Raw genomic sequence first — 61,732 nt, forward strand, 5'->3', positions numbered from 1 at the left:
TTTCCCGTTTTCTGAGATAAAATAGACGGTTATGTTATGTCCGAGTCAAAGTCAGGGTCAGTGAACACAGCATGTGATGTACGTAGAGGGCTGGACTGATTGACAAGGACAGATGAGTTTGGATAAAATTAACGCTCTTCGTCGGCGTTTGGAGGCTCAACAAGCAGCTTTCACACGACCATGTACCGACAGAGAGAATATTACGCGTGCAAGTTTTGTGGTGAGTGAATTAATAGCCACGAAGCTGAAACCTCATGCCAAAGGAGAGTTCGTGAACGTGCCTCGTAGCCGCCGCTGAGGCGCTCGCGCCGGACAAAGTAAAATTGTTTCAAAGCGTGAATTTTTTTCGTGAATAACTATTGAACTAAGACATATATTGTTATGATTCCAGTGGCTATCGGTATGTTTTTTATGGTCAAGGAATCTAAATATGTAGTCAAAGTATATGTGGGACTAATATGGTGGAAATCACAATATGCCAGGAATTGTTGCGCTTGGCGGAGGTCTGCGCTCTCCGAGTGCTTTCTAGTTGTTATTATTATTGGGCCAGATTCACCAATATGTTCTTAAGAATCTTCTTAGATTCTTTCTTAAGTTGTGTTTAAGAAGTTTCTTAAGAAAACCCTACGTCGGATTCACCAACGCGTTCGTAAACCCCAGAATTGTTCGCAGCTGTGTTCTTAGATTGATGAATGCCATCTGTTCGTAAGTTGAAAGCGCGTGCCAGGTGAGTCTAATTAACATACGATTAGCATAAGTCACCGCCCACTAATGCCCATAAAAGGAACTGCAGCAGGACCCTGAAGACAGAGCAAAAAGCAGCGAAATGCCCAAAGCGAAATGCCCAAAGCGAAATGCCCAAAGCGAAATGCCCAAAGCGAAATGCCCAAGGCTTGCCCCTCCACGCCTGATTTCTGACGCCGTGTTGAACAATCAAGAAAGGATGGCTAACACGCTTGATAAAATTGCCTCAACCCTGATGACTATAGCCAACACGCTTAAAGAAATCAACGAGAATGTAAAAAAAAGAAGAATGTAAAAAAAAATAAACGTGTAAAAGCTGTGCTCGGATTGTGACAACAATGCATTTTATTCACAAACGGGCAATTAATCGCGCTCGAACGTGAACCGCGTGCCTGCAGTCTGGCCCCATCATTGCGTCAGGACGCACATCCTCACGGGGTTGTGGCTCTGTGTCCAAACACATCCAGCGCCCCTTTAACATGCCGATGGTGCGTTCAATGGTGGAGCGACTGCGCGCATGCATCTGATTGAATAAAACTCCTGTGGAGTCTGAGGGTTGGTCAGTGGTGTCAACAACCAGGGAGCTAGGGCATATCCTCGATCCCCTAATAAAATAAATCAAGATAAAATCAAATAAAAAGACAGTTTTGGCATGGTTTCCAATTTGGTTGATTAATGTTAAGTCATTGGCACATTTACGTAATTTTAAAATTCTCCGTAAATCACCAAAAATAGGAAATAAACAAATAAATAAATAAATATGACAGAATTATCATTGTAATATTGAATTTTATTGAACTGCACAAGAGAAGAAAACACAACCATGCCAACATGTCGGCACTGAAATGTGCGCAAGAGTACTCCTGAGTGTTCGTAGGATTTGTTCTTACCTACGAATAAATCCAGGATAAGAAGAAATTGGTGAATGCCACAATCTTCGTCAACTGTTCGTAAGTGGGACTTAAGAACAAATTTGTTCGTAAGAACGCTTCGTGAATCTGGCCCATTGTCTTTATCTTTCTTTCTTTTCATTTATTTTCTTGATTATCTTGTTGTATTGCAGTTTTTGTGAGTAGAGGCCTCGAACAGGCCCTTACGGGTCTCTTGCCTCAACTCTGCACCTCTTTTTTTTATTATGTATGATCATGAAAACATATTTTACTTGTTTGTCATTTTATTCTATTTTTTTGGTGATTTTATATGCATGTGTGCTAAATAAATAATTCAAACTCAAATGCAGTAATCATGAGACTTAGTAACACAGTGGTTATAGAATTTTTTTTGTCTTTTTTTTGCATCCCTAGGTATGTGTTCATAATAGTATGGCCCTCGGAGGACTTTATAAAAATTGAAATGGCCCTCGATATGAAAAAGGTTCCCCACCCCTGGCTTAAAACCAATAGGTCGGATTCACGAAACGTTCTTACGAACAAATTTGTTCTTAAGTTCCATTTACGAACATTTTACGAAGATTGTGGCATTCACCAATTTTTTCTTATCCTGGATTTATGCGTAGGTAAGAACAAATCCTACGAACACTCAGGAGTCCTCTTACGCACATTTCAGTGCCGACATGTTGGCATGGTTGTGTTTTCTTCTCTTGTGCAGTTCAATAAAATTCAATATTACAATGATAATTCTGTCATATTTATTTATTTCCTATTTTTGGTGATTTACGGAGAATTTTAAAATTACGTAAACGTGCCAATGACTTAACATGGTATGGTAGTACAGAGACCACCCAAAATGGCCCTTAAAAGAGTGCCTCACACCCCGTATTCATGGAGCACCCCCCACAAAATATTCCAGTGGACACAGTTAAATGCCTTTTCCAGTTCAATAGAACACATGTGTCTGGTTGGGCAAACTCCCACGAACCCTCAAGCACCCTGCGGATGGTATAGAGCAGGGCCAGCGTTCCACGGCCAGGACAAAAACCATAGAGCAAGAAGCAGCAAAATGCCCAAAGCTTGCCTCTCCACGCCTGATTTCTGACGCCGTGTTGAACAATCAAGAAAGGATGGCTAACACGCTTGATAAAATTGCCTCAACCCTGATGACTATAGCCAACACGCTGAAAGAAATCAACGAGAATGTAAAAAAAAGAAGAATGTAAAAAAAATAAACGTGTAAAAGCTGTGCTCTGAAACCGGTCTCTTTTTTTTCTTTTTGAAGTGAATCAAGACTGTTAGACTGAAATTGTGACAATAATGCATTTTATTCACAAACGGGCAATTAATCGCGCTCGAAGGTGAACCGCGTGCCTGCAGTCTGGCCCCATCATTGCGTCAGGACGCACATCCTCACGGGGTTGTGGCTCTGTGTCCAAACACATCCAGGGGCCCTTTAATACTGGGACATCCATTCATTCCGTTCATTCATTCATTCAGTTCATTTATTTACATTTCTATAGTTTTATATTTTATATTTATATTCTATTTTTAATTTATTCTATTTTATTTCTTATTTTATTCTATTTTTATTTTTTATTATTTTTAATATTTTTTAAACAGTGCTGTACGTTTCTTTGGGGAGATGCTAATTTCCCTAAAGAGAGAGTAATAGATTGACTGTGAATAGATGTAAATGTATAAATAAAAAAATTGTATTGTATCCTGAAATGGCGATGAAGTGAAAAGCAGCATTTTGGAGCAGTTGGCGTTAACTGAGAAAGGCCATTGAGTTTTGAGAGGCCAAAAATAAGCATTGATATTTGACCTTTTGAAGATTAAAGGTCAAAGGAGCTTTGATTCAAACCAACATACTATAGTTCAACTATATCACATTGTACCACAGCTGTCATCTTTACTACTGTTATCAATTAACTTCAACCACATTAAGCAACTATATATATACAATAAAGTACACCGAGTTAAGAGGTAAGCATCATTGTAGTATCTTAAAAGTGTCCTCTGCTACAATACAGGAATCAGGGACACACTGAGCAATAAATGCTGGTAATGGGCCATCAATGGATATATATATTTTTTTTTTTTATATATATATATATATATATATATATATATATATATATATATATATATATATATATATATATATATATATATAACCTTGTCCTCCATTTTATTTTTTATTAACCATTATATATATTTTGGAAACAAAAGTGCAAAATAAAATCTAGCAGGAAATATATATATATATATATTTTTTTTTTTAAATAAAATTTCATAATGTTTTTATGTAATGCATTTAAGAAAGGAAGGTGACCCATTTCAATACAAAATTAAAATATAAATACATAACGCAGCAAAAAATCAATATTTTATTTGCACTTGAGAACTTTAATGTCTTTTCATCCTCTATTATCTTTTTTATAATCCAATAGTGACTTTTCTTGGGGTTGGCAACACTGAGCATGGGAGGAAGGAAGGAAGTTTATTGATCTATATGCGAAGCTTCGAACAAAAATTGAAAAGCATTTAAATGTGTTATTTTATCTCTCCTTGTCTACTATTTTCCCCTGATTGGTCGCAGAGAAGGTGCATAGCATCATTTTTTGAGCTCCAGGTAAATGCTAAAAATGTCCTCTTCATGAACCAAGGCAATGGCCCTGCCGACCCTCACAACTCGGGCGCCCTCACAGTTCCGAAACCCTGGCGCATACATGGACTGGCAGCGGGAGCGGAGAGCTGAGAAGCAGCATGTTTTGGAGACACATGCGCGGTACCTGGAACGGCAAAGCTTTTGCAATGAGAGACATGATGTCTGGACCTCCAGATTCTACTTCTACAGGAGGTAATCGACTCGGAACCTCGGTGAATTTCATAAACACAGAAATAAATCGTTTGTGAGACTCCATGTTTTAATATATCCTTAAAGTCAATGTGCCATGTTAAACAACATATGAATTAGTTTACTGCTCTATTGAGGACAAGTAAAAATATCTCGTTAATTCTTCCCACTTGTCTCTTTTTTTATTGTGTGTTTTAGCATCTCAGAATACCATAAGCAACGTCTAAAAGAAGAGCGCAAATCTACTTTGGAGTGCCGCAGGAATCAGATCCAGACTTTGCTTAAGGAGGAGATGAACCAACTAGAGGCAGAGCTCAGAGAGTTGGACCATGACAGGAAGACACAGAGAGGTCGGCACCGACAGAAAAAAGGGGAGCATAGTACAGAGAGACAGGAAAGTAGGGAAAAGGTGGGATATTTCTTCTTAATTCCTGCAAAATAATGAACTCTGGGAGAAGGGTGAACAGGAAATGTACAACCTTCACTTTTATTTTGCCACAGGTTGAAACAGAGTTGCACAAAGATCATGTTGTCGGTCAGTGGCTGAAGCAGTTGTCTGAGAAGAAAAAGGTAAAACAGTAATGTCATATCAATCCAGCCACCAGATGTGTACATCAATGACATGTCCAACACACACTACCTGCTGCCTCCAGACATGTTTGCATGATCTCTTCTGTCTCTGACATCCTCTGTCTTTCCAAACGTGCAGTGGCAAGTGTCACAGCAGGAGGAGGAAAGACGGTTTGAAAATGATTATGAGAGAACCCGAAATCTGGTTCTCGAGAGGATGAAGCAAGCAGGGCAGCAAAATAGGCCAGATGAGAAGAAGAGGATGGAAGACCTTTGTAAACACATGGAGGAACTGAAACTAAAGGAGGTAGGAGATGTGTACTTGGAAGGAACTTTTTCTGCAACATGTGAAGTTACAAATTCATCAAATTCTCTCTTAGACAACTGAACTGAAGGTGGAGCAGAAAGCTCTGATGTTCAAGCAAAGGCAGCTCCAGAAGATAGAGAAGGAAATGAAACAAATGGAAGAGAGAGAGAAGAAGCCAGAAATGCAGTAAGAGAATGTTGTCCTAATAATGTGGGATGATTTCCTAGTCTAGTCAGGCAGCCCTTTGATTGCATTTGTCCCATCAGACGATTCCTGGTGCGCCATTATCACACTCAGATGATGCAAAGAGCTGAGCAAGTGCAGGCAGAACTGGTTAGTCTGCTGAATTTCTTAACTTGTATCGTGGACCTTTGACTTTCACAAACATTAAACTCTTTTGTGCTGAACAGGAGGCTGAGCGTAAAATACTGGCAGCCTTGATGGAAGGTGAGGAAGAGGAGATGATGAAGAGGTCACACGGGGAGAGGGCAGTCGCTGACGTGGCCTGGATGGAGTGTGCGATCGAGGAGCAGCTTCAGATGGAGAGAGAGAGGGAGGCTAAGATCGAGGACCTGAACAGGTGAGTGCTTAGGTGCTGTCAAATCTGACTACCATCGCCAGTTAAACCAGGAATCTCATGTGATTCAGGCAAGAAGCTCAGCGGTTGTGGGAACAAGAGCCACAGAGGGAGAAAGAGAGAAAAGCAAGAGAGCTGCTCATGCAAAAGGTCGACTTGTTTCAAACTCAAATAAAATGTTTCTCATCGTATTCAGCATTTAATCGCTGTGCTCTGTCTTCCTCGTATGAAGGTGCTGTCAGATAAGCAGCAGCAGCTGATGATGAAGATACAGGAAAACCGCAAGGCTCAGCAGGAGTCGCGAAAGAGACGAGAAGAGCTAATCCACGAGCTAAACAGAGAGAGATCTTAGACACCAGAGAAAGAGGAGCAAAAAGCTGTCTATGATTGTGGTCTCAAGAGTTGAATCCTCAGGTTGGATCATCCTGCAAAGTTCTCTGCACAATATTGTTAGAACCTATTAAAATACAATTCCTTTTTATTGTCTCTATTATTATTGTTGGTGCAGCAGAAGCACCAGGAGCAATGGAGGAGTAATGTAGCACAAAGCAGGAGGAGGAGGAGAAGGAGGAGGAGGAATTTCAGTTCAAATATGACTGAAATGGTTTTAGATTCACAGCAATTCTCAATCAGCCTGGATATAAGTACAAAAAATCTGAGGGATGTGTCATTTTTACCAGCGTTTACATTGGTTTTGAGCTTGTTGATACCATGATTCCTGTCGGGAGATGGAGTCCATGGGAGTCTTTTCCCAGGCATCACATGAGAATCTTTCATTTTCCTGCTAGATTTTATTTTGCACTTTTGTTTCCAAAATGTATATAATGGTTAATAAAAAATAAAATCCAATAAGAACCCTAACCCTAACTCATTCAGTCAATTGTGATTTATTATATATAAAAAAGGCAAACGAGATTTTAGGCAGCACACACCCAAGATGGCTAACCCACATAAGTACAGAGGCCCAGACCCTTCTGTGTTGATGGCTGGACCTGCTCCGGCTTCTCTTGATAACCCCTGATAATCCCAAGAAACCTGAAACCCAGACAGTTCACCCTCATGATTCCAAACGGACATTGTCAGTGGTGGTAATTGGGGAGACAATGGAGGAAATGTATGTCAATCAGAGACGAGAAGACTGGGTCAAGAGTACATGTGTTGGACTTCATTTTCCTCACGATGTTTGAGATTTCCTGTAAAAAACAGGAAGGATGAAACAGAGGGAGTCGACGGTGGGTGGATGCAGTGTACAAAGTAGAACAGATTCAGCTAATTTTAGTGTGGAAATAGTTAGTTCTCTCCATCCTTAAGATGGTTAGACAGAGGCCCAATGCGCAGCTCTGTGCTTATTCTCTGTCTGTTAAATAAACTGAATTGGTCTTACTTAAACTCAGTCCTGGTCATCCTTTCACCAAGAGATCCACAAACTTATTCTCGAAATTTCAATGTGGCCCTAAAATTTTCTTTCGTCATAGAAATTTGATATAGTTCGAACTCAAATCTTCACAATCCATTCATCATTCATCCATCCGAAAAGCGTTGAAAGGTAATACTAAATTGGTGCACTAGAGGGCGCTGCAGTCCCTTTGGTTCATGTCACATTTCGCCAAGTGAAGAAGAAATGGATGACGTTACCGTTGAGTTCCGCTGCTGCATGTAAACAAAGCAGTGGAAGATTGTAAGATCCGCTCCTTTTAAACCGTTTAAATAGTCCTTCATCTGGACCCCGATCGACAGCCTGTATAATGGAGTTCTGCTACGACTGAATCACCACCAGCAGGATGTCCATGGAAGATCCGTTTTTCGTCGTTAAGGGGTCAGAACTGTTCAGATTATATTAATGATCTCATGCTAACGAGCTAACGGTTAGTGTGCTGGTAACCGACCGAGAGCTTGTGACTAATGTGCAATGGATGTAATCACAATGCATATTTTCACAAAGAAATTAAGGAGAGTTTAATAAATTCAAAATGTGAGATTAGCGCTTCCATTACCCCTTTTGAGGTATGGTATAAAATCGATGCCTCATTTGCTCTGGCATCGGAGACAATAGTAAGTAAAGCCTCGCACTACAGAGGGATTTTTAAAATCATTTTTTTTCGCTTTGATGTGTGAATTAGTGAAATAAACCAAGGAGCAAATGTTCACTGATAATGCCCTTTTCAAGAGTCAGGACTTCTATCTATACAGATATCTAATACTGAATTATTCAGTTAGAGTCTTGACTTGTTAGCTAACCTCAGCTGTACAATCGTATCAAATATTTATTATTTATATAGTGTCCATAACAAAACATGGTCTCGAGGCGCTTTGGTCTGACCCCCAACAGGCTCATGCGGTTCCCCTCCTGCTTCTGGCTGGCTGGGAAAAGGAGAAGAAAAGGAAGGAGGACAGATAGAGGAGAGAATAGTCATTCATCGCAGTGACATTTGAGACTGAAGAAGCTAACAGTAGTGTTTCTGTATATGTTGTCATAGTCTCATAGGTTAGACATCTACTGTAGTGATATTTCTGCTTTTTTCTAAACATGATGGAATTTTCTCAAAGTCCATATTTATCAGAATTTGTTGAGTAAATTCTGTCTGAAGTTTAATTGGTATGACAGAACCCTGTAACTGGAAGAAACCTTGAGCGGAACAAGGCTCATATGGGGTGGGGGGGCGTCCTGCTGATGGCTGCCTGTTCAGATAAGGAGGAGAAGGGAGAGGACAGATGGAGAGAATAGACTTACATCGTGTAAATATAGGGTTAATTCAGGGTTAACCCCTAACCTTCATTACAATAGGCTATGAGGGGAGAGAGGAGCGATACCTGTAGTTGGATACATAGAGAGGGGGAGGAGAGGGGAGAGAAGGGCAAGTAAATGTGTTTAAAGACATCATTACTGTCCTGGGGGAGGAGAAGACAGGATAGGAAGGGGGCGGAGAGGAGAAAGAGCCATGAACCAGCATAGTGACAGAGACCGGTCAGGTGATCATGTTTCTGGACCTCGACAGCCTCGGCCTTTAGCAGCATAGCTAAGATGCTAACCTAATAATGAGATGACCCTGTTCTAAATATGATGATTAGTGGGATTCTTTTTTTAAGTCTAAGGTTTTAAGTCTAATCTTATAGTAGACATGGAGTCAGCCTCCCGTTCCTGGACAGAGAGCTGGTTCTACAGGAGGGGGCCTGGTAGCTGAATGCTCGGCCCCCCATTCCACTTTTAAACATTCTGGAGACCACAAATAAAATGGCGTTATTCAATTTTTCTGTCAACCATAAAGAATCTCTTTCATTAAAATAAAATATTTGTTTTTTGGAACCTCTCCTGCTGGTGTGGAAAAACTACTGTATTGTTGTGCTGCTCCCTATAGGCAGAGTACACAGAGCACGTAGGGTTCCAATTATGGGGGGGGGGGGGGGGCTAGGGTTAGGGCTCCCAAAATCAAGGTTGTTAAAAAAGTCATGATAATTACTACGTTACCAAAATTATAAAAATAAGTTAATGGGCAAACTGTTGTATTTTTGTGTACCCAAGTTGGGAAAATTACATATTTTTACCTGATGTATAATGGGGGGGGGCAGCCCCTCCCTGCAATTGTTTTACATTTTCTTGACCGCTTTATTCCTTCCAGGCTCATGAGGAAGGTGCTGGAGCCTGTCCCAGCTGCATACCTTGGTACCTTGCTCATGGGTACCTCGGCATTGCTCTGAAGGTGTTCTGGCACCTCCCCCACCACCAGAGTTCTCCTATTAACCCTGACCCTAACCCTAACCCTATTCCTAACCCCAACCTTCTCCCACCCCTCACCCTAACCCTAACCTTCTCCCACCCCTCACCCTAACCCCAACCTTCTCCACCCCTCACACTAACCCTAACCCCAACCTTCTCCCACCCCTCACACTAACCCTAACCCCAACCTTCTCCCACCCCTAACCCTAACCCTAACCTTCTCCCACCCCTCACCTAACCCTAACCCTAACCTTCTCCCACCCCTCACCCTAACCCTAACCCTAACCTTCTCCCCCCCTCACCCTAACCCTAACCCTAACCCCAACCTCTCCCACCCCTCACCCTAACCCTAACCCTAACCTCTCCCACCCCTCACCCTAACCCTAACCTTCTCCCACCCCTCACCCTAACCCCAACCTTCTCCCACCCCTCACACTAACCCTAACCCCAACCTTCTCCCACCCCTCACCCTAACCCTAACCTTCTCCCACCCCTAACCCTAACCTTCTCCACCCCTCACACTAACCCTAACCCCAACCTTCTCCCACCCCTCACCCTAACCCCAACCTCTCCCACCCCTCACCTAACCCTAACCCTAACTTCTCCCACCCCTCACCCTAACCTAACCCTAACCTTCTCCCACCCCTCACCCGAACCCTAACCCTAACCTTCTCCCACCCCTCACCCTAACCCCAACCTTCTCCCACCCCTCACCCTAACCCCAACCTCTCCCACCCCTCACCTAACCCTAACCCTAACCTCTCCCACCCCTCACCTAACCCTAACCTTCTCCCCCCCTCACCCTAACCCTAACCCTAACCTTCTCCCACCCCTCACACTAACCCTAACCCTAACCCTAACCTTCCCTGACCCTAACCCCCACCACCAGAGTTCTCTGGACTGGTCTAACCCTGACCCTGACCCTAACCCTAGCCCTAACCCTCTAACCCTAACCCTGACCCTAACCCCCACCACCAGAGTTCTCTGGACTGGACTAACCCTGACCCTGACCCTAACCCTGACCCTGCACTGACAAGACAGCCATTTGCTCCCATTAAGTCTCATGTTAAATTCAGCATGGAAAATCAAGTGAAAAATGCTTTGTTTTTTAACTTGTTTCCCTACAACATTTAACCTAATGTCAGGAAAAATACAGATTCAGCGATTTTGAGTTCTAACAAGGTTCTAATCCTACACACACACCAATATCTGTCATTGCTAATTACCCTAACCCTAACTAACTAACTATTATTACTAATATCGTATTATTAATACTATTAGCAGTATTATTACTGTTAACACTGATGACTGCAGCTCGTACATGACTGATCTGGTCTGTCTGTGCTTTTGGTCTCCGTAGCTCGACAGAAGTAGGATATTTTTTTAAACCTCAGAGTTACAACATCAATTTCATGTCATTTGTGTAACAGTGAAGTACAGAAGGCAGTGAATGCAGCACAGAGTCTCCATCAAAGATGGAGTGAACTCCTGTTACAGGCGGGCGGGGCCTCCAAGGAGGAATTGGACTGGACAACAAATGAGCTTCGAAACAGTCTTCGCTCCATTGAATGGGACCTGGAAGACCTTGATGAGACCATCAATATCCTTTTCAAGAGGAACCATTCATTTCACAAGTATCTCTTAAATGGCAACATAAAAAGTTTCTTAACTTTCTTAAGCATTGTTGAATCCAACCCGAGAAAGTTCCACCTAGACATAGCTGAGATGTCAAAGAGGAAGCACTTCATCAGCAACACGAGGCAAATTGTCAAGGTGCAATTCCAAATAACACACTTCTGTAAGCTTGTTTTTATGTAGTATTATGATGTCGTATTAGCCCCTTCCTGATTACTGGTTTTTTGCTAAATTATCACAGTAAATGTTTCAGATCATCACTAAAAATTCCATGCTATGGTATCCTAATTAAATACAAAATGCAGTTTTTTTAAATGATGATGATTATTTCTTTTAACAGACTCAAAAGTCTTTTAATAAAATCAAGTATTTCTGTATTCTGTGCAAAAACTTTAGAAAAAAGTAGGGTTACTAATAAGTACAAGATCAATAGAAAATTATTGATACAGCAAAATAAAATAAAATGTACAGTTAGGAACAGGTATATTTTACAATGTGGGATATTGCACAAAGAGCGCTGGCAGCTCCTTCGCTGGGGTGTCGTTTTCCAGGACCAGGATTCAGAAAGTTTAGTCACTGCAGTCTTTTTGATCAATTAGTAGAATTTTGAAAATCAAAATGGTGGAGCATGCCAGCTGTCTGCCAAGTCACTAACTTCTACCACAGATGAGCGATGATGTTGAACCCAGGATCATATTCGGAGGCGCACATGCTCAATGCTTTTCAGGGGGAATCATTTTAGGACAAATAAATGATTTATTCACCAAGAAGCCACTCATCCTGCATCATGCCGGCTTGCAGGCTGTTCCCAACAACATTGGCCAGAATGTTCTGGTAGTTGAATCTTAGCAACTGGACCTTTCAGTTTCTTGAAGATGTTTTACCTGTCATCCAAGAGGCTTCATCAATCCCGATGAAGCCTCTTGGATGGGAGGGGACCCCAGGGAGGACCCAGGACATGCTGGAGTGACCATGTTGGTTGGCCTCAGAATGCCTTGGAATCCTCATTCTGACGAGCTGGAGGAAGTATCCAGGCAGAGGCAAGTCTGGGTGTCCCTGCTCAGACTGCTGCCCCATGACCTGGGACTAGATAAGCGGGAGAAGATAGATGCATAGGTTTGGATTTTTTTCCTTATTAAATGAAATCATTAAAAACTACATTGTTTATTTTTATAGGTTATATTTGTCTTGGTTATCAGAAAGGGGCCAAATACTTTTTCACATCACTGTACCTGTTACTGACTGGATCATCTGTTTGTTTGGCAAAAAGTAAATGTGAAGACTTGTTTTGACTGTTTTGAAGGAAATTAAGGAGCAGATGTCGAGTCCAGCTGATGTCTCAATGGACAAAAAGTACAAAAATGTAAGTGATAGATTCCTGCATTTTAATAAATTATTTCACTTAATGCAAATAAAGCTAATGAATTATGTAGTTAACATCTGCATTAAAGTCTTTAAAATAATTCTTAACCATGCTAATCATCCAAAATATTCAAAATATTTTAACCAGCATTTTAAAGTTGCAACATGTATCTAATCAATATTCCTTAAAATTAGTTTTTGATCATCATTTCATCGTAAAAGGTGACTATCATCTATGCAAAATGCTAACAAAGAACAACAATCATTTGTATCACGATGAAACAGAATCAATTAATAGAAACCACCTGGACATGAGAGTCCATCGTCTACAGTGAGTGTGGAGGTTTAACGATAGCAGCAATCTTGAGCTGTGCACATTGAATTACAGTCGGGCCAGAATCAATCGACAAGACTACCCTAACCCTAAACCAACCCTAACCCAACCCTAACCCCTAACCTAACCCCAACCCTAACTCTAACCCTAACCCTAACCCTCTAACCCTAACCCCAACCCTAACCCTCTAACCCCAACCCTAACTCTAACTCTAACCCTAACCCTAACCCTAACCCCAACCCTAACCCCAACCCTAACCCTAACCCCAACCCTAACCCTAACCCTAACCCTAACCCCTAACCTAACCCTCTAACCCTAACCCTAAACCTAACCCTCTAACCCTAACCCTAACCCTCTAACCCTAACCCCTAACTCTACCCTGACCCTAACACAATTATTAAATATTACATTTGATATATATTATGGAATTGGAAATGTATTAAAGCTAAATTAATTTGGCATTTAGGGAGTTAAAATGGCAGGGTTGAAAAAAGGAAACCATTGCGCATATATATATTTTTTTTAAAAAGCGATGCCACAGCAGGCACTATATAAGGGACGCAAGTTTGGAAAAAAGAATTGCTTTTCAACCAGCGTAGGAAACACATCGTCCACAGCCATTACAGCGAGCCAGCTTCTGGTTATTTAGTGTGCCCTACCTGAGGAAGACCCATAGGGGGTCGAAACGTCGTTTTTTGGCACACTCTTCTTTAGTTATTTAGTAAAAAAGACTTATTGAATTTTGGATTTATTTTACTTACCTTTTACAAAATATTTACCTTTTTCCTTTTCAAAAAATTGGAAAGTGTTTTCAGTTTAAAACATTCATACTCACCTTTATTTATGGAGCCGGGTTGGACGGAGGTGCGCTATGGCAGGGGTCGCCAGCGTGCCTGTCTTCACCAACAAGGGTATCAGGGTTATGGGAGGTCGGTTGGGAGGAAGGACCGTGCTTTACCTGTCTCATATGGGAGGCAGGGTACATTCCCCTATCCTAACCCTCTACCCCTAACCCAAACCTTAACCCTGACCCTAACCCCCTAACCCTGACCCTCTAACCTAACCTTAACCCTGACCCCCTAACCCTGACCCTCTAACCCTAACCTTATCCCTGACCCCCTAACCCTGACCCTCTAACCCTAACCTTAACCCTGACCCCCTAACCCTGACCCTCTAACCCTAACCTTAACCCTGACCCCCTAACCATGACCCTCTAACCCTAACCTTAACCCTGACCCTAACCTTAACCCTAACCTTAACCCTGACCCTAACCCCTAACCTTAACCCTGACCCTAACCCCTAACCTTAACCCTGACCCTAACCCCTAACCTTGACCCTGACCCTAACCCAACCTTCCACCTAAATACAATTGTTGCAGCAGAAAAAAAGTGTTTATGAGTTGTAGCTACACTTAAAGGTGATCCATGTTTCTTTCCCAACAGCAGGAAAAAGGTGAACACATCGGTCAGGGTCCAGTCTGGCAACATGGTACAGATAAATATAGCAGATTAGACCAACATCTGCAAAATGCAAATTCCCACTTTCTAGAGGAGCAGCAAGCGCAGCAGCAGGTACTGTCTAGACCAGTCTAATATGCATTAAGAGACGTGAGAGTTATTTGATGTGGTACTTTTGTTTGCTTATGCATCAGTTGATAGCAGGACAGCAAGATGAACAGCTGGAGCTTGTATCAGGAACAATTGGTGTCTTGAAGAACATGTCAGAGAGAATTGGTGTGGAACTGGATGAACAGGCTGTGTAAGACCCTTACTGGGATGCATCGGATTTCTGACCTACTAATTTATGACTAACCTGATATTTTCTTAGAGTTTAGTATATATCTTATCAATTAGATCAGTATCACTAAAGTTGTTCCAAAATTCAGGATTAATTTTCTGAAGTGGTGTTTCTTCTTGCAGGATGTTGGATGATTTCAGTCATGAGGTGGACAAGACACACTCCAAACTGGACAATGTCATGAAGAAACTGGCCAAAGTTTCTCACATGACCAGTGGTAAACTGCCCAGCAACAGTGTCTTAGTACATCCCTAATTTCACAACACTATCATTTTTATTTCTTGTATTTCTCCAGCAAATGATCAGCCAATAATAACGAGTTACATCGTCTATTAGTTTTCTTTTCACCAGACAGTTAGATTCAGAATGTCCATTTACTTTTTAACTTAGCATTAGCTCTTTGTATAGATACAGGCCTCAGCGCAGCACAGCTTACAGCTGCAAAAAAATAGCAATACACAAAACTGAGCAAGCACACCATGCAGACTCAGCATGTGTGGCTTTGGGGTATCTCCACAGCCATATCATATCTTTCCAAATGGCAGAGGATGATCAGCATAGCATCTGTTTTCAGCAATACTCAACTTTCAGAAGCCATGCAGCAATCTGACAGCATTAGTCAATTTACAGTCTTCATTGAGCGGATTGGGTTGGAAAACACCCAGGATATCTGTGTTCTAGCTGTGTTCCAGACTTTTGTCACTGATTATTAAGAATATTGCTAGTGACAACAATTTGTTGCCACAGTGATCTGAAAGTAATTAAGCCTCTTTTTGCAGATGGACGACAGTGGTGTGCAATCGGTATACTGCTTGCCCTTCTCTTCGCCGTGATCCTCCTGTTCTTCATCCTATGATCAAAATGGACTCCTTTTAGTACATTCATGCTCTTAAAGCCGTGTCTGCTGAGCTCTAAAAGAGCCTACAGAACTTTCCTTCCTGTTTTCTTTATATAACTGTCTTGCAGCCGCACTTGTTTTACTACTGTGCCTCAATGGCAAAAGGTAACAGCATTTATTATAAAATGTATTACTGTATCAGCATCAAAGTATGTTTCAATTCCATCCTGAAAGTAGAGAATACACTGTAAAGAAAGGTTTTGCACATATTCTTTAGCTAACCAAAAGATTTATCAGGAACAAATTGCTAACCCTAAGCATGGTTTTAAATAAAATGTTAAATAATAACAAAAAATACTCTAATTATAAAGGCTATTAAGTATTTGTAGAAGTATAACATTGAAGGAAAAAAAGAATTCAAGTCACGAGATCATCAAGCAAACACTGATAATGCTCCCTGAGAAGCTATCTTGAGCACGCTGTCAATGGGAACTGTATGTGAATGCACAGGAGTCCAAAGCTGCTGCACATTTTTTAAAACTGGGTTGAAAGTTTTGGTTTCCATCCTCTCCAAGCAGCCATCAGAGCAAGAGGTGGGATCAGTTCTGCACAAGTCGCCAGGATACAACAGAGAGACATATAAATTGTTCAAATTTAGACATTCAATTTCTGCTAATACTAACCACATTTTTGGTTCCAATTACTTTAGAAATTCCAGAGATTCCATCTTTGTCAGCTGGATCAACAAATCTTCAAATCCCATGAATATGAACATTTTAATGTTTATGAGGACAGATTTTTGTGAAGGTTCTTTTCAGCGTCAAAAAACAGCCACATAATCAGGTGTACATTGATCACATGGCCTTGGCCCTGCGATTAAACATGATATACAGTTAATTATGATGAAATAACTTGAGGTTTGAGACACAGATTAGAATACAACAAATATTGTCAATTGGTCATGTAAATACTACTATTATTCAAAATGTTCAGTGTTATGTCAATGTAGTTGGTTAACTTGATTGCAATGAAAACAATAAAGACAAACTACTTTACCAGTCCATATTTACTTTCTATCTAAACTATGAACAGAAATTTAGGGTTAGGTTAGGGTTTAGGGTTGGGTTAGGTTAGGGTTAGAGGGTTAGGTTAGGGTTAGGGTAGGGTTAGAGGGTTAGAGTTAGGGTTAGGTTAGGGGTTAGGGTTAGGTTAGGGTTAGTGGGTTATGGTTTTAGGGTTAGGTTAGGGGGTTAGGGTTAGGTTAGGGGGTTTGGGTTAGGGTTAGGTTAGGGTTAGGGTTGGGGTTAGGGTTAGGTTAGGGGTTAGGGTTAGGTTAGAGGGTTAGGTTAGGGGTTAGGGTTAGGTTAGAGGGTTAGGTTTGGGGTTAGGGTTAGAGGGTTAGGTTAGGGTTAGGTTAGAGGGTTAGGTTAGGGTTAGGGTTGGAGCTAGGGTTAGGGTTGGGGTTAGGGTTAGCATTAGGGTTAGCATTAGGGTTAGGGTTAGCATTAGGGTTAGGTTAGGGTTGGAGTTAGGGTTAGGGTTAGGGTTGGAGTTGGGTTAGGGTTGGGGTTCAGGGTTTGGGTTACAACTTTCTGTGCACTGGCCTACTGATCGGACTGATGGCAAGGTGTGCAGGTCAGAGTTGTCTCTCAATAGGAGTCAGGGTTCGAGGCCGGGTGTGGGTGGGGAGGGGGAGAGGGGGAGGAGGAGAGCAGGTTAATCCAGTCAGATTATAAATAAAATTAAAAATAAATATAAATAAAAATAAATTAGAAATAAAATAGAGAAAACGAAGTTGTGTAATAAAAGCAGGGTAGAAGATAAATAAGTCGATCAATAGGTAGATAAGAGACTGGTTCGGCTTGTCAGAATATTAAGTTGTTTAAATTGGCTGACTGGGAAAGATAAGTTCTATGGATGTTCATTGAGGCCATGTGGTGTCTTTGTGCCTAATTTGTTGATCCATATGCGTTCCGCTCTTCTCCTCTGTCCCACTGTCCAGCAGTTATTGGTTTCCAGCCCCGAGATGATAAGGTGGCTGACTGGATGCTCTTGGAAGTGCCGGACAAGGGTGGTGCCAAGTCGACTTCCTGCTATATTGTACAGGTGCTGTGTTAAACGGGTATGTATGGAATTTTGTGTTTCACCTATATAATGTTTATTGCAGAGGGTGCATGTGATGATGTAGACTGCGTTGGTGGAATGGATGGAAGTGAGGCCTAGCGTGGGGAACCCTGTACCAGTGTATGTGTTTTGAATGAATTTTCTGTTTCGGTAGTGTTGGCTATGTCTGGGTCGGGGTGCGATGAATTGGTCCGGGAATTTGGATGTGGTGAGTATGGAATGGAGGTTTCTGTTTTTTCTGTGTGCTAGGATGATCTTGTGGTTATGGAAGGCCGGATGTTGGTGTAGTATGGTTGAAAAGTTTTGTTTAATGGTGTACTGTAGGGTTGTGGTTCTATGTGAAAAAGTAGAAATGAATGGTATGATTTGTGATTTCTGTGGGAAGGCTGAGGTCTGTGGGTCCGGGACTCCCCCTGAATTGTCCTCTATGTTTGTGGGTGTGTTAGGGTTAGGGTTAGGGTTAGGGGTAGGAGGGGGGTTGGGGTTAGGGTTAGGGCTGGGGGTAGGGTTAGGGTTAGGGTTGGGGTTAGGGTTGGGAAGAAGGTGGGGGTTGGGGTTAGGGTTGGGGGTAGGGTTAGGGAGAAGGTTAGGTTTAGGGTTCAGGTTAGGGTTAGGGTTAGGGAGAAGGTTGGGGTTAGGGTAAGGAGGGGTGTTGGGGTTAGGGTTAGGGAGAAGGTTGGGGTTAGGGTAAGAAGGGGTGTTGGGGTTAGGGTTAGGGAGAAGGTTGGGGTTAGGGTAAGGAGGGGTGTTGGGGTTAGGGTTAGGGAGAAGGTTGGGGTTAGGGTAAGAAGGGGTGTTGGGGTTAGGGTTAGGGAGAAGGTTGGGGTTAGGGTAAGGAGGGGTGTTGGGGTTAGGGTTAGGGAGAAGGTTGGGGTTAGGGTAAAGAGGGGTATTGGGGTAGGGGTTTGGGTTGGGGTTTGGAGGAAGGTGAAGGTTGGGGTTAGGAGTGGTTTTGGGGTTGGGCTTGGGGGTAGGGTTAGGGTTAGGGAGAGAGTTGGGGTTAGGGTTAGGAGGGGGGTTGGGGTTAGGGTTAGGGTTAGGTTAGAGGGTTAGGTTAGGGGTTAGGTTAGGGGTTAGGGTTAGGTTAGAGGGTTAGGTTAGGGTTAGGTTAGAGGGTTAGGTTTTCATGATCATACATAATAAAAAAAAGAGGTGCAGAGTTGAGGCAAGAGACCCGTAAGGGCCTGTTCGAGGCCTCTACTCACAAAAACTGCAATACAACAAGATAATCAAGAAAATAAATGAAAAGAAAGAAAGATAAAGACAATAATAATAACAACTAGAAAGCACTCGGGGAGCGCAGACCTCCGCCAAGCGCAACAATTCCTGGCATATTGTGATTTCCACCATATTAGTCCCACATATACTTTGACTACATATTTAGATTCCTTGACCATAAAAAACATACCGATAGCCACTGGAATCATAACAATATATGTCTTAGTTCAATAGTTATTCACGAAAAAAATTCACGCTTTGAAACAATTTTACTTTGTCCGGCGCGAGCGCCTCAGCGGCGGCTACGAGGCGCGTTCACGAACTCTCCTTCGGCATGAGGTTTCAGCTTCGTGGCTATTAATTCACTCACCACAAAACTTGCACGCGTAATATTCTCTCTGTCGGTACATGGTCGTGTGAAAGCTGCTTGTTGAGCCTCCAAACGCCGACGAAGAGCGTTAATTTTATCCAAACTCATCTGTCCTTGTCAATCAGTCCAGCCCTCTACGTACATCACATGCTGTGTTCACTGACCCTGACTTTGACTCGGACATAACATAACCGTCTATTTTATCTCAGAAAACGGGAAAATATTTCCTCTTGTTACGAAAGAAATTTCAGGATACGAAAGGCAAAAATACGCTACCGCTGCTACTCGCAGCTCGCGGAGTTTAGCGAACGGTCCCACTGTATAAGTGCACATATAAAATATAAAAATCTTATTGCGTTGCGGGCCGGTAGAAATGGTCTCGTAGGCCGTATACGGCCCGGAGGCCGGGGGTTCCCCACCCCTGGTGTAAGTGACTGAGTTCAGTAGGCACGTGCGTGCGCACGCAATGTTTTTTTAACGTAGTATTTTGAAAGGTCTAATGTGCATGTTTGTGTGTCTGTGTGTGAGTGAGTGTGAGATTGAGTTAGTGTGTAAGTGACTGTGTTCAGTAGGCACGTGCGTGCGCACATAATGTTTTTTTAACGTCGTATTCTGAAAGGTCTAATGTGCATGTGTGTGTGTCTGTGTGTGAGTGAGTGTGAGATTGGGTGAGTGTGTAAGTAACTGAGTTCCTAAAGCACACACGCGCACACGTGCGCACTTACGCGCACATAAGCGGATATGCGCGCACACTCGAACTTAATGTTTTTTAACGTAATATTTTGAAAGGTCTAATGTGCATGTGTGTCTGTGTGTGAGTGAGTGTGAGAATGAGTGAGAGAGTGTGAGATTGAGTGAGTGTCTAAGTGAATGAGTTCCTAAAGCACACACGCGCACTTACGCGCACACACGCGCACACGTGCGAACTTACGCGCACATTCGCGCACACTCGAATGTAATGTTTTTTCACGTAATATTTAGAAAGGTCTAATGTGCATGTGTGTGTGTCTGTGTGTGAGTGAGTGTGAGATTGAGTGAGTGTGTAAGTGACTGAGTTCAGTAGGCACGTGCGTGCGCACGTAATGTTTTTTAACGTAATATTTAGAAAGGTCTAATGTGCATATGTGTGTGTGTCTATAGAACTTTTTTTTTACAGAATTCAACCAAGCAAGTCCGCAAACGTATGGGGATCGAAAACATCTCTAAACATGTTAGTACAATTATAATATGTATTATATACAATGTAAACCAGGACCAATCCAAATAAACCCTTCCGAATCTCTATACCTCTCCTTCTCAGCCCTTGTGGGTCACAGTTTAAACCCAATGTCTCCATTTCAAAGATCTGGGGGAATAACGCCACTCTCTCCGTTTGGCCCTTCCCTTTTTTTGTTGGTTTTCGGGATAACTACACTGGACGTCGTTTGTTGAGACCCACTGGGAAGTAGCTATGAAGCTTGTGGATCCAGCACCTCTCCCTCTTTCGTCTCTGTGCTGGAGTCCATGTTGGATCATGTTCCAGTGGGTAGCCGGTAAAATGTTCTATGCCGTGGTCCTGGAAATGGGTGATTAAATGTGATGATCGGCCCTCCCCCTTCCTAATTGTGTACCTATGTTGGGTGAGTCTGGTGTTGACCGCGTTACCTGTCTCCCCTACATAAGCCTTCCCACATTTGGTGCACTTGACAATGTAAATGCAATTTGTTTGTGTTAGTGGGATATGTTTTGGCAGCTGAAAGCCGTGGTTCGTAATTGGGTCCCTAATTGAAAATCTTCTTGAACCTAAGAGACTTCTGCCGGTTCTTTCTGGTAATTTTGCCCGTACCAGAAGTTGTTTGAGGTTTGGGTTACCTCTGTAGGCCGGGATCACCCTAGAAAAGTTGTCCAACATTGTGTTTTCCAGGATTCTCTTGAAATTCTCCCATAGTGTGAGGGTTGCCCGTGTTCCAAAAGTGGAGTAAGTGACCACAAGTGGGAGTTCCTGTTTTGTTTCAAGGTTCTCCCTTGTTGTAGTCATCTCCATGGACTTATTGATTTTACGGAGGAAGCCTCTTGAGTAACCCCTCCTCCTGAGGGCTGTGAAAAGTACTTTCCTCGCATCGTCACAGTCCCGTTTGTGTGTACAGATGCGGGAGAACCTTAATAATTGGGATTTAACAATCCCCTTGAACACATGTTTAGGGTGGAAACTTTGTTTATGGAGGAGTGCGTGTGAATCTGTCTGTTTGAAAAACATTTTTGTGTCAAGTGTTCCTGTCTGCAGGAAGTTCGGACCTTTGAAAGTTGTTATATCAAGAAAATCTATCTCCTTGTCTTTTAGGGTTGCTTCCACTTTGATTGAGGTGTGGTGTTGATTCATCATCTCTACAAAGTCGTCAAAGCCCGTTTTCGAGTGTGACCAGATGCCCCAGATGTCATCAAGGTACCTCAGATATATAAGGGGGCGTTGTTTGCATTTCTTGAAGATCTCCTCTTCCCATTCTGCCATGTATATGTTTGCGTATGCTGGTGCAAACCGTTTTCCCATAGCTGTTCCCTTAATCTGTAAATAAAATTGTTTCTGAAAAACAAAGTCATTTCTCGTGAGGCTTATTTCAAGCAGTCTCATCAGGCAATCATCTGGTCGGTTGGGGTCCGGATGGCGGTCTAGCATTCTTCGGATGGCACTCAGTCCCAGCAGGATTTCAATGTTTGTATATAGGTTGCATACATCCATTGTGAATAGAAAGCAAGGTTCGTGTAGTTTCAGTCTTCTAATGTTGGTCAGGAAATGTGTGTTCTTTATGTAGCTTGTGTGTTGTGTTGACAGGGGGGTTAGAAAGTGCTCCAGGTATTCCGCTATCCCATAGCTTTCACTCCCACAATCCGAAACTATGGGACGGCCAGGTGGGATGCGGTCCGGGATTGTCCATTTTGTCTGTGGTTTGTGAATTTTAGGGAGGAGGTAGAAATACCTGGGGCGGGGTGGTTTTTGTCCCAGTAGGTATTTATGTTGATTTTTTGTTATGATTTTTGATTTATACAAACCTTCTAGTTCTGTTGCTATCATTTCTGCCGTTTGCCTGTACATTGGTTTCTCTAATTGAATGTAATATTGTGTGTCCTGGGGTTGCACCGTGCTTCTGTGACATAGTCCGGTAAGTCCATTAAAACTATGGCACTGCCTTTGTCCGCAGGTTTTATAACTAATTCTTGGTTTTTTCTAAGTTCCTTCAGTGCCTGCTCTTCCCCCGGTGGTAAATTGGGACTTTCTGGTATATATCTGAGGTTACTGAGTGACTTTCCATCTTCACTCATCAATTCAAGTAACTGCGTTGGTAGTTTGGAGATATCCGGTTCCCATGTGGATGGTCCCACAAAGGGCTTGATCTCTCGTGGGGGTTGTGGTCCAAAATATGAGGTCAATTTGAGGCGTCTATGATATTTGTACAGGTCTACTGCTAATGCCTGTCGTGTTGCCCTAGAGGCGGTTGTTGTTGGGACAAAAGAGAGTCCCCTGTTCAAGAGGGCTAATTGTTGTCGATTCGGCTGAAAATGGGTGGAGAGGTTTACGATTCCCTTGTCTTTAAATGTTTCCTTGTCCTGGTTTAGGTCTACTCTAAAAAAGACCTCCAATGCTGCCACATGTTGTCGGCTGTTTCCGTCGTCCAATGTCTGTCGTCCCCTGTGGTGTTAAATTTTGATTTCTCCAATCGTGGGATAAATGATTTGAAATTTTTGATTAAATCATTAATCTGTTTCAGGTTGCGTTGTCTCTGGGCGGGTAGGTTGCCGCTGAAATTGATTACTGGGACGTGGATCGTTGCGTTAGGGAACGTGGCATGTGCCACATTATAGAGGGAACCCAATGTCTGCCGTACCAGTGATGGGTTTGTTGAATTAAGGTCATCTAGGCCAAAGGATAGGACGACCTTGGTCACTTCTGGGGATGGTGGTGTTCCCTTCCTGAGTAAACTAACCGCATGTGAGATTTTGGCCCCCGGGAAGCTGTCCACCTGGATACGGGGATCCCAAATTTCCGGGAACCTGGCTAGGTTTGAGTCCCCTATGAGTAGGACCTGCCGTTGTGGTAGGAGGGACCAACTCAGGTTCGTCTCTCCTCTATGTGGATGCTCTGTGTGTAAAGGGAGGTATGGTGGTCCCTTTGTAAAACCAGTTTTGGCGGGTCGAGGGTTTGGATCATCTGTGTTTTGTTCCTTCTTCTCTTCCTCCCTGTCTCGTTTGTCCCCTAAATCTATCTGTTCCCCTGTGTGTGGCTCCCTTCGGGTAAACGGTCTTAGTCGTGGTGTTCCCAGAATGGCGATGCTGTTCATTCCTTTTGGAATTAGCCGCCTGTACTTCGTCTCATCGGGGTGTCTGTGGTGTTTCTGGGGGGTTGTTGTTAAAGCCGTTGTCGTGGGTACCTCCTCAGCTTCCAGTGGTTGATCTGTGTGTGGCGAGGTTCCTGGTGTGTCATCTTCTGATGTTAGTACCTTTGTGGTAGGAAGCGTTCCACTCCAGGATGTATTGCCTATTTCGGGATGGGGTTTCTCCCGTTGCATCATGGTTTCACTTCGTAGGCCTGTGTGTTTCTCCGTTTTGAGAGGGAAGGAAGGAGCCATGATGCTGGTCAGAGTGATCTGTGTGGCTTCCAATGCTTCCTCCCTTATGTGGGGCGTGTGTTGGCGTGCCCTCCGTGCGGCCACCAGAAACGCCCTGTTCCAATCTATCACAAGTAGTGGCCTTATCATGTTTACCGCCTCCTCCTGTACCCGGAGGTAGTGCTCCTTCAGGGTTTGGATTGTGGCCGACGTCCAGTCTTTTGCATTCTGGTGTGCCCAAAGGTGCGTCTCCTCCGATGGACAGAAGGGTTGGATAATCCGAATCAAGTAGACCTCCACTTCTCTCAGAAAGGTAGGCATTGGGTCTTCTGGTTTCTAACTTAACACTTAACTCATCAGGTTTAGGGGTTAGGGTTAGAGGGTTAAGGGTTAGGGTTAGAGGGTTAGGGTTTAGGGTTAGGGGTGGGAGTTAGGGTTAGGGTTAGGGGTGGGAGTTAGGGTTAGGTTTTTAAGGTTAGGAACTCCGTCAGAGTTCCGTGCACGGGCCATCACTTATGTCTGGCCAGGATCGGCTCATTTCAGGTTCAGGCCCCCCGGAACTTGTGTGCCCAATCTAAGGATCCAGCGCCGTTCAGCCCGGATCCGCTGGACAGTGGACCACATGGGGTCATGCTCAATGACCGTTGCTTGAAGCGACGGCCATCCGTGGTTCAAAAAATGATTCACTAGCGGGGTGTGGGTTAGTTGAGATTTTAGCAGGCCTTTAAAGATATGTTTAGGATGGAAACTGCTCCTATGCAGTAGTGCATGTGAGTCAGTTTCCTTAAAGAACACCTTTATATCAAGGTTATTAGTGGCCTTAAAATTCTCCCCTTTGAATGTGGTTGTGTCCAGGAAGTCCACCGACACACTGTTTATGGTGGACTTAAGTTTGATGGATGGATTGTGCTGGTTAAGTGAATTGAGGAATTCCCCAAACTCCTCCTGTGTGTGATGCCAAACACCCCAAATGTCATCCAGGTACCTAAAATAATGTAAGGGCTTTTTTCCGCAAGCCGCCAACGCCGATGTCTCCCACTCAGCCATAAAAATGTTGGCGTAGGCTGGTGCAAATTTTTTGCCCATTGCTGTTCCCTTAATTTGTAAATAGAATTTGTTCTCAAATTGAAAGTCGTTTCTTCTCAAATTAATGTCAAGGAGTTGGAGAAGCTCCTTTTCTGGTCGTTTTTTATTTGGGAATTTAGAGAATTTATTTTTCACCGCCTGGATACCTTCATTTATGTCAATATTTGTATACAGGCTGTCAATGTCCAAGGTGAATAAAAATGAATTGGAGGGAACGTGCAATTTGGAGACTTTTTGGATTAAGTCGTAAGTATCCTGAATGTATGAGGGGTGTTTGCATGAGAGGGGATTTAAGAAATAATCAATGTACTCCGCCGTGTGGTAAGTTTCACTGTCACAATCACTCACAATCGGGCGGCCCGGAGGAATGATGTGCGGCCTGCTCCACTTGGCCGGATCCTTATGGATTTTAGGGAGTAAATAAAAAAGTCTGGCCCTGGGTTGTGGATTCCCCATCAGGTATTTATGTTGTTTCTTGTTTATAAATTTTTTCTCTAATAATTTGTTGATGATCTGCTCCACCAATTTGGCTGTTTCCAGATAGATAGGTTTGTCCAATTCTTTGTAATAATTCAAATCTTCTAATTGTCTCCTGCCTTCCCATAGGTATTGTTCCCTGTCCATAATTACCACTGCGCTGCCCTTGTCCGCCGGCTTTATGATAATATTGATATTTTGTCTCAGCTCCTGCAGGGCTGTAGCCTCCTCATGGCTAAGGTTAGGCATCACCCTGCAGGGCCGGAATTTATGGTCAAAATATTGTTTGTCCGCTGTGATCAGCGTCTGGACTTCTGGGGGCAGTGTGTCCACGGACGGAGTCCAGGTGGACCTGGGAGTGAACGGTGGGGGCTCAGAATCACCATCCATTCCGCTATTTTGAAAATGGGATGCCAATTTAAGTCTCCTGTGGTATTGCTGCAGGTCCCATCTAGCCTGCTCCAGGAGATCCTTATTGGTCCCTTGTGTTGGGATAAATGTGAGTCCCCTGTTTAATAATTTAAATTGTGGTTTTGTTAATTTAAATTTCTTAGCCAAAACAATGACGTTTTTAGACCCCTCCTGAAAAGGCAGGCTTATGGGGTCTGGCAGTTTACATGGTCAAACCAGTGTTGGAGCATGTTTCTGGCTGTGGCCCTCGTCCAATGGACGTGGTCATTGAGTGTTGAGAAGAGATGGGAAGGTAAGAGGGATGAAGAGACAGTTTTTCCTAATTTGTGAATTTAAAAATTTAAGGTTCTTTTGTTCTTTCGCAGGGAGGAGACTGGAAAAGTTAACCAGCGGCACCCAAATCCCCGCGCTGGGAAAGCGCTCATCTGCCGTTTCGACCGCCGCTCTCATTTGGGCAGACAAGGTGAGTCTTTCCTTCTGAGAGCGATTGTTAAGGCCAAAGGCCAAGATGACCTGCTCCACCTCTGTGTAGACTGTGGCCTTTTTTATGATCTCCTCTGCGTGTCTAAGGTTTGCTCCTGGGTAACTCTCCACCTGCAGTTGGTCATTTGTGAATGGGGGAAATCTGCTCAAATTGGAGTCCCCCAGAATGAGCCACTTTTTAGTAACGCTCAGACCCCAATCCTGCATTTTGTTATTTGTGTGGATGTGTCTGGTGGCTCTGCGTGTCTCCGGTTCAGGTGAGTATGTGACGGGTGCAGTTTGGACCCAAATGCAGCACTCTGGAAAGCTGGACCGTAGTAATGACTTTTATTAACACACGGGCAAACAGGAACTCAGGCAGACCAGGAAACACAGGAAATAGTCCGTTCTTCAGGCTCTGGGCCCGCACAAAGTCTATGGGTTGCAGGCTCGGGGAGTGGGACGAGCAGCAGCGAAGTCCGAGCCGGGCGGAGAAGTCTAAACCAGGTGAGCAGACAGAAACCAGAGACGCCGAGGCAGAAGTCGTAGTCAGGGGCAGAAAGCAGGTAGGTTGTCCGGGGAACAGGCAAGGCAGGCAGAACGAAGACAGGCAGGGTCGGTAACGGGTAATCCGGCAGGGAAACAACGCTGGAAAGTCTTGCATGGACGCAGAGGAACAATCTGGCACTGAGTGAGTGTGAGGCTGGAGAATATATACACTGGTAGGTGAGCTGATTGATGAGTGAGGGCAGGGGTGTGATCAGAGGGTGAGGGCAGGTGTGTGATCAGTGACTGAGAGCAGGTGTGTGATCAGAGGGTGTGGTGTGAGCAGGGCAGTGGAAAAGTACTGGGACAGGAGGGAACTGGGGAAAAGGGGCTGTGACAGAACCCCCCTCTCAAGGGACGGCCCCTGACGTCCCAAACACAAAGTCCAAGCTGAGCCGGGTGGGTGGAGGGGGGCCTGGAGGAGGGCTAAAATTCTTCAGAGGCCTCCATCTCAGCTTCCTCTTCGTCCTCGTCGCTGGGAGCCTCGGATGACAGGGAGGACAGAGTCTCTAAATTGGCACCGCCACCAGCATTGGGGAGGGCTGGTCAGGGTGACAGTGATGGAACTCGCGGATGAGCTGCGCATCCAGGATGTGACGGGCCGGGACCCATGACCTCTCCTCTGGGCCGTATCCCTCCCAGTCTACGAGATACTGAAGGCCCCTTCCACGGTGGCGGGAGCGCAGCAGGCGGCGAACTGTGAAGGCAGGACCCCCACCAACAATCCGTGGAGGTGGTGGCGGCTGAGAAGCCGGCATCAACGGACTCTCTCGAACCGGCTTGATCCTGGAGACATGGAAGGTTGGGTGGATCCGCATGGCCCGGGGCAGCTTGAGCCTGACAGCCGCAGGGTTGATGACCTTCTCGATAATAAACGGCCCGATGAACTTAGGAGCCAGCTTCTTTGACTCCACCCTTAAGGGAAGGTCTCGGGTCGAGAGCCATACCTTCTGCCCCACCAGGTAAGTGGGAGCCCGGGAGCGACGGCGGTTGGCTGCCGTCGAGTAACGGTCAGCTGCTCGTAGGAGAGCAGCCCTGGTCTGGGTCCAGGTCTGGCGGCAACGGCGGATAAAAGCCTCGACGGACGGACAGGAAGCTTCCCTCTCCAGGGCTGGGAACAGCGGCGGCTGGAAGCCATAGGCGCACTGGAAGGGAGAAAGTCCAGTGGCGGAGCTGGTGAGGGTGTTGTGGGCATATTCCACCCACAGTAGCTGCTTGGACCAAGTGGAGGGGTGTCTGGACGCCATGCAGCGAAGCGCCGTCTCCATCTCCTGATTCACCCTCTCCGATTGGCCGTTGGATTGAGGATGGAACCCAGAGGACAGGCTTACGGTGGCCCCGATGAGGCTGCAGAACTCCCGCCAGAATACGGACGTGAACTGGGGACCCCGATCAGAAACTACGTCCGACGGAAGGCCGTGGAGCCGAAATATGTGCTGTAGAACAAGTTCAGCAGTCTCCTTGGCTGACGGAAGCTTGGGTAGGGGCACAAAGTGGGCCATCTTACTGAACCGGTCTACCACAGTCAGGATAGTGGTGAATCCGCCCGACAGTGGCAGACCGGTAACAAAGTCCAGCGAAATATGGGACCAGGGTCGATGTGGCACAGGCAGAGGTTGCAGGTAACCGGCAGGGGCCTGGCGGGAGGACTTGTGCAGACTGCAGATCGGGCAGGCGTTGACAAACCCTCTGGTGTCCTCCTCTAAAGTGGGCCACCAGAACCGCCGCTGCAGAACCTCTTTAGTGCGCTGAATCCCTGGGTGGCAAGTGAGCCGGGAGCCGTGGGCCCATTGTAGGAGGTCAGACCTCAGACCGTCCGGGACAAACAGGCGGTCAGGAGGGCAGGAGCTGGGACCAGGTTGGTTCTCCAGGGCAGCCTTTACACGCTCCTCCACCTCCCAGGTGAGAGAAGCCACAAGGCAGGGAGCAGGAAGAATGGTGTCTGGGTTGTAGGGTCGATGAGGGGGCAGGGAGGTAGCCTTAGCCTTGCTGAACACCTCCCCTTTTACTGGGCAATGAGAGACAAAGTGCCCAGCCTGTCCGCAGTAGAGACAGAGGTTCCCCTGTCGTCGTCGCTCTCGCTCCGCAGGAGTCAGGCTGGTGCGTCCCACCAGCATGGGTTCGGCCCCCCCAGATGCGGGCCCTGTGAGAAGGTTGGAGGCGGCTGGAGATCCTCGCAGGCGGGCAAACGACCGGTGCTCCGCCTCTCCCTGGCGTAGCTCTCTTCTCCTTGCCTGGACGCGCCTGTCCAGCCTTGAAGTCAGGTTGATGAGTCCATCAAGGGAGGGCGGAAGATCAAAAGGAACCAACGCATCCTTTATATATGGCGCTAGCCCATTGAGGAAGGCGTCGCACTGGGCTGCTGGGTTCCAGTCACTGAGCCGGGCCCGGGTACGGAAGTCGATAGCGTAGTCAGCAATGGGCCGACTTCCCTGCTTCACGCTCATGAGTCCCCCGGTGGCATCCGGACCCAGAGAAACAGGCCCAAAAACCTTCCGAAGCTCCGCAGAGAAGGCCTGGAAAGAGGAGCAGGCCGGTGTGCCCCTCTCCCACTCTGCCGTTCCCCACAGGCGTGCCCTGCCAGTCAGGTGATTGATGGTAAAGGCGACCCTCGCCGCCTCCGAGGCGAAGGTGTAGGGCTGCAGAGCGAACAGGATTGAACAGTTCGTGATGAACGGGTTGCAGCCCTCTGGTCCCCAGAATAACGCTCTGGGGTTCCCACCCGGGGCTCTGGAGCAGTGCCTGGTGGGGGAGCAGGAACCGGAGGAGGAGGAGCTGGAGCAGGAACCGGAGCAGCCGGTTGCGACACAGAGACCACCAGCTGTTGGACCTGGGTGGCTACTGACCTTAATGCCCGCTCCAGGGCCGACGCTGTCTCCCGAGCCTCCGCAGCATTGGAGGCTAGCTGGGCCTCGAATTGTTGGAGCCTTCCCTCCACTTGGCCCAAACGAGACTGAGGTGGTGACGAGTGTGCTGGGTCCATGTTTTGGCCAGATTGTACTGTGACGGGGTGCAGTTTGGACCCAAATGCAGCACTCTGGAAAGCTGGACCGTAGTAATGACTTTTATTAACACACGGGCAAACAGGAACTCAGGCAGACCAGGAAACACAGGAAATAGTCCGTTCTTCAGGCTCTGGGCCCGCACAAAGTCTATGGGTTGCAGGCTCGGGGAGTGGGACGAGCAGCAGCGAAGTCCGAGCCGGGCGGAGAAGTCTAAACCAGGTGAGCAGACAGAAACCAGAGACGCCGAGGCAGAAGTCGTAGTCAGGGGCAGAAAGCAGGTAGGTTGTCCGGGGAACAGGCAAGGCAGGCAGAACGAAGACAGGCAGGGTCGGTAACGGGTAATCCGGCAGGGAAACAACGCTGGAAAGTCTTGCATGGACGCAGAGGAACAATCTGGCACTGAGTGAGTGTGAGGCTGGAGAATATATACACTGGTAGGTGAGCTGATTGATGAGTGAGGGCAGGTGTGTGATCAGAGGGTGAGGGCAGGTGTGTGATCAGTGACTGAGAGCAGGTGTGTGATCAGTGACTGAGAGCAGGTGTGGTGATCAGAGGGTGTGGTGTGAGCAGGGCAGTGGAAAAGTACTGGGACAGGAGGGAACTGGGGAAAAGGGGCTGTGACAGAGTAGGGTTGTTGGGGGGTTTTTTTTACATCCATTCTGAGCTTACTTTGCACCGCTGACCTGAGCCTCCTGGCCATCTGTCCAGTACCCTCCACTGGTGAGGACAAAGGGACCAATTTCTGCTCGCTTAGGTCAATGAGCAGGTCCGCCTCTATCGGAGCATCCAAGATGGAGTCCGTCTCCACCACGCAGCAGGGGTTTGGCTTAAGGGAGGAGGTTACCGTAGTAGGTAGGTGGGCTGAACGGGGGGTTCTCTGTGGCTGTGGTGGGTTATCTTGGGCTGGGATGTCTAAGAGATTTTCCTCTCTTATAGGTGACTATCCTCCTGATTCCTCCGTTTCCGTGCCAACTGACACCTTTTGAATGGATCTGGGTGGAGCAGGTGATGTGGGAACCAATTCCAATTGTTTTGGTGGTTGATGCACCTCAACTGTAACTGTATGTTTGTCCACTGGTGTTATTTCAGTGTCATTGGCCCTCTGTAAAGCAGATGGATCTGCAGCAGGAGGAGGAGGGGAGGAGAGAGAGGGTGACGGCGGCGCAGGACCGATTGTCCCCTCACCTCCCATTCTGGCAATGATGTGTGCCTGTGCCTGCTCCAGAGTCTCCCCATGGAGCCGTTTGCCCAGGTCCCGTTTTGCCCAAATGGAGGCAATCTGGAAAGGTCCCTCCCATCCCTGGAGTGACAACTGGGTGAGCGCCCCCAGCTCCAACTCCAGTTCATATATGTAATGATCCCGGAGGATCATCATGGTGGTTGCCTCCCAGTTCCTGGCATTCCCCTCTAATAAAAGACTTGTTCTCTGATTGGGATTTGCAGGTTTTATTGTGTTTGCCAGGTTTATATGTGACCGGTGTATGTCTGCGTTGTGTTATTTTTGTGGTTGTGGTGCGTAGAGTAGCCACGGGACACAGTTGAACTTTTGGAGGCACTCTCCGTTTAATCTGGTCAAAATAAAACAGCAAAATTAACATGTGCCGCTATTTGCTGATCCAGCCCAAACTCTTCCCAACACGAGAATTGCAAAAAGGGGGAAAAACATACCTGGTCAAAATAAAACAGCAAAATTAACATGTGCCGCTATTTGCTGATCCAGCCCAAACTACAGAGAAGACAACATGGAGTTAGCACCATCGCACCTGTTCACATCAATAAAACACTACATCGGAGCAACATCAGAGCTCAATATAAACTTGAATAGAACTGTAGTGTTATAAGAGTGACAAATTAAGACAAAATAATAACAAAAAGACACTTAAAACAAGGGATTACAAAAGATGACTGACCTCTTCCCAACACGAGAATTGCAAAAGGGAAGAGGAAGTCGCGACCCTCGAATTTATACAGGTGCACCAAGGGGGACACACGAAGAAGAAATAAAATACAGACGAAGTGACTGGAGGACCAAGACAGCACAGTAAAACAAACACCAGGTATGTTCAACAATAGTAAACAAAAGAACAATTTTGTGTAATTATAATACAATATTATATGTCCCTGTTACATATAGACAGTTTTCTGATGGTGGGAGGGGACTGTTCAGCCAAAGCGATTTTAAGATGGTGGGTAATTTTAATTATTTTTAACATGGTTCGAATTTTAAGACCAAAATCTGGGTCATCAGATTTAGGCTTATTTTTGTTCATGGTTGTCCGATTATTTGTGTTTTGTCGCATTGCAGCGTTCCCCCTGTTATATGAACGCGCGTTGCGATTTTTATAATTGTGCGGGGCCGAGTAACGTCCCCGCGGTTCAAAAAATTGCGGCTGAAAGCCTCGCTTCTGGAAGCGTTGTTGCGGGGCATAGTCATCCCGTCTGCTACTCATCCTCGTAACCGAGGCGTAGCTGCGACGTTCCCGGCTCCGGTACGGTCCCCCGTCACGTCCGTTGCGGTGTTCCGCCTCCGGAGCACGGTTCCTGCCATCATGGCGGAGCCAGTCATGACGGCTGGGATTGGGAGGCTCGGGGCGGCGGTGATGTTGATTCCGCTTGCGCCCTCGAGACACCAGAATCCACCCGTCATCGTTCCTGTACTCCGCCATGTAGAAGTTGGTAAGTATTCTCCGGATTTTTTTAAATCGAAAACGAGCTATTTTGTTGCAACGTTTTGGTCTGAAAAGAACCTTCTTCAGGCTTAGCTCGTTTTGCTGTTGCTATTGCTATCTGTGCTGTATCTCCGTTTGATTTCCTGATGTGTCTGATTCAAATTTTCAAGGTAGGTACTGAGCTCCCGCCTGAATGGGGCTTTTGTAAACTCCGGTCAGGGGGCGGAGTGTGGAGGGAGTTTTTCGAAGATTTTCTTGCTCCAATTTTCCAAGTAATAGGAAATCTCCAATAGTCCAAATTATGTGTTTTCCTTTTGTTTTTTGGTTTAAATTCTTGTAATCCTTTTGTGTTAAATCCAATTAATTGTTTATTTACATTTTTAAATTAATTTATATACTGTCCTGTCCCAAATTGGCTGTTTTTCCTCTTTTTTGGTAAGTTTGTCTCCCTGTCCTCAGAATAGGGGGTTAGGGAGAGGGTTAGGGTTAGGGTTAGGGGTTGGGGTTAGGGCTAGGGAGAGGGTTAGGGTTAGGGTTAGAGGTTAGGGTTAGGGTTAGGGTTAGAGGTTAGGGTTAGGTTTTTAACTGCGAAGCGGCGCCGGAGTTCCGTGCACGGGCCATCACTTATGTCTGGCCAGGATCGGCTCATTTCAGGTTCAGGCCCCCCGGAACTTGTGTGCCCAATCTAAGGATCCAGCGCCATTCAGCCCGGATCCGCTGGACAGTGGACCACATGGGGTCATGCTCAATGACCGTTGCTTGAAGCGACGGCCATCCGTGGTTCAAAAAATGATTCACTAGCGGGGTGTGGGTTTCCTTTTTTCTAAGTATGTTGTACCTATGTTGGGTAAACCGCAAGAGGAGGGTGTTTTTGGTCTCCCCAACATACTGAACGCCACACACCCCGCAAGTGATCAGGTAAACACAATTTCTTGTGTGGGGACTTCCATGGGTTTCCCCCTTAAAAACATCTTTGTGTACCTGGCTCCGTATCCACACTCTGTGTCTATAGAATTCACCGCGGCTTCGGGACGCTGCCGTCGGAAGAGGCCTTATTTTGGCCTTGACCAACAGGTCCCGTAAGTTTTTGTTTTTTCTATATGCCGCGATGATTCTACAGCCCGAGAAGGTGGAGTGGTTGCTCAGGATTTTTAAAAAATTGTTTTTGATGTTTTTCATTAGTAGGGTGGCCGGAAAGGAATATGTCGTCACCAGGGGAATTACAGAGGACACGTGGACCGGCTTTGTCTCGAGGAAGTCTCTGAGAGCCTGTCTCCTGAAGGACCTCGAGTATCCTCTGGTGGAGAGAGCCCGGAACAGTGTCCTGGTGGCCTCCAAGAAATCTCCCTGGTGCGTACATATCCTGTGGAATCTCAATAGTTGAGATTTTAGCAGGCCTTTAAAGATATGTTTAGGATGGAAACTGCTCCTATGCAATAGTGCATGTGAGTCAGTTTCCTTAAAGAACACCTTTATATCAAGGTTATTAGTGGCCTTAAAATTCTCCCCTTTGAATGTGGTTGTGTCCAGGAAGTCCACCGACACACTGTTTATGGTGGACTTAAGTTTGATGGATGGATTGTGCTGGTTAAGTGAATTGAGGAATTCCCCAAACTCCTCCTGTGTGTGATGCCAAACACCCCAAATGTCATCCAGGTACCTAAAATAATGTAAGGGCTTTTTTCCGCAAGCCGCCAACGCCGATGTCTCCGATGCCGATGTTTAATGTGCATGTGTGTGTGTCTGTGTGTGAGTGAGTGTGAGATTGAGTGAGTGTGTAAGTAACTGAGTTCCTAAAGCACACACGCGCACCCGTGCGCACTTACGCGCACATAAGCAGATATGCGCGCACACTCGAACGTAATGTTTTTTAACGTAATATTTTGAAAGGTCTAATGTGCATGTGTGTGGTGTCTGTGTGTGAGTGAGTGTGAGAATGAGTGAGAGAGTGTGAGTTTGAGTGAGTGTGTAAGTGAATGAGTTCCTAAAGCACACACCGCACCCACACACGCCGCACTTACGCGCACACTCGAACGTAATGTTTTTTCACGTAATATTTAGAAAGGTCTAATGTGCATCTGTGAGTGTCTGTGTGTGAGTGAGTGTGAGATTGAGTGAGTGTGTAAGTGACTGTGACGACCCTGGCTGTGTCTTCTCCCTGCCTCTCTGTTGTCTCCTCCCTTCTGCAGGCAGTGGGTGGGCCAACTGCTGCTAAGTGGTGATCCAGCTCACCTGGACTGATCAGCTGTGAGGGCTATAAATGCTCCACAGTCTGGGCAGTCACTCTCTTGCTTGGCTCCCTCCAGGACTGCTTGGGTGTTCTGCTTTGGTTTGTTGTTTTGCCTGATCAATCAATAAATTCCCTTTGTTCTAAAATCCATCCTGTGTGTTCTCCCTACTTTGTCTGATCCGTGAGCTGGTTCATGACAGTGACTAAGTTCGCAAACACACACTGGCGCACTTACGCGCACATAAGCGCACATGCTCGCACATTCGAACGTAACGTTTTAACGTAATATTTGGAAAGGTATATTTGCAGTTTGTGAGATTGGGTGAGAGAGTGTGAGATTGAGTGAGTGTGTAAGTGACTGAGTTCAGTAGGCACGTGCGTGCGAACGTATGTTTTTATTAAGTAGTATTTGAAGGTCTAATTGCATGTTTGTGTGTCTGTGTGTGAGTGAGTGTGAGATTGAGTGAGTGGTGTAAGTGACTGAGTTCCTTCCACACCTAGAACTGATCATTAAAATCAACCTCACCCTTAGGCCTATAGGGCAGGCTGCTCCAGTGTTTTACGTCACAATCCCCCATCTTGCCATCTTTTCTTAAGCGGTTTTTAGCATAGAACAATGCGGTACAGAACCTGACACTTTGAATAGCGCTGCTTGCTTCTGGCGGAAAAACTTCCTGCCGTGCGACGCTGTCTGACCACACACATATAGGTGCATAATAGAGAAGAAATGGGGTACTTCTTGTCAAAGTGACAGGTTGACCTTTCCCTGAACCCGCCCACATCTGTTCCCCCCCCCCACCTCCCTTCCCCGCCTTTCCTCCCTTTCCCGCCTTTTTTTAAAAAGGGAACGTTAAAAAGGGAGGAGGGTGGATCCCCCCCCCCCTCGTACCTTGCCCGCCTTTTTAAATAAGGGCACAGTTACAAAACAGTTTTGCCATAGTCCTGGCATAGCCATCTGTGGACAACATGAGTAGTTCTACATCCTTGATTGGTGAGACGGCTGTGACCGTTATAAGAGAATTGTGTGGAAAAGTAGTTGAAAAATCCACGGTGTTTGTACAGCGTTCTCAGGCGTCACCTTCTGAGCCTTTGCAGCAAGAATGGTCTTTGGAGCCTTATAGTCAAACAGGGAGTTTTGGGTATGTGTTCCGTTACAAGACGGGGGAGCTGATTCTCTATCAGCGGGAAGAATCTTCCAGTGAGGGGCCTATGTTGTCGGCTACGATGTCTTCCAATGACTGGGGTGTGTTGAAACTGATCAAACCGAGAATGGTGTGTGTGACTGAAGAAGGCTGTGAAGAAAGAAACAACACAGAACAGAAACCTTCCACAGAACAAACATTTGTGAGCATTTGGTTGACGAAAACCTCGGGTACGGGAAGATGGTTCTATCGTGCTAGCTACAAGATGCAGATGGAAGAGATGTCAGGGAAACCGAGACAGTATTTTGTCTTGGATCTTTTTAGCTCAGACTGTGGGGTTTTCAGCAACGTGTTGACTCTACCTCTTGCAGCATGGATCGAAAAGATGCATGAAATGGATGATAAAATCACAAAATTTTTTCACCATTGTCGTCTTTGGAACAACACTGTGGTGACGAAAAAAAGAGTCCTCCCTCGTGTAAGCCACACCCATATCTCAAATGTATAAAAGACGTTGGTCTGAACCATACGTTACCCACTACCGGAGTGAAACACTAAGGAGAGCATGTCTACCAACAGAAGCGTCAAGAGCGGATCTGACAATCCGAGCAATTCCTATCTGTGGGATGAGGATGAGACACAAGCGGAACGCCCTCAACGTCGGCTTCGGCCTCGCAGGCTGGACTTTGACTCACTCATCCAACGCTTGGATCCCACGGATTCTAAGGAGTCTCTCACTCCTTGGCTAAGCCCTCCACCAACCCCACCCCTCGGACGCTCGGCATCGGATCCTGGGGTGTCCAGTCCTCACTCACCCTCACTGACACCACCCGTCAGAGACTCAGCATCACTTCCAGAGCTGTCCGAGTCTCTTCTCCAAGGCAGAGATCCTGCGCCGTCTCCGGCTTTCTTCATGTCTCAGGTTCTTCCATCTATCTCTGTGAGCGGTGGGGGAGTCTTTCACGCTGACCACAACTTGTGCAAAAACAAACATTCTGTAAGCATCTGGAAGAACTTGGAAAATTACACGATGATATCTGCCTCAGTCTAGATCATAAAGTTAACTTAACTCAACTCTATTGATGATAACGCATTGGTCTTGACTAGTTTTTGACTATCTGTACTTTCACATTACAAATGTTACAACGTATTTGCTCATGTTACTCACAAAATGTATTTACTCATGTTACTCACAAAATGTGTATGCTAAAGATTTCTTAACAGCTAATAAAAAATAAATACCTCTCAAACGAGCATCCCTTTCATTCTGTTTTCAACATGTCTGAGACACGCTTCATGGAAAAAGTGTACTATGATCCCGCGCATCCCGGTAGCCTCGGTGGTGTAGAGCGGCTCCATAAGGGGGTGCAAGAAGAAATGGGAAAGACGGTTCCTCGAGAAAATGTTAAAACATTTCTACAGGGACAGGACGCTTACACTCTACACAAACCGGCCAGGATACATTTTCCAAGAAACAGGGTTTTCGCCCCCCCCCCTTTAAACCAATTTCAAGCGGACCTGTGCGATATGCAAGCCCTGTCGGAGCATAATGACGGATATAATTATTTATTAACGGTCATAGACATATTTTCCAAAAAAGCTTACGTCAGGGCTCTGAAGAGAAAATCAGCGGCTGAGGTGGTAAAGGCGTTTGAATCCATTTTTGAGTCAAGTCAGACGCCTGAAAAACAAACTGATGCGGGGAAAGAATTTTTTAACAAGAGTTTTGAAGCTTTGATGAGAAAACACAATATCGTTCATTTTTCCACCGCCAGCCACCTTAAGGCCTCTGTGATTGAAAGATTTAATCGTACATTAAAAGGTAGAATGTGGAGATATTTTACAGCAAACAACACTCTGCGATACACCGACGTCTTACAAGACTTGGTGAAAAGCTATAATCACAGTTATCACAGCAGTATCAAGATGAAACCCGCTGAGGTAACCTCGGAGAACACTTTTAAAGTGTTTCAAAACTTGTACGGTAAATCTGAAAACCGACGGAAGGTTGAAACCAAGATGAATTTCAAGAAGGGGGACCTAGTTAGAATTTCAAAACTGAGAGGAGTGTTTGATAAAAAATATGAACAGAGTTTTACGAACGAGGTGTTTACGGTATCTGAACGCATCCCTCGCGACCCTCCAGTGTACAAGTTAAAAGATTACGATGGAGAACCCATCCAAGGGTCATTTTATGAGCCAGAGCTACAAAAGGTAACGATGGGGGAAGACAGACTTTTCCACGTAGAAAAGATTCTGAAGCATCGCGTCGTCAGGGGTGAAAAGCAAGTCTTTGTAAGTTGGAAAACTGGCCGGAGAAATTCAACAGCTGGATCAAAGCCGCAGATTTAAAGAACGTATAAAAATCAACTCGCGATCGCAACGGATATCATTTCATCATGTACGGTCCGAAGGACGAGGGTTTTTTTATTACCCTACCCTCCAACGCCAGCGTCGATGTTTTTAAAGAAAACACGAGTTCCAGTTACCGCGTGGATTTGCCTCAACATATCGATTTAGAGGGAAGCTGGGAAGTAGCTTTAACGCAGATTTCATACCCGCACACCTTTTATCACCTTTATCAGGAGGATGCCTACTTTTACTGGAGGGAAAAACCTCAAGAACCGGCCACGGAGAGCAAGGTGCATCGTCAAGAGATGAGAGAATCATATTTCAACGCATCTCAGCCTTTAGATTCGAGATGGACGGACAATTTAGAAGAATAAAGTCTGATATTTACCTCGTCTATGACAGTCTTCTGAAAAGATTTGATTTCCAATCGGGAGGTAAAACCCACGTACTCTTCGAAGGACCCCTGGCATATTTGATGGGTATGAAATCAGGGGAATGGTTTACGTTTGACCAAAGGTATGCGTACTATCCCTGCGATTTACGAGCTGGGTTTTATCACATGTATTGTTACAGCGACGTAGTTGCACCGCAGATGGTCGGCGACGTTTATGCGCCACTTTTGAGAACGATTGATGTAAAAGGAACGTTCGGTGAAATCGTCACACAGTATTTCAATCCTGCTTACTATTTACCGGTGTCCAAAAACCACATTGAAAACATTCAGGTGGAGATAAAAACGGATCAAAACAAACCGGTAAAATTTTCATACGGCAAGACTATCGCGACTCTCCACTTTAGACCTAGAACTTGAACCCCAGGGTTATATATATTCCAATCGCCCGCGTCCTCATCATTCATTTTCAGGAGGCTGATCAGCTATCCACACACAAAGTGTTCAAGGCTAAGAGAAAAATAGAGAAAAGAAAATGGCTCGGGTAGGTTTGAGAGAAGATCCTCACCGATTTGTACAATATTATGAGAGTCAAGTAGGGGGGAATTTGCCGGGGTTTTACGGTGCACCGGTCATGTACGGTCGGGGGATAGGATCTTTGTTTTCTAAATTATTTCGTTTCGTCAGCCCTTTGGCCAAGAAAGGTTTCGAAATAGCTAAACCTCATCTTAAAGCCGCTGCGAGTAACATCGCCTCCAACGCCGTCAAACACGTGATGGAACGGTTCGCCGGTGATCAAGAAGATGATCAAGAGATGAAGCAAGAAGGATCCGGGGGCATTATGGTGTTGTCGCGTAGGAAGAGAAGACGACCCCCCGGAGAACGCATCCCCTCGAGCTTTAATAAACAGCCGTTCGGTAAAAGGAAGAAATCAGTTGCAAAAGGCCGTCGTGTGAAGAAGAAGTCCGTCCGGAGCTCTGATATTTTTTAAGAATATCTTTTCTTTGAGAAAAAAGAAAATGGCTCTAGTACATCAGAAATCTCCAGAGTGTACTCTGGCCGAATTGGATTTTTTTTCAGCACCTATGACGCAGCTGTCTATCGATGAAAAAACCTACACGGAAATTTCTCCCCTGTCAGCCATCACCGACGGGGGACCCATTGAGTTTTTCATCCCCGGAGACGGGGACCGGTATCTGGATCTGAACGACACTCTGTTGCATCTCCGTGTAAAAATCACCAACCCTAACGGATCGAACCTAGCTAATGACGCAGCGGTGGGTCTTATCAATTATCCTCTAAATACAATTTTCAGTCAATGCGACGTGACCCTGGGGGATCGACTCATCTCTCAGTCGAGCGCTACCCACCCCTATCGCTGCATGATTGAGACCCTGCTCAACTTTTCACCGGACACGCTCTCCAGTCAGTTTACCGGGGGTCTTTTTTACAAAGATACCGCCGGGTCAGTGGACTCTATCGTGCTCGTGAACGGTCCAAATAAAGGGTTAACGAGGAGAGCCGCGTCCACAGCCCGTTCCAGAGAAGTACACCTGCTCGGTCCTCTCCACGGGGACATCTTTTTCTGCGAGAGACTATTGCTCAACTCTGTCGATTTGAGAATTAAACTGACGCGAGCCAACGATGCTTTCTGCCTCATGGGGGCGCGTGACTCTGCTTTTAGCCTAAAAGTACTGGGGGCTTCCCTATTTGTTAAAAAAGTAGCCGTGTCCCCTGCAGTCAGGTTAGGTCACGCCGCCGCCTTAATGAAGGGCAACGCTCTCTACCCCCTTTCACGCGTTAATGTGAAAACTTACTCTATTCCGGCAAACTCTAGGGTTTGCAACCAGGAGAATCTGTTTCTGGGTAGCATACCAAAGTACGTGGTTCTGGGTATGGTACACCACGAGGCTTTCACAGGAAGACGAGACCTGTCGCCTTTTAATTTCAGACACTATGACATCGAATACCTGGCTCTCTGTCAGGACGGCCGGCAAGTTCCGGCTAAAGCTTTCCAACCCGATTTTAACAACGGGGTGTCCGTCAGAGAATTCTACAACATGTTCCTGGCTACCGGGAGACATCTCAAAGATTTACCCCTGAGTATCAGCCGTGATGACTTTAATGACGGCTACTCTCTGTTTGTGTTTAATCTCAATCCGAGCGATGACAACGACGCACTGTCTACCGTCTCAAACGGAAACCTCAGGCTGGAGTTGAGATTTAGAACACCCCTGCCGCACACCGCGACCCTTATCGTCTACGCCTGTTACGATTCTATTCTGGAGATCAACGCCAAGAGGCAGGTGCTGGTGGACTATTATTAAAAGATGGACAACGTTCAACTAGAGAACCTTCTGCATAGCCTGCTGGGAGATGTGTTTTGCGGGGTGTGGGCGTCCGATCAACTGCCCATGCTGAATCCCTCTTTTAGAACCCCGGCCTACTTTATCGTCAACACACATCCGGCTCACATGCCGGGGGAGCACTGGTTAGCTTTGACGCTGGAAAATGGTGGCATAGCCACCTTTTTTGATTCTTATGGATTTCCGCCGGACTTTGATCACTACCCTCCGAGCATCTTACAGTTTCTGGAAAAACGTTCTAAAAACATTGAGTACCACGACGTTCAGTTGCAGCACCACATGTCGACGGTCTGCGGACAACATTGCATCTATTACCTCTGTCACCGCGCGTGCGGGCTATCTTTTGATCAAGTACTGTCTTTGTACAATGATGATGTAATAAAGAATGACTTCATGGTGTACGACTATGTGAGGAAATATCAGCGCTGTATTAGAAATAAAATCAATGGTCCCTCCAAGCAGGGGTGTTGTTTTTTGCAATGTTTTAAAGATTTTTAAAGTTTTTGAATGAATGACTGTACGCTCGAAAAAATGTTTAATAAACGCTTTATTGGTAAAAGACAAAACTTTGTGTATTACATTTATTCACGATGAAATGTTAATCCAACGCGGGGGGTCATTTGTTCGTCTTCTAGTTTTTGACGGTAGATCCGCAGGTGTTTCAGAGTCTTGAGATCCGATCGCATCCATCTTGAGGAGTCGGTATTGATTACGCGCTCGTGGGTTACTTATAGAAGACAAAGGGATGTTTAATTCTGAGAGAGTATTTAAAAATGTGTCCATCCGGGAGGTTCAGAACCCTCTGATTTTTTCTTTTTAAAAGGAAACAAGAGTCGTTTGAATAGATCGATCATGTGAGACCCTTTTACAACGTTGCCCCGGTACACAAATTCCCCTTTTGTATTCCAAACATCGTGACGGTCGGATAATTTCTTTAAGACGTATTCGGCGTTCTTGCGATCTCTCGCGGTGGGAGGCTCTGCAACACGTCGTCGATGATGCTATCGGACGTCCGTACGTCCGTCCCAGAATCTGCCTCTGCCTCCGTCTTTGTCAGATTCTCTGTCAGATTCTCTGTCTGATCCTGCTTCACAAAGGTCAGATATCTTTGCAGTAACGCGTTATATTTTTTAATTTTTTCATGAGAGCTCAGCCCCTGCTCGTTTAAGATGGCTCTCATCCTAGCATCCAAATCGTCCTCCGCGACATCTCTGATGGACTGGGAGGGTCGCGTCAGGCGGTTGAGTTGATGAGGGGTGACGAGAAACATTTTTTGGGCCTTTTTCAAAGTCATTTTCGTATCAATCCTCCGACGAGGTTCCCGATCAAAGGTACCACCGCTGAGAGGAGAGGTAAAAGAAATCCGCCCGTCTGCTTCTTTAGAACCTGTTGCTTCCTCTTTAAACTGGTTCTTTTATCAGCCAACAGTTTGATTTTTTTTCTGTCTCTTCAGTTTTTTAAATTGAGAAGGAGTCAGGGGGACGTTTCCTTTTAGAAGATTTAAAGAAATCTCACACAGTGTCTGGATAAAATCCGGGGAGCTGTGAATAAGAATGTCTCTACGTTTCTTGGGTGTGGCACGGTACAGGGCCTTCAGCAGGGGTGCGTTTCTTTTTATACGCGCTGACATGATGATCTACGTCGACGCTCTGGGGATGTAAACGGCCGCTTGCTGGTGAGGAAGTACACCCGTCCTCAGTCTGTACGGATCTGGGCAGACGGGGGTGAGATCCACTATTAAATACCCGTGAGGGTCTTTTGTGGCGTCTTCAAAACTCTCCAAGAAAAATGTCTTTTGTGATGGAAAAATCTGATGAGCCAATATATTCATTTGTAGTTTATCCCGTGGTTTTTAAACATGACCAAATAATTGCTGTTCAAACTGATGGTCCGACTGTGTTTACCCTGGTGAAACACGTTTTGAGTCAACATCATAACACTCATGTTTCTGTGGTGGCGATACTGTGTAAAAATCTTTACCACTTCAGGATGGTCAGAGGCTTGAAAAATAACATCGTCCAAAATAATCAAATGCTTTTGATCAGGAGGAAACAGTGTTTCATCTTCAAAAGAATCAGGCAGACCTTTGACAAATTTAATGTTTTTAATCATCTTTTGCAGTTCAGTGTACATAGGTTGAAAAGAGGTATAAATCCACACGATATTGTCAGGTACAACATTTATTACACGGTCACAGTTTTCCAATACATTTTTTACAAAATAGGTCTTTCCACACCCGCTCGGACCCACGATTAAACAAGAAAAAGGAAAGATAAACCTAGGATCAAATTCAATTTCCTGCATTTCTAATACCCGAAAGGCAGAGTTGTTCCGTCAGCAAAGAGTCGTCTTTTGTCATACACCACCCTAAATTTTTTATCAAATGACACATTTCTCAATGCAAAACCCTTTTTATCACGTCTGATGCTGTGTTGACGGATCTCGATCGTGTTTCCCTCTTGTTTATTACTCAGGTAACCCTCCACCAGCTCTCTGACACTGTCAAAGCTCACACGCTCACAACATTCCCGGGTCTGAGTGATACCTTTCACACGCATGACGACTTTCTTTTTATTTCGTGTTTGGTACGCGTAACTCTTGGGACCCGCCGCTGCAAACTCTTGAATGCTGTCACCATCCAGTTCATCCGTCAGGTCACCTAAATAGTTACCCAGCTCTAGAGGTTTCTCACCCTCTTTGACCAGATAGATTAAACTATCTGTGTCGATGTAAAACACTCTGTCTTGTAGTTTTTCCAGATAACTGTACAGCTTCAGTCGTGCGTGTGCTGTGGTGAATGCTGCAATAAAAACATTACTCTGTTTACCTGGGGGTTGAACGTACCTGTCGGTGTATTTCCACCTGATGAGAGCTCTGTTGCTGTGGAGAACGGAAAAGTATTCGACTTTGTATTTACCTGAAAACATGTAACTAAAGAATTCTTTAGGATCTGAGACAATGGTGGTTTTAAACAAATTATCTCTCTGTGCAAACTTTCCCCACAAACTGTTGAGACACAATTTAGCAACCTGTCTTTTCACAGGATTGGTCTCGATTTTGCCAGCATCTAAAAGAATGCCCTGATGCTCCTGATAGTCCCTGATGTATTTTTCCCTGCTCTCTCGGTCCGTCGCCTCAGCGGGGTAACCCGAGGCTTCCTGCTTTCCTTTCAAAAAGGTGTGTATGTAGTCGGTAAACACAGTGTCGCTGCTCTTGTCAAAGTGCCAGACTTCTGTAATTTTACCCACCCTGTACCCCACCCCACCTCCAGAGCTTTGATGAATTCAACGGTGACCCAGACCCCCGTCAGAGCTCTGCCCTCATCGTCGTGTTCGCAGGGGCCACCCTCATTGTTAGTTTCGGCACAGGTGCGACACAGTGTAAAGAGTAATTTACCTCCCTCACTTTTGTGCGGTAACACGGGGAATAAAAGACCTCGAGGAGGATACACAGTGGCTCTGATGAAGCCGTAGTAGCTGCGTGGGTCCTCGAAATCTTTGTAGATGATCACGGGGTGACCTAAGGGGTAAGAGCAAGTACTGTTGACAAACGGGTACAGTGAGGTGACATCAACATAGTGGATGGTTTCATCGGGCGCTGCCGTGTGTCGCAGTTTTAAAGCGCTCGTTCTACCTCCGAAAAGTGCTTTTCGGGGTTGAGAGGCTCAGGAGCGTTAAAGCAACGGAGAAATTCTTTAACCTCCGTGCATGTTGTTTTCATCTGGTTCCACGTGTGTTCTCTCATGACTACAACACGAACCCCATGTGTGGTCTGTAGCTCACTCACCCTCTTCTCACTTTTGTAGTGCAGTTCACCAAAGGTGACGCCTCTCATATCGCACTGTACTGTGGGATCAAAGCAACTGGGACAGCCGTGGTAAAAACATCCATGAAATTCCCAGACATGTTTTACACCGTCAATCTCAGCATATCCGTCTACGAAAAATGCACCAATCTGTTTTTCACCCATGTTTAGAGCATGCTGTATAAAGATTTTTTCTTTGTGCATCAACCATTCTAACCATTGAACCGATGCGCTAGAGAATCTTTTGCTCTGATTCAAATAGTTGTGAGGGCAGGGGATAGCCAGAGTGTTAGGAGTCAGATAATTGGTGCGAAACACCTTCATACAGGCTCCGGCTATGGTGATAGAACCAAAAGGGTCTACCCCCGTCTCACCTAGGAACTGATCTCTAAATTTAAGACTGCCCTGGGTGAGAATGTCAACATCATTTTTGCAGTACAGCGAGGCCTCCTTTTTGAAGTCAAAGGTACCTCGGCTGACCTCGTTGTACCACGGGTCAAATTCTTCCCGTTCGCGCACGTCATGTCATGCGATCTACGCCGTAGTCGGACGGAACGGGATAGGGCCCCACGTAATTGAGGTGAATTTCTGAGCTAAATTTGTGTGGGAAATACCCCTTGGTCTTGTCAGTGAATCCTAAGGCTTTGGGCATAGCGCTGAGACGCATGGGGAGAAATGACAGGGAATCTATGAATTTGAGACCATAATGGGATTCCTCAAAACTGAGGATTTTACTCCCGTTCATCAGAATCTGTTGTGGCGTCACATCCAGTTCCAACATACCTTTTAACACCAGATAACTGTCAAACCCCTTGGCATTATGGGCTATAAAGATGTTCTGTTTGTATCGTGGCTTCCTGAAATGCAAAATAAACATTTTAGCACAGTCAAGACCATAAAACGCCTTCTCTTCACCTTTGGATGTTTTTGTATGCACTAAAAAAGAACATGCTCTCCATTTTGACCCACAAATGTTTCAAAATCATAAAAAACCAAATCAGGATGTGAGATGTCTGGTTGGAGGGTAGGAATGTAACAACTATGAACGACTTTAGAGTCGCTCTGCAGTTTTTCACCACAGATTTTACATTTTTTCACCGCACAGCGATGCTTTGCATCGTCTAACGACAAATTGACACTGTAGTATAGTTCGCATCGTGCGCATTTTTTGATTCGGTCGCAGAGGCTGGACTTTCTGCTTGAACCGACCAATTTGTGTCTGGTGAAACAAGAGGGTGAGCGACACGTTCTGTTACAGTCAGAGCAAACCACTGTGTTGAACCCTTCTGTGGGGCAGGCAGGATCGTTGCACACTGCGCAGTAACCTTTACAAAAGTGGGTATAGGGGTGCTTAAAAGTCTTGTAACAATAATTACAGACTGACGACCCCAGGAAGGCTTTGAGATTTTTTATCCCATAATAGTGATTTTGTAGTAAAAAGAGAAACAACTGATTGGAACGATCAGAGAATTTTGTCTCATAATGTGAGAGGGGTTTACTGTGGCATGTTCTGTAAAACACAACAATTTTACGCCCCAGAATATTTTCAAATTTACCAATGTCACTGAAAGTGACGGGGGTCTCATCATTTAAACCAGCCTGATGCTGCAACTTCCTCGCAATATCAAGGCATTCTCTTTCAGTAAGTTTCGGGTAGATAACGTGAGCTAGACTGATGGCGAAGCAAAGCTGGTTGTCTCTGTTGTCTACGATAAATAAGTGACGTCTTTTTTTGTCAATGATTTCACAGTCTAGAGTTTTCTCCATCTTACGTTTGGCACCTCCTCCTGGGTTCTGCACCACGTGAAGGATGAATTCTATATTCTCATCCGATGAAATGATACCGTTTGACTGCACAATCCGATCTAGCATTCCATTAAAAGCCGGTAGAATATTTTCACCTTGTTCATCCACAGCAACTGTAACATGATTGTGTACGTTTTCACCCACCACCTCCAACTGTATTAAATCATTGCGACTACTATGTCGTCTGGCAACATCCACCAATTCGCTGATAACCCCTGTTACATCTCGATAGAATGTTGCAATGTCAGGCACATTTCCCCGAGTGGGAATGTTAAAGGAGCGTCTTGTTCTCCATGTGTTAAAATCATTAAAAAACCTCTCACCCCGCTCAGGAGAGAGATCGGATGGATTTTCTCCTAGCCCTCCTCCCCCTTGCTGAGGAGAAAGTTTAGGAGGGGCCAGTGTGTAAGGGTGAGGGGCTGCTCTCTGACCCCCCTTCTCCTGGCCTCTCATCCTTTCAGGAGGGGGTTAGGAAGAGCCGATTGTGTCTCTGCTGAATCCGTCTCTGATCTGATTGTTACCGCGTGTAAGACATGATCACTTTGCGTGTGGAGAGCTGATGAAGGAGAATGATTTTCAAACTCTACTGCATTAACTGCATTAAGGTTTTCGAGGGCATCATTTATGAGTTGTAAGGTGTCAAGTTCTAGGACGTTTTCATTTTGCTCTGCTGCGTTAGGGCTTTCGGGAGCATCAATTATCGCTTCTGTAAATTGTAAATTTATTGGAATGGAGATTGGAATTTCACTTAATTGATCAACAGCTATTTGTAAAGCATTCGGTACTTGATTAAAATATTCAACATTGAAATCCTCATCCATATCTTAAACAAAAGACAGAAAAGGAAAAAAAAATTACAGCTTTTTCAACACTGTTTTAGTACACCTTTGGTTACAATTGGAGGAAACAATATACCGTATGACATTATTGAAAATCTCCAGCACTACCATGTCTTGGGGGTGTTGGGAATGAATGTAGCAGCCTGTATCCCCTCCACCCTGTCAAAGGCGGTTCAGGAACGCTCTCGTGGTGCTCGTGCTGTTGTTGGGGATGATCGTTGCCCCCCGTATCCCCCTCCACCACTGTCGAAGGACGGTTCAGGAACGCTCTCGTTTAATCTCAACCCTGAATCTGTAATTAGATGAGAGATGAGTTATTATTTTTTTTATATATTATTATTATTATTAGTCAAGAAGATATAGTATAAAATATACCATCAAACAATCTCCTGACAATGTTAGACTTGTGTCTCTGGTTCCTACGTCTCCTTATCGGCCTCGCAGGTTCGAAAGGATCTGGTGAAAGGGAGAGTGAGCTGCCGTGGGTGCCGCTGTAAGTACAGGGGTCAGAGTGGTACACGCTTGCCGTATTCTACGTCTCCTCGCAGGGGCAGAAGGTTCACGGGAGGGTGGAAAGGCCGTGGGAGTCACAGTGCTCAGAGAGGCGCACGTTTGAAGGTTCTGTTTTGATGGTTCTGTTTAGACAGAGGGGAAAATCGTTAAAATACAAATCATCAAACGGCACATTTTGTATATATTATATACAGATATAATATAACATATATTACCTTGTACAGTCGACTTCGGTCCTCCTGGCTGTCTCACACGTCTTCTGGAGAGTTTGTTCGTCTGCTTACTTGAGTCAGTCCCATGTTGAAGTGCCGAGGTTTCCCTCTCAATCTCAATTTCACCAATTTCAGTTACACAGCAATTTGTCCCCTGCACGGGGTGGGGTTTCAGAACACAGCAATGCTTTTACTGCTTTTTCAGTTTCTTGGTTGTCTTCGGATACCAATCTTTCAGCCCTGGCTAACAGATCTGAAAAATGTATCATAAAAAGTTATATTTCAGCAATCTATGAACAACTGAGCTGTTCATAAAAAACAAAACAAAAAAAACAAAAAAAAAACTGAGTTATCATTTAAAAGAAACTATACCAACGTCTGTTTGCGTGAGGGTTATTCCTTCAAACTCATCGGCGCTGACTTTAAAGATACAGAAAATTACACTTAAAAATCTAGAATAAAAATAGAACAACTTTCAGGTTAAAAAGATCACGGATTGCTTACCAGGATAAATTGGCATATGGTTAACCTCTACTGTAACTTCTAAAACACAGTTATTCGTAAATAGTAGTTAATCATTAATAGTTCATTCATTAATAGTTTTCTAAAACTATTTAGAAAACTACAGAGAAAAAGTTTGGGAAGAATTTGAGGCTTACCGGTAGTCATCTTTGCAGCCATCTTTGTTTGTTACACGCGCTCGCAGACGGTGAAGCTTCCGATGAAGTTCTGGAGGACTGAGCTAATGACTGTGAGATGATCATGTATATATTCGCTTTACAATGCTTGGCGAGAAGGAAAAAAAAAAAAAAAAGTTGATTGGCGCCGAAAAGTCTGATATTGACGATTGCCCCGGTGGACCAACTGGTGGTGATGTAACTCCCATGGGGATACCTCCCTACACGGGAACTCTACCAAACAACAGGTTCAGGCGATATAACTCATGTTAAGAATGTTTTTCTCCAGGAGGGCCTCCAGGTCTCCACGGGATTTAAGCTTCTTCAGTTACACACCTCGGACACCGGAAGACAACGTAGGCCCCTAAATTTCTTACTTGAGGCCACCAACTCTTTCTCTTTTCTTCTGAACCACAGTGTTAGGGTTCTAACAGTCTAACTTTCTCCAATAGTTTTCTCTTCTCTAGTTTTCACAAATGTTTCACAAATGTTTGTTCTGTGGAAGGTTTCTGTTCTGTGTTGTTTCTTTCTTCACAGCCTTCTTCAGTCACACACACCATTCTCGGTTTGATCAGTTTCAACACACCCCAGTCATTGGAAGACATCGTAGCCGACAACATAGGCCCCTCACTGGAAGATTCTTCCCGCTGATAGAGAATCAGCTCCCCCGTCTTGTAACGGAACACATACCCAAAACTCCCTGTTTGACTATAAGGCTCCAAAGACCATTCTTGCTGCAAAGGCTCAGAAGGTGACGCCTGAGAACGCTGTACAAACACCGTGGATTTTTCAACTACTTTTCCACACAATTCTCTTATAACGGTCACAGCCGTCTCACCAATCAAGGATGTAGAACTACTCATGTTGTCCACAGATGGCTATGCCAGGACTATGGCAAAACTGTTTTGTAACTGTTTTGTAACTGTTGCCCTTATTAAAAAAAGGCAAGGCGGGGAAGGGAGGTGGGGGGGGGGGGAACAGATGGGTGGGCGGGTTCAGGGAAAGGTCAACCTGTCACTTTGACAAGAAGTACCCCATTTCTTCTCTCTCATAATTACAATCATTTGTGGCTCTTAATTAGTAACTGCTTCTGCACGTTGATGTCCGTTGATCTGATTTACAGATCTCACCAATGTGCTCCATGTGCATGGTTACATGCAAGTCAGCTTGATTGTGGAGCTTGGGCTTCTTAGGCCTGTTGGAATTTTACAGAGCTTTAGCCATAATAACCACGTGTGGATTGGGTAAGAATGGAGGGGCTGTTTTTCAGAATGTCGAGTGACCAGTATTTACTTACTGCACGTCCCTCCTTCCCCTTCCCCAAGATTAACCATTCTATCTACAACCACATCCCTTCGGCTGTGGTACAATCCAACTGAAGCTGGAGATAAGATCTCTTCCTAATAGATTTACGGGACATGTGGTGGAGATCACAAAAGGAGCTTTAAGTGTGATTCCACTTACAGGGTCACAACGGGTCCGGGTGGCGGGTTAGTGTTCTTCGGATGGCTTCTATTCCCAGTGGGATTTCAATGTTGGTGTATAGGCTGCAGACGTCCATGGTGAAGAGAAAGCAGGGTTCTTTCAACACTAGTGTTCTGATTTTGGACAGGAAGTGTTGCGTGTTTTTAATGTAGCTATCATGTAAGGTCGATAGGGGGGTTAGGAAGTGTTCCAGATATTCCGCTATCCCATAGCTTTCACTGCCGCAGTCTGAGATTATGGGTCGTCCTGGTGGGATTTTTGGGAGGAGGTAAAAGTATCTGGGGCGGGGTGGTTGTGGTCCGAGTAAGTATTTCTGTGACGTTTAGTTATTTTCTTCGATTTATATAGTATTTCCAGTTCTATTGCGATCATTCTAGCCGTTTCCTCATATATTGGTTCCGTTAGTTGAATGTAGTACTGTTCGTCCTGGAGTTGGCGTAGAGCTTCTGTCACATAGTCTGGTAAGTCCATTAAAACTATGGCACTTCCTTTGTCTGCGGGTTTGATGATTATTTCCCGTTTTTTAATCAGTTCTCTAAGTGCTTGTTCCTCTTCTGGTGTTAGATTTGGAGTCTCCGGTGTATATTTTAAGTTGTCGAGTGCTTTTCCGTCCTCACTTATTAAATCTAGTAAAGGTGGTGGGAGTTGAGAGATGTGTGGTACCCATGCTGAGGTTTCCGTGAAGGTTTTTAATGTCCGTGGGGGTTGTGGTCCAAAGACTGAGTTTAGTTTAAGGCGTCTGTGGTATTTGTACAGGTCCATCGCTATTCTGTCTTTGTCTGGTGTTGTTTCTGGAGGTCTTTGTTGGGACAAAGGAGAGTCCTTTGTTTAGGAGGGCTAGTTGATGTTGGTTTGGTTGGAAGTATGTGGAGAGATTTACGACTTCTTTGTTTGTGGTTGGTTTCCTGTTGGTCCGTTTTTCCTTTAATCTAAAAAAAAGTCTTCCAATGTTGCCACATCTCGTTGGCTGTTTCCGTTGTCCAATGTATTAGGTCCGCTGTGGTTGAATTTTGATTTCTCCAGACGAGGGATAAATGAGTTGAATGTTTTAATTATTTCGTTAATTTGTATTATATTCTGTTGCATTTCTGTGGGTAGGTTGTTGCTGTAGTTTATTAGCGGGATGTGTATTGTCGCATTGGGGAATGTGGTGTGTCCAGCGTTGTAGAGTGATCCTAGTGCCTTCTGTAGGTGCGATGGGTTTGTTGCTTGCATGTCATTTAGTCCGAGTGATAGGATGACCTTGGTCACTTGGGGGGATATTGGTGTTTTGTTCTTGAGGAAGTGTGCCCCATGCGCTATTTTAGCTCCGGGAAAGCTGTCCACTTGTATCAGGGGGTCCCATATTTTTGGTAGTCTGGCGATGTTGGAGTCCCCTATGATCATAATTGGTCGTTGTGGCTCTAGGGTCCAATTCTGGTATTTATCTCCTAGGTGCGGGTGGTTCGAGTATAGGGGGAGGCATGGTGGTGATCCGGTGGGTCTGGGTCTTTTGGTGGGTTGCGGGTTTAGGTTTTCTGTGTCGTATTCCTCCTCTTCTCTGTCGTGTTTATTTGTTTGGTGGTCCGGGTTGTTTGTGAATTTCATTGTTGGTTTCCGTGGTCTCAGTTGTGGCATCCTGGGTGTTGTGTTGATAACTGTTATCTCTGGTGTAATTGGGATGTGGGAAATGACGCAGGGGTTCCTGTGGTAGTTGCCTGTTGTTGTTTCCGTGTTCTCCTCCGCTGGGTTAGGGAGAGGGGGTGTTGGCTCCGTTGTTGTGGATTCATCCTCGTTTATCCCAGGTGTATCCATTTGTGTGGTTCCGGGTCCTTCCTGTGGTTCCGCGGTTTTGTTCCGTGGTTCTGTGGTTCCCTTTGGTCTGATGGGAAAGGATGGTTCCATAATTTTCGTCAAGGTGACTCGTGTGGCTTCCAGTACCTCCTCTTTTATGTGGGGTGTGTGTTGTCGTGCTCTCCGTGTGGCTACTAGAAGTGCTCTGTCCCAGTCAACAACCAGTAGTGATTTTATCATTTCTATGGTCTTGTCTTGTAAGCGGAGGTAGTGTTCCTTCAGGGTTTCTATTGTGGCCGCTGTCCAATTCTTTGCGTTGTGATGGGCACATAGACTTGTTTCCTCTGATGGACAAAAGGGTTCAATGATCCGGATTAGGTGGGCTTCCGCCTCTGCCAGGAAGTGGGGAGTGGTCCTTTGGTCCTTGGGGAAGCATGGTCCATTTGTGGTGTGTTGTGATCAGTCTTGTTAGAGACTGCACCAGTAGTGTGAAGTCGTCTGCTGTATTCATCCTGTTCTTGCGTGTAGGGGTCGTTGTAGTGGAGTAGCGTTGTGTCGGTGGGGGAAGGGAGGAGAGAGGAAGGAGGAGAAGAAGAAGAGAGAAGATACTGGTTAATTAAAACATGTATTTATGAAGGGGGTGGGAATGAGGGAGATGGGGGGGGGGGAAGAGAGATATGGAAGGAGAGTACAAAAGAGGGATGGCTCCATAGCAATTTGTGGGTTAAATGGACGGAGCTGGTCTGAGGCTCTGGCAAGGGTTAGGGGAATGAGAGATATGTACTCCCAGTCTCTCACTAGACAGACCAACATCTGTGTAGCTTTTTATGAGAGATGAGGCAAGGCACTGGCCGACGCATGTTAGTCCCCAGTTCACCCCCCACTTGCTCGAGGAGGCCATATTAGAGGAGAGAGAAGAAGCGAGAAGCGAGGAGGACAGGGTAGGTGAGGTAGGGCAGAGGTAAGTGTGTACGCATCCTTGTGTGTGTATATATGTGTATGCCTGATAGTGGTGGTGTTGGTGGTATGGGGGTGGGGGGGTTAGGGTTTTTAGGGTTAGGGGTTGGGTTTAGGGTTTAGGGGTTGGGTTAGGGGTTAGGGTTAGGGGTTAGGGTAGGGGTAGGGTTAGGGGTAGGGTTTTTAGGTTAGGGGTTAGGGTTAGAGGGTTAGGGTAGGGTTAGGGTTAGGGTTAGAGGGTTAGGGTTAGGGTTAGGGTTCAGGGTTTGGGATAAAACTTTTTTTGCACTGGCCTACTGATCGGGAAAGCAGGGGAGTGCGGAGGGTGAGGGCCCCCCCGGGGGGGGGAGCAATTAGCCAGGGCTCGAGAAGTTCCCGGACAGGATAGGGAGAGAGTTGGATCGCCCAGTCAGAGAAGACTTTGGTGGAATGGCAAGTAGGTATGTGGTTAGGATTGACCTTGGGGTTGGGCAGAAGTTAGGGTTGGGTTAGGGTTAGGGTGGGGGGAAGGTAGGGGTTGGGGTTAGGGGGGTGTAGGGGTTAGGTTTAGGTTAGGGTTAGGGGTTAGGGTTTTAGGGTTAGGGTTAGAGGGTTAGGGTTAGGGTTGGGGTTAGGGTTGGAGATGGAGATTGGGTTAGGGTTGGAATTGAGATTGGAATCTGTGCTCAGTGCAAATTTAAATTACGGGGGTTTCAGGAAGAAGTTGTCCACGCCAGTTAGCAAATATGAGTCTTGCTGTATAGGGGGTCCAAGTGATGTTGTCTTTTCTTTTTCTGTGATGAAGAGGTGGTTTGGGATTTCCGGCAATGTTTTGTAATGTGTTGTCATGGTTTCGTTGATAAGTTCCAAATTGTCCTGTTGTGTCTGTGTTAACTGGGATGAGTAGTTGAGGATGGGAAAGAAGGCTGCTGCATTGGGAAAGGTCCGCTTAGCAGCACGGAATAATCTCCTTAGTTGCTTGATTGTGGTTTTGCTTGGGTCCTGGTCTCTGTTGTTAATGCCTATGGCAAAGATTACGATCTCGGTATTCGGGTTGGGGGGGCGATTTTTCACAGACTTTGAGGAAATGGTAGGCATTTGCTCCGGGGTAACTATCTATTTGTATGTCTGGATTGGTGTATTCGGGGAAGTGGTGAACGTTGGAGTCACCCAGGATGAGGAAACTTTGATTGCTTTTGAAGACCCAGTCCTGGATTTTGTGGTTGGGTCTAGCTAAATGGTAATTTGGCCTAAAGGTGGGAAGTGTTGAGGGTTGAGACGGGCTAGGGAATACAGATGGCCAACTGTCACTTGGCTCTGGAGAAGTAACTGGAGGGGATGAGGGACAGAGGGGAAGAAGGGTGAATTAGGTTTGGGTCAGTGGATATGCTGGTGCTCTGGGGCTGATGAGCCAACAATGCAGACTCCCCCGATGTTTGTGGGGAGGTAGGAGGCTCAGATAGGGTGGTCTGGCAGTCAGCATCGACTTTTGGCACCCTGGTCATCATTTTGGCCTGCTTCGGCCTGCATTGTGATGGGATCCCTAGCTCAATCAGATCCACCTGGGTACCAGCGGAAGGTAGCTGTGGGGAAGAGGGGAGGATCTTGTCTGGGAGAGAGACAGAGACATTGGAGTGAAAACTGTGTGTGATTAAATTGTGATCCTGTGTGGTCGGCTGGGTGATGGGGTGGTGGGCATCTGTAGCTATTATGGGTAACTGTTGTGGTGTGGAAATAATTTTACCAGGTTGTTCAGTAGTGAAGGAACTTGTAGGGGGGACGGGTACAATGGCAGGAACTGGGTCTTCCTTAGGTGGAGGAGGCCCCCAGGTGACCCGCTTGGCCGTAAGGTTTAGGGTGGATGGGTCTGGAGAATCGTTATGGGAGAGTTTTAAGGTTGGTGTCGGTGTGCCGGGAGGGATCTTAGGACGTGATGTAGGTTGCGGGGTGAATAGTGGAAAGAAGGCCGGTGTTTTACTGGGGCCTTTACTGACTGTGTGGGTGGATGCCGTTGCTATTTCAACAGTGTGTGGAGGGTGATGTGAAGAAGTTGGTCGTGGTGAAAGGTTTTCTTCAACCACTTCCGCGATGGTGGCTAAGGCATGGGTTGGTGAGTTGTTGGTTGTAGCTTGGGGTTGTGGAGAGATGGTGATGGCGGTTGCTTCTTGGGCTCCTGGCAAAGTGTATGGAATGTTTGTAATGAAGTAGCCGTGAGTCTTGGGCCATAACGCTTATGGGCCCAACCGGTGGCTATTTGGGCTGCTATTGTGTTGAAAGGTGATATAGATATGGACCTGATTGTGTTTGCGTAATGTTGGTGGAGTACCGAGATTGTGTTTTTCATCCACTGATTAGTGTTTTCCTGGATCTTGTTGCGTGTGTCTATTGTTGGAGTGGAAGGTTTAATGAAGTCTGTGAGTCTATGTACTTGTCTTTTCATACCTAACGGGAGTGTGTCAGTAGTAAGTGCAATGTCCATGATTTCTTTGTGATGTATTGCTTGTATCAGTTTGAAATATTGTTTGCTAGTGTGTCTAGTGTCTGGGTCTGGTGGGTGATTGAGTGGGATGGAGTGTGTTGGGCGTTGTGTTCTGTCCTGTGGTGTCGTGGAGAGGGATATATGTGTGGTGTACCTGTATGTGAAGGTGGAGCCATTCTCAGGTCCATCCCTGTGTGTAGATGCTGCCCTGTGTGAATGAAACATGTGGTGGAGGGCTCTTACCTGTAGTAGCTGATTGTTATAGTTTCCTTCCCAGGGTCGATCTTTTCGTTTTCGACGTGGGTGGGTGTCCTTGGTTTCCTTTGAGTTCCTAGGATCTTGGTTCAGTCCTAGGTTGCCGTCGTTATTCTGTTTATAGTCCGCTGGAATAGAACTTCCAAAACAGTTAGTGGCGCCACTTGGAGTTTAAAAATGTTTCCAGGGGAGTCATTTAATCGATCCTGGGCTGGCAGAGCCCCCCACCATTGGATTAAAGGTATCTTTATTTCAATTTCAAAGGTTTAAAAGCCAATAAGAGTTAAAAGCTTCCGTAAAACAATCTGGAAAATTTCTGTTAAAAGCAAGTTAAAAGCTGGTCCAATTCCGTAAAAGGACAGCAGAGCTAGCACACAGAGGTGGAAAATCCCGACGTTTCGCAATTGTGTTGCTTCATCAGGGGAGAAGCCTGAGAATGGCTCCCGTGTCTGTATTTAAGGTGTTGAGGGAGGGTGAGTCCCTCCCCCCGGCTGGGATTGGTAGTAAGGGGGGTCTGTGGAGACTTTCGGAGGGAAAAAGTGTCGTGGGTTCTGGTTGGGCGTTATGATTTGAATTCTGGAGGGAGAGTGACTGATTGGGTAAATGGGTGGAAGGTGTGTTGGGGAGAGTTCCTGTGTGGTAATAGGTGTTTTGCAGCACAAAGCCAAGAGGATTAGCTCAGCCGGATAACCCTCGGCTGCCAAGAAGCTGGGGAACAGTAGTCTGTATAAGATGGGGAAGAAGGGGAAAAAGCGGAGAAAAGGGGGAAGAAGAGAAGGAAAGACAGAAGTTCGAATCCCACCCGGACCCCAAAATGATAGAATTATTTTTGTAAAACTTTTAATTTATAACAAAGAGAATATGTATGTACAATTGTGAACAAAATGACATTCACATTTAAGCATTTATAAAGCTGAAATTGTCAAAGAAACAAATCAAACCCCAATGAAACCTTGATACAACTATGAAATAAGATGTAAAACTTGCAGTGGAACTCAAAGGGCAGAACAGCCCACAGGGATAAGCATATTAAAAGTAACAATATTGCAATTACTGTCTCATCTGCTTCAACACATGTTCCTGTTCCTGGTGAGAGCCTCAGTGTTTGGACAGTATATTTTTCCTTTGTACTGAAGAGGGTGGCTGATGGTCCACTGGAGGCAACTGCAGGATCAATTTGCCGTAACCTAGGTTTTGCCTGTCCAGCTGTATTTGCTGGCATGTTGTAGGTGTGCAGCTGGTAAACTGGGGGCTGGCGTTGGTACTGTGGCAGAGAGATGGGTTTTGTTTTTGCACAGGGCAATGGGTCAGCTGCCACTGGCCGTTGCACACCTTGCAAAAGAACAGACACCCCTGACCCTTCAGCCGTTGGTTATACCACTGCATGAGGGTGGTCTGGTTCACTACAACAAGTTGAAGGGTTGTCTGCTGCATTAGTGTCCCATTGCACAGAACCAGCTGCCGATCTTTTTGTAATCCTGTAAAATTAGAGACCATCGAGATACGCTGTGTTGTCCTCTTTTTTGGGGCTCGTATGAATGTTGCACAGCCTCGCGAAGATGGTCTCTATCAGGCGACAGCAGTTTGGCCACTGAGCTGGTGAACCACTTGAGCCAAAACACACACCGTTTGTTACTTTCCACCCCAGGAGTGAACACAGCCTTCTTTTAGGAGACCTGAACCGCCCAGTTTAGCAACCGGTCCTGATGTCTTGCAGCATACACAATCCTGTCTTTGTCAAATTTGTCAAGACTCTGCCACAAAACCCAGAATGGTGCTAACTTGTTGATTGTTCAGGGTCAATCCCGTCTGCTCTCGTAGCTCCACCAAGTATTCAGCCAGTTCATCTACACGGTCCGTTCCAGGAATGCTGCGGTTGTCTCCAGCCTGGAAAATAAAAACTGATATTTAGCTTCTGTGGCATCACAATTTCCTTGTCACTACTTAAATTCTTGCAGACAGACAGATGTCAGGGACCCGACGAGAACCCAAATGCAACACCGGAGTTCGACGGAACACAGCTTTATTATCAGGAATAGACAGCAGACAGGATTCACCGGGGAGCCGGCAGGATAGAATAGCTGGGGAAGGTGGAAGGTGATCTATAGATCGACTGAGAATTTATTTATTTATCACTTACATCCTGTTGTGAAGAGGACATGGAAGAAGGAAGCTGGGGCTGAAGCAAAACTGTAGATGACTGAAGAGGAGGCCCAGCTGGAGGTGGAGGAGGCACGGCTGAAGGTGGAGGAGGCACGGCTGGAGGTTTTTTTGGTAGACATTTTCTGTCATGTTATAACATAACATAACTCAGCTGCAGAGGGCACTTTTCTATCTGTAACAACAAAAAAAACTTACTCTTGTTTCACATAACATAATAGCTGACTAATAAATGTGTAAACACCCTGCTGAATGTAACAGTTAACCGTGTTAAGTTCTTCAGAGGTATTTTTATCCTGCTAATAGTTATAAATCTAGATAGATTATATCCTTTCTGTCTATACCTGAGGGAAAAATGTAGTCTGCTATCTGAAATGATTAATGTAAGTCGTTTTAGGTTGGTCGTTTCACCTGAGTGTAAAGGTCATGCCATTTCTTTGGTCTGTCATAACATAATGTTATAACAAGTAATCAGAAACGACGCACTCCAGCGCACAACTGCCAAAGAAAACAAACAATTTCATCGGCAGAAAAAAAAATACAGCCAGCTAAAGCTCCGGCAGCAACTGCACAAACTTTATTGCAAAACTCCCGATGATCAAGTTACATTAGCGTTACAAATGCCTGACATGACTTGGACATATTGCATTAAGCATTTACGGTGATATTTTATGTGAAATGAAAAAAAAAACGTAACGAATAACAGACCGCAATTTGCGCACGTACCTTGTCAAAATCCACGGAGATGTCCGGAATAAACAGCGGGCAGACTTTTAAATAATAAATCAACTCTAGGATCGATTGGCTTTTCCAAAGTTTGAGACCGCAGTTTAATTTAAGGCGGGACGTCGAAAGATTGAATCGCGCAGATGATTGGCTGTCGAAAGATTGAATGGCGCATATGATTGGCTGTTGAAAGATTGGATCGGCGACGCGACTGGCTGTTGAAAGATTGAATGGCGCATATGACTGGCTGTCGAAAGATTGGATCGGCGACGCAACTGGCTTTCGAAAGATTGAATGGCGCATATGACTGGCTGGGCTTATACAGCTTTTCGCTCGCCGGGTAGCGCCAAGCGGGCGAAGCCGGTTCAAGACCAGATGAGCCCGCCAGGGGCCCCTCCACCCAAACAGTTTCCTCGGGCGGTCTGTCTTTTAGGTCTCACCGCAAGTCCCCAGTGAGTTTTAAAGTCCAAATTTGGACTGTGAACTACCGATCAGTGGCACGGGCATGGTTAGGGTTAGGGTTAGAGGGTTAGGGGTTAGGTTTTAGGGTTAGGCTTTCCCCTGGGGCGAAGCCCCTGGAAAGCAGAGCACTGGCCATCCAAGGGGGTCCCAGGCAGAGACTCCCACCCAAAAGTTAAATGTCCACCACCCTAAGGTGGTGGGGTGTCCAAAAATTGAGGCTCTTATGGCCTTAGTTGCGATCAGCCTGGTGCCGCGACGTTTCGGCCAGTTTTGGCCTTCATCAGGCGGGCTGATCTTTTAAATATGGTGGCCCCTTGGCCGTCAACATAAAAATGGTCCCGTTGCTTTTTGTCCCCTCTCCCGTTTCCTAATTATTTCAATTTTGTGATGTTGCTCCCTCCGAATCTTTGGACCTTCTGAGGTCTCTAATTTCCGTTTCCCCTTTTATACTCCCCTCGCTTTTTGCTTTTCATGTTTTTTTTTATTATTTTCAATTTAAATGTCCCTTCCCTTCCCTTGTATTTTATCTTTTGTATTTGTTGTTTCCCCTGTTTCTAATTGAATTTGTGTTTCCCTATAACATCTCCCCTGTTTTATTCCTTTTTATTTTTACTTTTGATTTCCTTTTTCCCTCTTTTGAACTTAACCTTTTCTCTTCATCCTTCCCTTCCTCCCCTCTCCTTCATGCCATCTTTTCCTTGGTTCTCCCCCTTTCCTTAACCTCATTTCTCCCTTTCCTCTCTTTTGCCTCCCTATACTTCAACCTTCTCCTTAGCCTCGTTAGGCCATGTGGCACTGCACTTGTCCTATTTTTCGTACCCTACCTCCTATGGGCTCTCCCGTATGCGGGCTGAGTCAAATTTGGGCTTAGTTTGAGGTGGGTTTGATTGATAGGTACAAGGCTTAGCGGGCACGAGATTGGGTTTTGGGTATGGGGACATCGGTTTGGGTTGGAATAATGAGGCTAGGATTGAGAACAGGACCATGGGCAATTTAGAAATCAGAATCAGATAGGGGGAGGGATAATTAATCAGAGTTAGTTAGGGTTAGAGGTTGAGGTTAGGGTTAGGGGTTGGGGTTAGGGTTAGAGGGTTAGGGTTAGGTTAGGTTAGGTTAGGGTTAGGGTTAGGGTTAGGGGTTAGGGTTAGGGTTAGGGTTAGAGGGGTTAGGTTAGAGGGTTAGGGTTGGGGTTAGGGTTAGGGTTAGAGGGTTCGGGTTGAGGGTTCGGGTTAGGGTTAGAGGGTTCGGGTTAGGGTTATGGTTAGGGTTAGAGGGTTCGGTTAGGGGTTAGGGGTTAGGGGTTAGGGGTTAGGTTTTTAAGGTTGGGAACTCTGGCGCCGCGAAGCGGCGTCAGAGTTCCGTGCACGGGCCATCACTTATGTCAGGCCAGGATCGGCTCATTTTAGGTTCAGGCCCCCCGGAACTTGTGTGCCCAATTTAAGGATCCAGCGCCGTTCAGCCCGGATCCGCTGGACAGTGGACCACATGGGGTCATGCTCAATGACCGTTGCTTGAAGCGACGGCCATCCGTGGTCTAGAAAATGATTCACCAGCGGGGTGTGGGTTTCCTTTTTTAGGGTTAGGGTTAGGGGTTAGGGTTAGAGGGTTAGGGTTAGAGGGTTAGGGTTAGGGGTTAGGGTTAGGGGTTAGGGTTAGAGGGTTAGGGTTATAGGGTTAGGGGTTAGGTTAGGGTTAGGGTTAGGGGTTAGGGTTAGGGTTGGGTTAGGGTTGGGGTTCAGGGTTTGGGTTACAACTTTCTGTGCACTGGCCTACTGATCGGACTGATGGCAAGGTGTGCAGGTCAGAGTTGTCTCTCAATAGGAATCAGGGTTCGAGGCCGGGTGTGGGTAGGGAAAGGGGGAGGAGGAGAGCAGGTTAATCCAATCAGATTATAAATAAAATTAAAAATAAATATAAATAAAAATAAATTAGAGTTCAAATTAAAATAGAGAAAACGAAGTTATGTAATAAAAGCAGGGTAAAAGATAAATCAGTCGATCAATGGGTAGGTAAGAAACTGGTTCGGCTTGTAAGAATATTAGGTTGTTTAAATTGGCTGACTGGGAAAGATGAGTTCTATGGATGTTCATTGAGGCCATGTGGTGTCTTTGTGCCTAATTTGTTGATCCATATACGTTCCGCTCTCCTCCTCTGTCCCACTGTCCAGCAGTTATTGGTTTCCAGCCCCGAGATAATAAGGTGGCTGACTGGATGCTCTTGGAAGTGCCGGACAAGGGTGGTGCCAAGTCGACTTCCCGCTATATTGTAAAGGTGCTGTGTTAGACGGGTATGTATGGAATTTTGTGTTTCACCTATATAATGTTTGTTGCAGAGGGTGCATGTGATGATGTAGACTACGTTGGTGGAATGGATGGAAGTGAGGCCTAGCGTGGGGAACCCTGTACCAGTGTATGTGTTTTGAATGAATTTTCTGTCTCGATAGTGTTGGCTATGTCTGGGTCGGGGTGTGATGAATTGGTCCGGGAATTTGGATGTGGTGAGTATGGAATGGAGGTTTCTGTTTTTTCTGTGTGCTAGGATAAT

At 45.5% G+C, this 61,732-nt stretch overlaps 2 protein-coding genes and 3 long non-coding RNA genes across 5 annotated transcripts; 2 read left to right on the forward strand and 3 right to left on the reverse strand.

Annotated features, from left to right (window-relative positions):
• The first annotated feature begins 4,155 nt into the window (after positions 1-4,155).
• LOC130528739 (trichoplein keratin filament-binding protein-like) lies at positions 4,156-7,163 on the forward strand. Its single transcript, XM_057038420.1, has 8 exons — positions 4,156-4,500; positions 4,696-5,067; positions 5,207-5,374; positions 5,448-5,560; positions 5,641-5,707; positions 5,785-5,954; positions 6,023-6,101; positions 6,184-7,163. The coding sequence occupies exons 2-8, from the start codon at positions 4,939-4,941 to the stop codon at positions 6,301-6,303; spliced, it is 846 nt and encodes a 281-aa protein (XP_056894400.1). The 5' UTR covers positions 4,156-4,500; positions 4,696-4,938; the 3' UTR covers positions 6,304-7,163.
• A 398-nt stretch (positions 7,164-7,561) lies between these two features.
• Positions 7,562-16,690, forward strand: stx6 (syntaxin 6). The gene is made up of 8 exons (XM_057038669.1): positions 7,562-7,767; positions 11,097-11,265; positions 11,344-11,439; positions 12,605-12,664; positions 14,440-14,568; positions 14,649-14,755; positions 14,917-15,011; positions 15,574-16,690. The coding sequence occupies exons 1-8, from the start codon at positions 7,733-7,735 to the stop codon at positions 15,648-15,650; spliced, it is 768 nt and encodes a 255-aa protein (XP_056894649.1). The 5' UTR covers positions 7,562-7,732; the 3' UTR covers positions 15,651-16,690.
• Positions 16,691-31,449: 14,759 nt separating this feature from the next.
• On the reverse strand, positions 31,450-31,721 carry LOC130528560 (uncharacterized). The gene is made up of 2 exons (XR_008951331.1): positions 31,580-31,721; positions 31,450-31,479 (listed from the first exon to the last, which is right to left on the reverse strand). It is a non-coding gene; the product is annotated as an uncharacterized LOC130528560 (long non-coding RNA).
• Positions 31,722-47,753: 16,032 nt separating this feature from the next.
• On the reverse strand, positions 47,754-49,843 carry LOC130528558 (uncharacterized). Its single transcript, XR_008951329.1, has 4 exons — positions 48,895-49,843; positions 48,239-48,389; positions 47,886-48,145; positions 47,754-47,802 (listed from the first exon to the last, which is right to left on the reverse strand). It is a non-coding gene; the product is annotated as an uncharacterized LOC130528558 (long non-coding RNA).
• A 7,758-nt stretch (positions 49,844-57,601) lies between these two features.
• On the reverse strand, positions 57,602-59,858 carry LOC130528559 (uncharacterized). The gene is made up of 3 exons (XR_008951330.1): positions 58,727-59,858; positions 57,981-58,175; positions 57,602-57,727 (listed from the first exon to the last, which is right to left on the reverse strand). It is a non-coding gene; the product is annotated as an uncharacterized LOC130528559 (long non-coding RNA).
• Positions 59,859-61,732: the final 1,874 nt, after the last annotated feature.

The sequence above is a fragment of the Takifugu flavidus genome, chromosome 7 (assembly GCF_003711565.1).
Source record: "Takifugu flavidus isolate HTHZ2018 chromosome 7, ASM371156v2, whole genome shotgun sequence".
Taxonomy (NCBI): Eukaryota; Metazoa; Chordata; class Actinopteri; order Tetraodontiformes; family Tetraodontidae; genus Takifugu; species Takifugu flavidus.

Excerpts from the sequence above, each read along its gene's own strand:
- LOC130528739 (XM_057038420.1), top strand. The coding sequence starts at position 4,939 with ATGAACTCTGGGAGAAGGGTGAACAGGAAATGTACAACCTTCACTTTT. Across the intron at positions 5,375-5,447 it reads AGGAACTGAAACTAAAGGAG|ACAACTGAACTGAAGGTGGA; the intron begins GTAGGAGATGTG and ends ATTCTCTCTTAG. Across the intron at positions 5,955-6,022 it reads AAGATCGAGGACCTGAACAG|GCAAGAAGCTCAGCGGTTGT; the intron begins GTGAGTGCTTAG and ends CATGTGATTCAG.
- stx6 (XM_057038669.1), top strand. The coding sequence starts at position 7,733 with ATGTCCATGGAAGATCCGTTTTTCGTCGTTAAGGG. Across the intron at positions 11,266-11,343 it reads AAGACCTTGATGAGACCATC|AGCATTGTTGAATCCAACCC; the intron begins AATATCCTTTTC and ends TTAACTTTCTTA. Across the intron at positions 12,665-14,439 it reads TGGACAAAAAGTACAAAAAT|CAGGAAAAAGGTGAACACAT; the intron begins GTAAGTGATAGA and ends CTTTCCCAACAG.